At 37.7% G+C, this 72089-nt stretch overlaps 2 protein-coding genes across 2 annotated transcripts; both read right to left on the reverse strand.

Annotated features, from left to right (window-relative positions):
• Positions 1 to 764: 764 nt before the first annotated feature.
• On the reverse strand, positions 765 to 24783 carry cilp (cartilage intermediate layer protein, nucleotide pyrophosphohydrolase). Its single transcript, XM_028823432.2, has 6 exons — positions 24708 to 24783; positions 17604 to 17713; positions 11654 to 11968; positions 11460 to 11568; positions 8367 to 8524; positions 765 to 3580 (listed from the first exon to the last, which is right to left on the reverse strand). The coding sequence occupies exons 2-6, from the start codon at positions 17668 to 17670 to the stop codon at positions 1254 to 1256; spliced, it is 2976 nt and encodes a 991-aa protein (XP_028679265.2). The 5' UTR covers positions 17671 to 17713; positions 24708 to 24783; the 3' UTR covers positions 765 to 1253.
• Positions 24784 to 44474: 19691 nt separating this feature from the next.
• On the reverse strand, positions 44475 to 67925 carry parp16 (poly (ADP-ribose) polymerase family, member 16). Its single transcript, XM_028822810.2, has 7 exons — positions 67607 to 67925; positions 67139 to 67320; positions 66924 to 67061; positions 57885 to 58091; positions 50020 to 50191; positions 48598 to 48742; positions 44475 to 44719 (listed from the first exon to the last, which is right to left on the reverse strand). Exons 2-7 carry the CDS (start codon positions 67313 to 67315, stop codon positions 44575 to 44577), a joined length of 984 nt encoding a protein of 327 aa, XP_028678643.1. The 5' UTR covers positions 67316 to 67320; positions 67607 to 67925; the 3' UTR covers positions 44475 to 44574.
• Between the last annotated feature and the right edge of the window lie 4164 nt (positions 67926 to 72089).

Below are 72089 nucleotides of genomic sequence, written 5' to 3' on the forward strand. Positions count from 1 at the left end.
AGTACAATTTTGAGTTGCTGCAATGAAATTTCGGCAAAATGGACTAGCCTGCCACATCATTTTTTCACTTTGATTATACATTAAGCCCCAGGTCTCTAAATATCTAGAACATTGTTTTAGGGGTTTTGGAGACCAAGGAATTCAGTGGTTAATTTATATTTCTTGTTTCAACTTGTTTTTAAGAGTGTTAAAATATGTAAACATGTTCTTTTGCAGAACATATCGTAAGGCCTCCGTCACTTTGATGTGTTTCTCTGTATGGTTGCTATGCTATTGTTAGGTAAAAGGTCAACCAAATGTGTGCGGCATGAGAAATCACCATTTTGAAGGTATAAAGGCCAGGACTGTATACTTTCTGGTTGTCCAAGGTTGTGGATACAATTTAAAACCCTAACTGGTAGGTTTTATATTGCTTTCTGGTTATGAACTTTTTCTGTATTTTGACTATCTCCTTCATTTTATGTCTTGGCTCTGTTCACAAAGAAAGCGTACTTTGCTTTTTTTTCCACTCTTTTAACTACGATTTTGGCTTATCTTTCTGAACTTGTTTCCTTGACTCTTGATCTCCATGTTTTTACGTTGGATATTTTATATCACCAGCTCCCGTCCACTAATTCCATTCTCATGTCAGACTGCTGCCATTTACAGCAGTCAGTACATACCTGTGTTGCAAGATGTCAGCCTGGACATTTACCTTTTTAGTTTATGAGTTCAGAATATGTTCCAAATTACATTTCAAGTTAAAAATGGAATCCAGAAACAAATGATATTTATATATATTTATACACATTCTTGTTGCAGATTTTCTGATTGAACAGCCAACATTGAATGTTTAATGTATTTTACTTCTTAGACATTCACTAAAACATACACATTGATATTGGAAAGTTTGTTTACTAAAATAAACTAAACAAAGAAAACCTCAGACATTCTGATGAACAGCTCTATACACTCTGTCTAAGCATGCAAATGTTCTGAGGTGGGTAGGGGATGAATTTTATGTTGGTATTTGCCAAACAAGTAAAAATCAGTTCATTTTATGTATATTTTTAGATCAGTAGAAATTCCTTTTATGGTGCATGGTTTTCATAAACTACTGCAAACATGTAAAACTAACAGCTTTTCATATAGTGTGTGTGTGTGTTTCATTTTCCTGGAAATGTTCTTAGTGTCAGTAATCAGAAAAATGTCTGAAATTTGAAATACAACTTGCCTATTGTGTTATGACATTGTACCCCAGTATTTATTCATATTCATACTGTCTTTCTAGCTCTACTTTGGTTGCGAGCAATCCCACCTCTCTGTCTTTTATTTGTTCTTCGTTTCCGAAAAGAACTCAATGCTACCGACTCATCAGGGAGGCGCTGTGGTGTCTGAAATGGACTGGAACGAGCAACTTCCTTTTCTCCACACTTAAATGTTAAGGCTACACCTAAATTACTCTTCATAACTCGAGATGAGCCATCTGAAGTTCCATCAAAACAGCGGCTCAAAGCAATTTCCTTCGCTGTCCGAGGATCCTGGTCAGTAACCGTGTATATTCCATAGTTATGTCCAAGAGGGTCCAAGGGAGCCAACATAGTGAACTCATTGGTATCATTATTGACAGCAAGGGGAAGGTGATTCACTAAGTATTCTTGGAGCATAGCATTAACATGTTCTCTTTTGCAACTTCCCTGAGGGATAATTTTCACCAGTGAGCGGTCCACTCGATCCTGGTCATATAGCATTCCACTACATTTAAATTCCAGGCAGACAGCTGACACAGTAGGCTGCTCCATATCGCGTGTACTACGAACATCTCGAATTCCATATAACTTGCCAACTGTCTGTGGATGTGTACCCCCCATGTTTCTGGAGCGAACAACAATTTCCTGAAGAGAATTAATTTTTACTTTTATGTAGCATGCCCTATATTCCTGTGGTCTTGGCCACCAGCTAAGATAGTCTTGGGTCCAACTCATTGGGTCATCTTCATTGAAAGGAACAGTGTTAAAATCATATCTATCACCTTCAACTCTATGAAATCTGAAGTGACCACTGGAAAAAGATGCCTCTTCACAATCTTTGAGATTCTCATAAGGATAAATTGGTCCATTGATTTCTTCTGCAGCATTTGGATTTGGTTTTGCAACATTGATTTGGAAGGCAGTTTTCTTGGCTTTGGGATCATGATGGTCACTTCTTTGATACTTAAGTTTGTTTAAGTAGGGCTGTGGCACTCCAATAACATTAGGTATGTACTTTGGGGAAGAGGCCACAGCTTCTAGTTCCTCACCACCCAGGCTACCCGTGACAAAGGCAGAGTAAGCATCAGGATTTTGGTCATCACAGAAAGCGGGTAGGCATGCACCGTTAGATCCAGTAATGGCACTGTCAAACCTTCCCCATGCTTTGGGATTTGTAGAAAATCCATCCATTGGTTCCATGTTGATCAAATTTATAAGAACTCCCTCTACCTGTTCACTTGGCATAAATCTTTCACTCCTGAATGCTCTTATTTTAACATAGCACCTTCTGCTTTCAGGAACATCCAAGTTGAACAAGCGTCTTTCTCGGATCTCCATGTTCCCAATTAAGAATGTTCGTTCTTCTCGTTTACCCCGTCTTGCCTTTTTAAAATGAAAATCTCCTTCTTCCTCCCAGAGACCAGTTTGTGGATTGAGGGACCACAGTTTCATTTTTTCCTGATGTCCAGGAATTGTAATTTGTGTTGAGTCCAGAAAAACATTGACTTGATCAGCATTGAGAGACTCTGTGCCTTCTTCGTTGGTAAAATCGACAGAAAACATTCCATAAGTCCACAGAGGTAAAACATCTCCTTCTGTATCAATAAAGTTAAGATCACTTTGAGCAGCTAAAGCTGTAGACATTTTTCGGGGATCCAAGAATGTTATGCTAGCTTGAACTTTCCCAGTATAAACATCACCATTTTCCCTGTAAAAAGCTTGTGGGGGAATTTCCATTTCAGCAATGGCTTCTTGTCCTTCACTTTTACCCAGAGTGATTGTGTTGGTCTGAGTTGAAAGCAATGTGACTGGATCTTGCTTCCGCAAAAGTTTAATTTCATGGAAAATAGAGCCCCCTTTTTTATTAAAGGCCAAAACTTTGGTAGTGTTGACAAACTTCTGTAAATGATCAACAAACGTGAGCACCAGTCTTTCTGTGTCTGTCGGTACCTGAACAGAAAATGTTCCTTTGTAGCCAGTCCTGCCAACTCTGCTCATTCCCATAAAAATATGTCCAAAGCGCATAGGCTCTCCATTATCTGCGGCCACTGCACGCCCATATACCACCACCTTTGTTTCAACACATTTTTGACATCCACATTTGGTTACCACCTTTATTGGCAGAAGGTAACCATTGCAAGAAACATGTTGTTCTTCTAGGTTTTCAACTCCACAGCAGTAAGATGTGGTGTCTGTGCAACTTATGCTGTTCTTAAGTTGTCCGACGCATGTGACCAATGGGCATCTGCCTACATCATAGTAGAAAGAGTTTGAAGAATTTTGTAAGCAGTCGTGAGGTAATCTAATGAGATAACTCTCCGGAACTGGATTACATGAAGGCTCATTGGAACCTTAAAAAACAAATCACAAACAAAAAGAAAAACAAAAAACAAACAAAGGAAACAATTTAGAGTTAAGATATTCTTATCAAACTGATCACCCAAGCTTAAAATGACCCCAGCTGGCTCAGCATCTTTGATGAAAAAGCACCCCTGCATTGTAAAGTACATAGTTTAATTAGGCATAATTTGGAGTTGCATATAATATAGATAGATTGTTTTGGCTTTTTACAGAAGTTTTTTAAATAAATATACTACTCGAAAAATTAAGGAAACAATCATCAGAGCTTAACACCAAGTAAGTTAATCTTCAGGGATATCAATCTGTCCATTTAGGAAGCATAAGTGATTGTGAATCAGCATTACCTTCTTTGGTACAAATGAAAGCGACAACAGATACACTGGAAAGGCAACAGCAAGACACCCCCAAAAAGGGAATGATTTTGCTGCTGGTGGTCACAGACAATTGCTCTTTACTTATCCTTCCTGACTGATACTTCTCTAGTTTGATGTTTTGTTAGTGTCCTTGTCACTGCTGGTATCATGAGGCGGTACATGCAGCCGATTCAGGTTGCACAGGTAGTCTATCTCCTCCAGGATGGCACATCCATATATTCCATCACAAGAAGGTCTTAAGAGCCTGGAGGAGATACCAGGAGACGGGTCCAGAGTGTGTTCTATTAACTGAGCTTGCCTTTTAATTAGCTTCCTGATTTAGTGAACACAAAAACATAAATACTACATGATAAACAAAATCCTAACCTCTGACTTTGTCCCCAGTGTGGAATAAGTGAAATGAATGGCCAACATCAACTTCATCTTGTATTTTCATGAGAAGGTTCCTTGCAAGATCTCAAAAAGTATAATTTATTTCCAGAGTTTCTATGTGACAATCACAATTTTGAATTACATGGTGGTGTAGTTTTTTTGTTTAGAAGCTTGCCTGCAGCAGATACCTGAATATGTTCTCAAACATGTTTAATTCATGTTGCACTTTCTAACTGTACATATAATGTGATCACCCTGTCTTTGCCAGTCATTATTCAGTCTCATAATCTGGGCAAATTAACAGGCCTATATTTAATATTGGGCGGCACGGTGGCGCAGTGGGTAGCGCTGCTGCCTCGTAGTTGGGAGACCTGGGGACCTGGGTTCGCTTCCCGGGTCCTCCCTGCGTGGAGTTTGCATGTTCTCCCCGTGTCTGCGTGGGTTTCTTCCGAGCGCTCCGGTTTCCTCCCACAGTCCAAAGACATGCAGGTTAGGTGGATTGGCGATTCTAAATTGGCCTTGGTGTGTGGGTGTGTTTGTGTGTGTCCTGCGGTGGGTTGGCACCCTGCCCGGGATTGGTTCATGCCTTGTGCCCTGTGTTGGCTGGGATTGGCTCCAGCAGACCCCCGTGACCCTGTGTTCGGATTCAGTGTGGGTTGGAAAATGGATGGATATTTAAAATTTTAATGTCACATTGCTAGTACTGGTGAAAGCAAATCTGATACAATTGGAACGTAATGAACTACCATTAAACATTTTCATCTTTTGATGGTGTGTACCATAAAACAAAATGCTCTGTATATATTTGTTTATACAGTAAAACACTGGAAAAAAAAAACAAAACTAAAAAGACATAAACTGAAATAAGTACTGTTCCCAAAATAACCAATATATTAGTCCTTAAGTCAAGCAAACATAAAGATAAAAACACACTCCATGACCACTTTATTAGAGACAACTATCTAATAATGTAATATTCATGCATCTGTCATGACAATAATTTAAAACATTGAGGGCATTGTTTTGGCATACTTTTCGAAGACTGGCATATAAATGCTGGTCCATAGCAACTCCAGACTATCCTAATTTTTACTATAAATTAAATAAATCTCTACTCTGAATGGCTTTCCTTAAAAGAGTTAGATTTGATGAATGGCAAGGTGACAGAATTAAACTAAATTCCCTGTCATGTTCCTGGAGCCATTGGGGAAATTTCCTAGCTCAGACATGTTGAGCATTGCCAAGGTGAAAAAGCCCATTCACTGTCAGATATATTACTCCCACTGATTAGCAGTGATGTTCATATTTGTTCAGTGCTTGAAGTGGGCTGGCACCTCTTCCACTGTCTACTTAGCATACCAGTGAATACCAGCGGCACCTCTCCTGTCCACTCTTGGATTGAATATGTTATTGTATCATAATAAAAAGAGTACTGCCATTATTTTGATTCCACTGCAAGCCTGGATATGTACTTGTATTAAATGACCTAATATGTTCCATAAAAACAAACACTAAAAACATTTTTTTTTTATTTCTAGCAGAACAAAATCCACAGACTCAAGGAACTTTGACCATTTTCACTTCCTTCCACCAGCAAGAAACAGTGGGACACAGGATTAGTCAGATCAAGGAATATTTGTCCAGTCCTCTGCTGTCCTGTTTTCATATTCCTTGGCCAACTGCAATAGCATATTCTTGTCTTTGCTTAAAAGAATGGTACTTTAATGGGTCATCACCAAGTGACATTGCTTTATAGTATATGTGATATAAGAATATTGTGGAACCATGCCTTGAAAGTTATAAAACATTTATTTGGAAATCTATACAATGTAAGATTAGCAAAAAAACATTTCATTTTTCAAGTCTGGAAAGATTCAGCTGTTGATTAGAACTATACTGTCTGTGTGTGCGTGTATATTCATTCCAGTTCATCTATTCATTGATTTTGAAAATGCACTACTTCTAATCCAAGAGTATATGGGAACTGAAGATGATTCTGACAGCATCAGACACAAAGCAGCAACAAGCACTAGACAGGACCAGTTCATTACAAGGCGCACTTGCTGATACACCTAAACTGGCCCAATTTAGAGTAACTAATTAACTTAATGTGCATATCTTTGGAATGTAAGAGGAAACCAAGGTTGGCACAAGACACGCCGCAAGACTATGTGTAGACAATGCCCAGGTGAGTATTTAAATTTGGAACTTTTGAACTTTAAGACAGAAGCAATTACCACTGTACCTTATTGCAGCCTTGATAGTGGAATTCTACTTAATCCTTAACAGAATGAACATGCAAAGTTAGGTGGCGTTACTGATAAAAAAACCCAAAATTGTACATGTTCTGCAATTACAGTGCTTTCAGAAAATAGTCAGACCCCTTCATTTTTTATACATTTTGTTACACTGCTCATTGAAATTCACTTTTTTCCCTTGTCAAGCAACACTCAGTACCCCAGAGTTGTGTGGTCCAACCATAATGACAAAGTCAAAACAGTATTTTAGAAATGTTTGTAAATTTATTCAGAATAAAAAAAAGGAAATCTCATATTGACATAAGTATTCAGACCCTTTACTCAGTACTTTGTTGAATGCCTTTGGCAGAGATTAAGTCTGGGAGACTTCTTGGGTTTTATGTGAGAAACTTCACACTTCTGGATTTGGTGATTTTCTGCAATTATTCTCTGCAGATCCTCTCAGCTCTGTCAGGTAGGATGAAGACCAGAATAGCAGTGGACAGCTACTTTCTCTCCAGATATGTTTAGTTGGGTTCAAGTCCAGGCTTTGGCTGGGCCACTCAAGGGGATTCACAGAATTTGTCCCTAAGCCACTCCTTTGTTGTCTTTACTTTGTGCTTAGTGTCTTTTTGTCCTTTTGAAAGGTGAACTGTTGTCCCAGTCTGAAGTCCAGAGCACACTGTAGCTGGTATCATTAAAGATATCTATGTATTTTAATCCATTCAGCGTCCCTTTAACCCTGACTAGTCTCCCAACCCTGCCACTAAAAACAACACCAGAGCATTATACTGTCACCACCATGTTTCACGAGTTGAAATGATATTGTGCAGGTGTCTGATTTCCTCAAGACATGACACTCAGAATTATGGCCAAAAATTTGGTTTCATCAGATCAGATAATCTTGTTTCTCATAGTCTGAAAGTCCTTTTTGCAAATACCAAGCAGGCTTTCATGTGTTTTCTGGCCACTTTGCCATAAAGTTTCTTCATTCTCCACACAGGTTCTCTGAAGCTCAGCCAGAGTGATCATTGGATTTTTGATCACCTCTCTTACTGAGGCCATTCTCCCAAGATTGCTCGGTTTGGCAGGGCAGCCAACTCTAATAAGAGTAATGGTTGTTCCAAACATGTTCCATTTATCAATTATGGAGGTTACTGTGTTCGTGGGAACCTTCAATGCAACAGACATTTTTGCAGCTTTATCCAATCCTGTCGCTAAGTTCCACAGACAATTCTTTTGAACACATGGCTTGGCATCTTGGCATTATTCTAATACACATTGTCAACTGTGGAACACTCTACAGACAACTGTGTGCCTTTCCTAGCCAAGGCCAATCAATTTAATTCACCACAGGTGAACTCCAAACAAGATGTAGAAACACCTCAATGATGGTCAATAAAATGAGATGCCCCAGAGACAAAGGGTCTGAATGCTTCTGTCAATGTGACATTTCAGTTTTTTATTTTTAATACATTTGGAAAAAATACTTTAAAATCCTGTTTTTGCTTTGTCAGTCTGGGGTACTAAATGTTGTTTGATGAAGTAAAAATGTAAAGGATTTTAACACAAGGTGGCAACATGACAAATTGTGAATACTTTCTGAATTCACTGTATTTAATATTTTATGTAACACAAGCCTACTTTGACTCTCTTTAAGCTTTGTTAATGCTTATATACACATTTTGAACAAACTACAGATGATTTATTCTAATCACAATGTTTCAAATGAGCTAAACTATATCAAAATTCTAAGAAAGAAACAAGTCAGCTTTTTTTTCAACATCACTTACCAAAAATGGTGAGTTTTGCAGGCTGGGATTTTATAGATCCATCTTCATTGGTAGCTTTGCAATAATAATGTCCGGCCTGACTTCTCTTGAGATGTCTCAGCACGAGTGTACTGTCATAGTTGTATTGTCTTTTGACCAGAAGAGTGTCATTATGGAACCTGTCAAAGTAAACAAATTAACACAATTGTGAGAAACCGCACTGATCTTCATCCTTATTTTCTGTTTAGAATTTCATAGGTAGTCCTTCAAGTGTTAAACATAAATTTAACACTATTTATCAACTTTACATAAACTTTCAAGCCTATTAAGTGTCTTCAGCAGCATAAAGCCGCATCACCAGCTCAGTTTTTTATTCTTACTAGGGGGCTCTGCCCCCTGCTCGCTTCGCTTGCCCAACCCTGGGTTTGGTTTACCAGATATACAATTTAAAGAGATTGTTATTTTCATGGGAATTGTTACATATGCATTATTTTCACTTTTACTTTAAAACTTTAGTAAAAAGAATATTTGGAATTAACTTTTCTTCTTGATTGCATTGAATTTTGATTCTGTGTTTGGACTTACATCGTGTCAATGTAACTTATAACTTCCTGTGAGTGAATATCGTTTCTTTCTCTCTAGTAAATAAAATGACCTTTTCGAAAGTTTGTCCATGCTCTTTCTTCTTTGCTTAGTTGTTGACGTGTCATCTAGATCGTATAAAATTATTGTCCTGATAAAATGAATAAGAGCTGAGAGTGCAGGAAGTGTGTCTGACAAAAGCATTCACACGACTGAGGTTAGTTGACTGTGGTCTTGTTTGAAAATGGTTGTAAGTAGGGAGTGACTTGAAAGAATCTAATGGCAAAGGTCACCGTCTCATGGGACTTGCTTCCAAAGGTTGTAAGTATGGCGTGGCTTAAAAGAATCTCATATTAAAAGTTTCCGTCTCATGAGACTTCATACAGCACCAACATTTTTGGAATCTTTCTCACTGGCAACACGAATTAGATGATTTACAAGTCTCCAACTTAAAGCTTCAATCCGAACAATATATTCGATCTCTTTTCGCTGTTCCGTTATTTCACTGAGTAATAATTTCCATTTGTTTGCGCTAATGCGGTCTTTACTGTCCTTTTTTTGAGACTTTCGAATTTTCATACTTCCATTATCTGTAACCTGCTCTGCATGTGTACTACGCCTCATCCTGCGGGACGTGTAACTATCTTTCCAAGAAAATCACATCTCGTCTCCTTCCAAGTCGTCTAAGATTTTTTTTTTATAATAGAGAAATGTAATTAATAAGTTTTCAGAATTTAGGAAACTGATTGGGTTACTTGGATTATAAAGCAGGGCTACTCATTGTGGCCTAATAAGAAGAGCAGGGGTTGCATTACAAACTGGCAACTAATAACTTCACTAGATATCAGTTTGTGATTGTAATCAGTTTATGAATTCATGATTAACTTGCATTGAGCTACATTTGACAGTTTCAGGTGATCTACACTCTAATTGACTCCTCAGTATTTTGACATTAGATTATTTTCCAAATTAGTTTATCCTAAGAAGATTCTGGTTTCTCAGAAACACCACTTTAATCTGTACACAGAAAATTCTCAGCTTTACTTATTACTGTATATAAATCCAAATAATACTACTTTAGTGGTTATCAAAATGCTCAATCAAAAAGCAAAAATAAAATTTCCTTAGAATGTTCAGATAATATGTCTCACAGCAGTCGATACTTCAATGTAAAATCCTTAGTTGATGCTTATTAAAACTGAATAAAGCTCCTGGGTTGGCAAGTTATTTTATTAGGATCCAGCTAGCTCTCAATGTGCAACACTGCAGAATGAGAAAAATAAGCACTTTATTTGTGATTTATGATTTGTAAATCTTAAGCCAATGTCATATTACGTGACTTTGCCAACTGTCCATCACAGTCATGTTCATCTCTTTTTGTGACTGCCTGATGGAGTTGGTGTTGCATGAAGGGTTAACAGGAACATCCAAGTTCAACCACAATCTCTTCTCTTTTTTCTTTTTTTCAATTCTTTTGTCATACATAAAACATGAGACATCAGACAGAGAACCACCTCTTCCATTTGCGAAGTCCAAAACACCTGCACTCCTTATTTCTCATCACTGCATTATACAAATTGTACTTCCAGATGAGCATTAATTGCTTGTCAGCTCTCATGCACACAGAGCCCAGAGCCAAACCTGTTTGACTTTGTCAGACCGAATCCTGAACATAGTCAAAGTGAATCACTGGGTATGTCAAACCACATGACTGACCTTCACCGGAGCACAACATCAACTGCCTCTGACTCGCTAAGATTATGTAAATGAAGGCTACGACTGAAAATCATTGGAAAAGTCATCAAATATGACATGGCCTTTCTTAAGCCAAGATAAAGTCTTTGTTGAGGTCTTGTAACTAATAGATGACTACTGTTGCTAACTAAACTTGTAAATGTTATCTTGGTATTAGGCCTATATTTTTTTTTATTTCAGTTTTGTGAAAAGATTAAGAGCATCACCTCATCTCTTAATATTCAATGAAGTGAATGAATGTGTTTTGCCACAAATGCTTCAATAAACCCCCAAATTATATATACATCAAAATAATAAATAAACCTATATCTATCTGTCTGTGTGGTAAAAGAACACAAACACCTGTGCAACAACCTATGCATTAAACAGTTACATATCATTACATTGAGCAGTTAAAACATAACTAAGATTTCTGGTAATGTCAAACCACTGAGATGATCTTACATTCCTTGTTCCCTTTAGTGGGAAATTAAATACACCAGATTGTAGATGCTGTTGAAGTTCTCATATGCAAATATTTGAACAATGGACACAGCACCAAATTACTACCGCGCTCAAGTCCGTCCCATATTTCCCTTTCTGCCGTCTGTTGATGGTATTCCACATCTCTCTCTGTCTCTTTCTTTCTCCTTGTCATTATGTGAATTTTTTTATGATACTGCAGTTCCACATGCATGATTTTTAATCTTCTACTTTACAACCTTTAACCCTCTGTTCATACTGTACTGTACAGAGGAGAACAGAATACATAGAATGAAAAGAAAATTTTGAACTCACCACAAGAAGCTATCAGGCTGTGGCTGTCCATCAACTTTGCAGCAGAGAGAAACTGCCTGCCCTTCATGCCTGGCTTTGTCCTCTGGGTTTTTCACTACATACAACTTTTCTGTGGGGCACACAATAATGTTTAAAGTCCCACTCTTATAGGGGCAACTGAAGTCTGAAATTTAAAGCTCAGGTGGTACACATACCTGCCCTTTTTAGAACAATATCAGTAAAGATGGTTTTGCCGATCCTTTTCTGTATTCTAAGATTTGCAACAGTGTGTTTGGCCAATTTGAATTTTAGTTTTGAAATGTCATTTGGACAAATCCCTGGAATTTGTATATTTCCATCAACATCAGATGTTGTTAGAAGTTTCATGTTTTTTCCTTGTCTGTAAACAGAAACTCCAACAGCTTCCTTCCAATCATCTGTACGGATTTGACCAACAAGAAGGTAATCTTCACACATGCATGAATCACATTCTGCATTGACGTGACCCAAAGAACAAGTAAGGTTGCATGCTGCAGAAAAAGAAATACAAATGAAAAACAGGTATTGAATTACTATAAGTTATAGGAAAATCCAGCAAGGACAGTCTTTAGGCTTGTGGGTGCCTAACAAACTCTAATTGAATCTCTATTATGAAATGTCACCCAAAGCAGGCAGGAGCAGAACTTTGATAAAGAGCTTCTAGTGCCTGGGAAATCTCTGCTCAGAAAGAAAAGGACAAGAGATGCCTCAAGCCAGGAAAGTATAATCACTGGTACTGGCCTGAGTGGCTTAATGTAGTAGTGATAATGGGAAAACTCGTTTACTGCTATTTTTATTTTCCTTTTGGTTTCTTAATAAATATTAGCAGTTTTCATCATACTGGTTTGAGTCACCACATTTTTCTGAAGAGGGCCTACAAAGCAGTGAATTACTATTACACAATGTGAACAACAGGGATCTTTAATTCACATTTTTGTCAAGGGTCCTTATTTGTAATGTATAGAATGTATATACAGTGCACTCCGTAAGTGCTGATAAAGTTGGGTAAAAATTATGATTTTTGCTTTATATTTGATTTTAAATTTGAAAAGATAAATATCTGACCAAAGTACAAAAATATATTTTTTGAATGTTTTAACCATTTAATGTAAATGTCATATTTCTCCCTTTACTGTCCAAATATGTATTAGAGAATCACATAATGTGAAGAACTTGTACATTAAAAATCAGTCAAAACACAAACACCAGGCCTTGATGTGAGAGGTAGCTACCCCAATAACCACTCCAAAATGCTTCATCACTTCACTTTACTTTTGCTTTTGCTGGTGAGCACTGCAGAGGCAATAGGTCCAGGCCAAACCGAAACCTTCTCATGAGGACATAAAATAGCTCTCACTTTACCATCACAGAAAGGTACAATTTTTTCAAAACTACCACTGCTTCCCTCATTCACACTAACCTTTGTCATTATTCACTCATTTTTTATCAGTGCTAGCCAGTCCTTTCTAGAATTGGGCTTTAACCTTAGATTTGGAAGTGCTAATTTCACTCAAATCATACTTTATTTTGCTGTTTATATACTCATCCATTATTTGCTTATCACACTCTGATGAGGCTAAGATGAAATGATCATCTTCAAAGAGTATAAATGAAACATTATGGTTCCCAAACTGGATACTTTCCAAACCTTATTTGTGCCTTGAGCTCATTATTGTACAAGGAGACAAGATGGGCCTTTGGCTCATTCCTATGCTCACTTAAAATGGACCGACTTGACACCAAATATTCCAGCACTAGGGGGCTCCGCCCCCTGCTTGCTTCGCTCGCCAACCCCTGGCGTTGGGGCATGACAAAGAGTGAGATGTATGAATGAGATATAGAATAGTGTGCAGGTGTGGATGATGCATATAGAACGCAAACAATACAGTGTTTGGCACAGAGTAATGGTTTATTGGAATATTTCTTTGTACACAACATTAGTAGTAAAGATGGTGTCCTGTCCTTGAATGAGTTTTCCTTGGCATGGAGCATTTATAACTTTAACTTTAACGTCAGATGAACATCGAACACGTGAGAAGGCAACATAAAGTTGTCCATGTCCAAAAACGGGTTCAGAGAGGTAGATGCCAACCTTGTCCATGGTTTGTCCTTGTGATTTGTTGATGGTCATGGCAAATGCAGGTTTAATGGGGAACTGTTGGCGTTTCAATGTAAAAGGTAATTCTAGGTCAGAACTCGTAAGGTCAATTCTAGGAATGAGAACAGTATTGTTAGCATGTGATCCTGTAAGAACTGTTGCTTGAATAACATTGTGTGTCATATTTGCGTTGTTGATTTGTATCAGGGTGCACTGTTCCAATGCGATGCAATATTTGTCCACATATGCGAAAGCAGTATGGGCCATTGTCTTTTGGTGGCCTGATATTTACTCCGGTAGATGCAAAAGCAAATGAACTATTGTAGGATCTAATGCAGTTCATAAAGTTTTTACTTTCAGGTACATCGTTAGTTAGAAGCTTCTGTAGATATGCAGGATATGAATGTAAAGGAGGCAGTCTAATCTGACCCTTTTGACAACAACGTGTAAATTCACTACTTGTATTGCCAGTTGTTTCTTCAGGGAAGTTAAGTGAATGACAATGATTGCAAATGACATTTATTAATCCCAATGAATTTTCCTCAATAGTGGACTCATTATTGAACATGTTCTCAGCTAAGTGGCGCAAGCGTTTAGCAGGTGTCTGGCGTTGATGTCCGCGACGGGCAGGTTTTTGCTCGTGGGTTAGTTGAGCTTTGCGTTTTTGGAGCCGAGACATTTTTTCTTCCGGAGTTTCAGAAGCGCGTTGTATGCGCCGACGTGTATTTTGTTTTTTCCTGCGGGTTCGTGTGTTTGGTCCCGTTATCCGAGCCATATCGTTTTGTACCCGTGAGCGTGTATTCATGACTGTTGTTCTTCAGCGTGAGAAATATGGATAAGTAATAAGGAGGATCACACTCACTGTTAATATGGAGCCTTTTCTGCAGTTGAACGGTTAACAGTGCTTTATTGTAAGGAGATCCACCTATGCTGCATAGTGTGAAGGTGTTGAGATGACGTATGTTTAATACGGACGGTTCCTTTACAAATGGGGCTTTGGGTGTCACTTCTTATTGATGTTAGTGTGTTTGTGGGTCTCTTTCATCGTTGTTGTGAACGTTTTGTGTGCCATGTCCGTAGTCTGTCCCGTTTCGTCTCTAATGGGCTTGGTGTGGCGGTCACGGATTCTTTTTTTGGTGTGGTAGGAGCTTGTTGAATCCTCCTCTTTGTGTGCGTCCCATTTCGTGTGCAATGGGATTCGTGCGGCACTGTGTGCTTTGCCGGCGTTTTGGATGTTGCTTGGAGGGGGTGGTGGGATTGGTGGGGCGCGAGCATCTTCTTTCTTTTTGTGTGCCAGGGGTTTGTTGAATCCTCCTCTTTGTGTGTGTCCCGTCCGTTGCTTGGGGGGGGGGGGGGGTTGGGGGGGGGGGGGGGGGGGTTGCGGGTTCGTTTTTTTTGTGTGCCAGGGGCTTGTTGAATCGTCCTCTTTGTGTGTGTCCCGTCCGTTGCTTGTACTGGTTGGTGTGCTTGGAGGTGGGTGTGGGATTTGTGGGGCGCGAGCGGTTTCTTTTTTTTTGTGTGCTAGTTTCGTGTGCAATGGGTTTCGTGCGGCGCTGTGTGCATCGCCTGCGTTTGACTCCTTTTTTCTGTGGTCGCGGCGCCTCATTTCTTTGACTCCTTTTTTCTGTGCTCACTCCTTTTTTCTGTGGTCGCGGCTGCCTCTCGCGGCGCCTCATTTCTTGGGGCGCCTGCGCAGTACGTCTTTTTGCGGCTACGGCCCATGGCCGGATGTCCCTGCGTCCATCCGGTTTACCATTCTCGGTTAGTAATGTGGATAACTCTCTCTCCACAAATACAGAGACAAAATGGTATGCAACAGCGGTCTAAAAATCTAGTACTCCTGTAACACTCTTCGGGAGATACCATAAAGTACATGGTTATAAGCTCTTTTCCAAGCTACAAAGTACTTGTACACTGAAGTGGAAAACTCCCATGATACAAATGTATAAACAAGAAACAAAATGGTTCATTTTTCAACAGCCAAGAATCCACATTATTTTTTTTTAAATTACCAGTCTCCATTAAAGTAATCTAGAATTAGCTTTTCTATTGTATGACCCCATCTTCTAGATAGCATTTTATTATTAACATTTTTGTAATGATTTCAACCACTCCATGTCTAAACCCACCACAGAGCTTATTAGTTACTGCAGCAACCTTAGCCAACCAATGCAAATGGCACTGCCGCCACCATGTGCAACATAACCACATTCTCCTTTCTCTTGACAACATCCCAAATTGAGAACAAATTAGGTTGGGTCCCACCCAGGGCCACCTTTAACATATGGGCACAATGGGCACAAGCCAGTGGCCCCAGGAGCATACTGGCCCACAATGTTTCTGATGCCTATATATGTTTCTGTTCTGCTATCAAAACAGGGGCCCCAGTACACTACTTGTCTGGGGGCCTATGATACTTTTAAGACAGCCCTAATCCCACCTATTCTTCCCTCAACAGATTCCACATAGCCAAACAAAACTATATCACCAAACCTACTCCACATGCAAGGGTTAATTTCAGCCACTGTCACAACTGTTGCAGTCTTCACTTGCACGTATTTCTCAGCATTCTCTGAATTTGACAACAATTCTCCAAAAGGCCTCTTTTTTTAAGGTGTCAGCTTCTCCTACAATTGGTGATCAGACCACCTGTTGGCCAAAGCTCCTTGCAGCTGCCTATGCTACTTAGGCTTTGAAAAGGGTTCATTCAGACCCAATGTCCCTGACCTCAGCATGAATATAGGAGAAATTATTTCAGAGGTGGAAATTGAATTCTTTTTAAATAGTTCACCTACTGAACCAACTACCTATTTTGGTTTTCCAGGTCTGTCCAGTGGATGGTCAGTGTGTCGGAATCAGTTTAGCTATAAGTGGTTATTTATTTACCATCTCCGATCCTACCTTTCCTGAATATTCAGATCATACAATCCCAAACCAGAAGACACAACAAAATTTCAGTCATTGCCCTGTCATGCTGTTATCGGGTACACTTTTCAGTAACCTTGTATTAGATCATGGTGTTTGTTATAGACAATCCATGACAAACACAGGAATCTAATAACATTTCATCACTCAGATTCAGATCATGCATGATTCCTTCCAATCTGTCATGCCTCACACTAGGAAAAGCAAACATAATGAATGGAAGTGACCAGGAGAAGAAACCATTTAACAACATAAAAGCCAAAGTCAAGAATCTCTAGTCAGTCTTTTGTCTGATCAAAAATTGTAAGACAAGAGTTAAAGTAAGAAACAGAAACAGAAACCAAAAGTCAGGAACCAGAAAGTCGAAATAGTACTATTACATACATGCACAATGTGTTTTATTTAGTTATCTGCAAAACTTTGATGTTGACATATCTAAAGCAGCAATCTTTATTGAACCAATGATATTAATTGTGTAACCTCTGTGACAGCGCTTTGTAGTATCCATTTTGACTATGGTAGCAGTAAATGACAGTACCTCAGGAGAAATAATATGGGATTGAAAACGATACAAAACAATTCTTAAACTACCTGAATCATGACATAATCACACTATCCACTGGTATCTTCATCATTTCCCCACGTGAGCAATTAATTTCTCCTGTTGGACTACTTGATATTGTGGTGTTAGTAGATATTAACCCCAACACATCCCCTATGGCGCTATATAGAATACATCAAGTGATACTTTACTTAAAGACCAACAACCTGTTTCATGAGCTGGACAAAAGACAGTAGTGTGGGAAGAAGCACTGATATGCAGAAGCAGCACTTAAATGGAACCAACTACAACCACATTTGTGGCTGAAGTACTGAAATCCCAAGGGGCTGCTGATAACCTAGACAGGTATCATTCTTGCTTTGAGAGAAATAATGTGAAAAAGTGCTATTGTATATAGAATTAAAATAACTTACCAAGTGTCCTCATTTTCAAAATACAAATGTCTGCTTTGTAAGTATTACATTTTGACATAAACAAAAATACTTCAACTTTATTTATCTTTGGTTAAATTAACTCTAAAGTGTAACCAGCAGAAACTCACCTTCTGTTGCAGCCAAGAATAACACTGGTATAAGAAGAAGAAGCTTTATTTGCCCGTCTGCCATCATTCTGCAGGAGTCGCAGGTGGCAGGTACCTGCTAAGAAGAAGGTCTGAAAATATAAAATATTTAATGTTAGTTTTAAGTGTACCTATTAATTAAAACACTGCTGATAGACACAAGGGCGGCACGGTGGCGCAGTGGGTAGCGCTGCTGCCTCGCAGTTGGGAGACCTGGGTTCACTTCCCGGGTCCTCCCTGCGTGGAGTTTGCATGTTCTCCCCGTGTCTGCGTGGGTTTCCTCCGGGTGCTCCGGTTTCCTCCCACAGTCCAAAGACATGCAGGTTAGGTGGATTGGCGATTCTACATTAGCCCTAGTGTGTGCTTGGTGTGTTTGTGTGTGTCCTGCGGTGGGTTGGCACCCTGCCCAGGATTGGTTCCTGCCTTGTGCCCTGTGTTGGCTGGGATTGGCTCCAGCAGACCCCCGTGACCCTGTGTTCGGATTCAGCGGGTTGGAAAATGGATGGATGGATGATACACGTGATTACATCTTGCCTGAAGAAGGGGCCTGAGTTGCCTCGAAAGCTTGCATATTGTAATCTTTCTAGTTAGCCAATAAAAGGTGTCATTTTGCTTGGCTTTTCTCTACATTCATAATGGCTAACACGGTACAACACCCTAGTACTACAAATATACTACAATTCTTGACTTATCATTGTCAGACCCCAAAGAAAGGGACATAGAAAATGTGCAGCTCAGGCTAAACTCCCATGAATGAAACAATTAATGAAGTAAACCTGGGCACACCAGAGTACATAAACACACTGTCAAATGTGTGAGTGAAGTACACATCTTATGGAGACCAATTTAAATAGTACACTGGTCTCTTCGGTCTCCAGCTAGGAAGACTGTGACCTATAAGAAGAACAATGAATTAACTCCTGCCCCACCTTCATTTGAATTTGTTTTGGTTTCCACTCTTTAAAGACAACCACTGTTTCAACATGAAGGCCAAAAACGACAATAAATGAGGTTACTTGCTGGTATCCTAACCCTTTAGATATTTTTTCCTGGTATTATATTGAAAATATTGTTCAATATGGCTTTTTAAGTCTCTTATTTCAAATCTTAGAAGCAACATACAAATTTCAAGAAAGACATGAATTTCTACCTGCTCAAATGACCTTTAAAAGGACACTGATTCCACCATTTACACCATGGTATCGTGAGCATGAATTATTGTGAGGTAGTGTGAGACCACAGGGCAGCAGATGCTGCCAGCTCTTTATACCAATAACGAATGCACATGACTGCTTGCCTCTGCAGGTGCGATGTATCATTTCCAGCTGGCAGGGCAGCTTTCTTGCTTATTCAGCTACCACAGTTTCTCCATACTCTCTTTCAACTTCTGACTTCACTTTGTAGTTCTGGCTGTACCTTTACCAGTAATCCATTACATCGTAACTTAAGAGACTGGATGTCATGTATCACAGTGCAGCACCTCTGTTGCTAGACCACGCTGACTGCTTAAATTGATGTACTGTATCACAATGGATTGCAGAAATGATCCGAAAACTTCAATGCCATTCAATTCTGTAAAAATGTAAATGTTTGAGTGTCCTCTGGTAATGGCGGTGTTAACAATTGTCAACTTAAGGCAAATTTTTTTTATACTTTTCAGCTCTAATAGGATTATGTTTATTCATCATGATAAGGTAACCTATAACACATGGAATGTTTAATTATAATATCAGTGGACCCTGATTTTCTTCCTCTTGAGATTTATTTATTTTTTTTTTTTAGCAGAACAATCCCTCTTGTTTCATCTAGATGTGTTTTTTTATTCTTCTTGCATCCTACAAATATTTTTGTTAGGTTATTTGCTAAATACATTGGCCCAGTAGGAATGCATGTTGGGGTGTGCAAGTGTGCCTGGTCATGGACTAGTATCCTATTTTCAGTTGGGTTCTGTCTTGCACACAGTGCTCCTCAGATCAACTGCAGGTCCCCATAACCCTGAAACTAGATTAAATGGTCTCAGCAAACAGAAGGATGGCCGAATAAATGTGGCCGTATGTCCATGTACACTGTAATGGAACTGTGCCTCAGTCAGGACTCCTGTCTAGTTTCCAGTGCTACTAGGAGAGGCTACAGTTCCAAATCATACTGTAGCAAAAACCCATGTTCTCATAATGGGTGCAAGTTTTCTTTGTTAATCTCAAGAATTATTAGCTATGTAATTATTAATCAATTGATTTGTATTTGTTACTAGATGATTATCCACAGACATTTAAAAATGGCAATGTTTAATTTATCAAGGCAATTTCAATGTAAGCCCTTTACAGTTGAAATGGATTTCTCAAGGCCTTACAGTGAATCAGAAGTATGCCAATAAGCCACTAAACATGTGTAAAGACCTAAACTTTTCTCCACTAGATCTCTTGATGTTGCCTTCCCAGACTCATTTGACTTACTGCATGGTTAGAGGCATCCATTAAGTTAGGTTGCTCTGGCTCTTGTGTTATATGTTTGTGAATAAGAATGTATGGAAGAAAAAAGACCTACATATTGCAAAAATTAAACATACTTTAACATAAAAACTGGTAATGTGTATTTAAATTAGTTTTAAAGATGTTTAGCAGAGAAAGGATAATTCAGACCCAGACAGGCAGGATTTGCAAAAATACTGGCTTTATGCTACTATTGGCAGGATTGGTATTTTACGTTGGAAATGACTACTGTTTCATTCTTGATATTTCCTTTTTTCTTCAGCTCACGGCTGCCACTGACTAATGAGTCAATGGAAAAATTACTTTATATGTTGATATAAAGACCTTGGCGAAATGGCATGCTATTGTATGGACTGGCGAACTCTGTTTCCTTGCTGATATGGTTATAGACCGTGTAAATGCTTTAATATAAACAAAAATAAGTGCTGTCAGCCAACTGTAGACATATACCATACTGCAATTTAGACAATGGGCTTAGTGGCTGATATCCTATAAGATACTGTATATGGGGGTTGTGGGAGTTAGTCCCACATTGAGCAGCTGTGTGTAATGCAGCCGTCACTTGCAGCACATTAAAGTTATTCTTTAAAAGAAATAGTATGCTGTAAATCAGATCGAAACAAAAAATCCATGGGCTTCCATCTGACCCAAAAGTGCTTGCTTCTCTGGAATGTGGGCTTGGCACCAGAAGTATTCCTGGGTATACCTTTAAAAGGACACATGCAGCCAGATTATTCTGGAGCAGAGCAGCATCAAGTAAGCTTGCAGACCTCACAGAGTGGAGAAGGAAGGTGGTCAGCATTAGAGAAGATAGGAGGTGAAAAAGGTGACTATGGGAGAGACAGAGACAGACAGTGAGATGCAAGAGGCTTAGTCTTTACTGTATTTCTTCTGTACCATAATGCAAATTTTCGATAACCTCCCTGTTATTCTTTATTTTTCTGTAATAAAACTTTTTTTGTTTAATAAGTGGTACCTTCTAGTACAGGGGTGCAGCCCTGCAGGAACGCGGTGTCTGCAGGCTTGTATTCCGAACCAATTGCTTAATTAGAAACCAGCCCTTGCCAATAACAGACTTTAGTTAATGTCTGGTTATTCTTATGTTGTACATTCTTTTCCTTTCCAAGGATATCATCCAAATGATTTGAAGCCTAAAATGGATAATTAATTCTCAGTCCCTGGCTTTTTTCTCTTTAGCTTCCTTCCAAATAGTTTATTAAACCAGATAGCTCATGATGAATCCTCACAGGTGTAACTGTGGATTCCTTTGTTATTTGCATCTTATTGCTAATAAGGAGAAAATAAAAGCAGTGAAGGCAGCTGTTTAAGACTGAAATAATCAGTTAAGGGCGGGGAAGCTTAACATCATTAAAAGATCACTAAAAATGAACCATCAAAATGTTGCTTGAGCAATAAGTGCTTCATGACCAATAATTGACTCCTTATTAAGAAACTGGGTTAGAACAAAAACCTGCAGCCACTGCAGTCCTCCATGAAAAACCTTTTCATCCCTGCTCTAGTAGTTATTCAGACTACAGGGTCTACTGATAAGTGCCACCAATACTTCTTCTATTGCTCCATAGCTATATAGTATGTTTCATTAAAAAATGTGCTTGTGAGAAATAAAACAAAACTCGATTAAACATTCATCCTTCCATTTTTACCATGTGTATCCTGCTCAGGGTCATAGTATTTGCACTGTTTTCACAGGATACAAGGCAGGAACCTATTCTAAAAAGCAAGCCAGTCCATTGAAGTTACTCTCAATTATACTGAGCCTGTTTAGATTTACCAGCTAACTTAATAGGCATGTGACATATAGATAAGAGCCCTGCATGCATCACAATAAGCACTTACATATTGGTCAAGAGATAGAACTTGACAAGAACAGTATTAATGTACTTTTAAAGTAAACATGCAGGGCCTGTGTCTAACCTTTTTATTTTACTTGCTGTTTCATCCTATATAAAGAACCATTTTAGATGGTGCTCTCTGCCATAAAGCCCTCTTGTTGGAATGGAGTTGAATGCTGAATTTCTTGGAATGATTTTAAAACATACAATTGTACTTATGTTATTTTAATTTGTTTGACTGAGTTGTGTTTTGTTATAATGTTTTGTTTCAGTATAAAAGGAATTACAAGTCATAAGATTTTTGTGAAGGTTAAAGAGTCCAAATTCTAAGCACAGTCTGAAGACTCTGAATCTTTTAAGCCTAGCAGATGTACAGTATAAAAATAGACTGACTTGAACTCCTTTCAGTATTTAAGAGCTCATTCAAAGGCAGCTGCATGATTGTTAAAAGCTCATATGAGACAAATGTTATAATTTTCACAAATATGTTGTAAAATAATCTGGTGTAATTGCCTAGCACTGCATCCCAAAGTAGAACCATGGGAATCCTGACTTGCCAATGAATAAAAAATGTAAAAACTGATCAACAAAATTAAAAGAGACATGTGATTGCTGGTTATTTACAGTAATTCTATAATGTAAAGAGCGCAGTGAAATACAGACTGCTCGCCTGGCCCAGTAAGTGTTCTTCACATTGCTTCCTTATAAGTATGCATACTCTGTTCTGTACATAAATGTCACTGGAAACAAAGACAACTTTGAAGATTTAAATGTCACCTTCACGGTTAGACTAAGCACATGCACAGGATTTTACATCTAATCACCCAATTTTTTCCCCAGTGAGATGTCACAGAGTACCACAAAGGAACCAACCCTGGATGGGAAAACAATCTGTGGGGAGGCTCTTGAGCACATGTCCATGGGCCCATTTGGGAGGCACAATGAAACTATCAAGAAATGTTTGGATTGTAGGAGAAATTTTACCAAACAAATGACATATAAAAGGCACCAGGACTTTGTCAACCCACTTAAAACCAGTTCAAGGTCATGGGGACCAAAATCTTAAAGCACGTTAATTATTGTTTGCATTATGACAATAGCATTACTAAGTTACTTTTTAAACGTAGAATGAGAACTTAAAAATAGAACAGCCATTTTAAAGGGGGGTGGCGCAGTGGTAGCACTGCTGTTTCACAGTTAGAAGACCCAGGACCTCTCTTCGCTTCCCAGGACCTCCCTGCGTGGAGTTTGCATGTTCTCCCCGTGTCTATGTGGGTTTCCTCCGGGTGCTCCGGTTTCCTCCCACAGTCCAAAAACATGCAGGTTAGGTGCATTGGCAATCCTAAATTGTCCCTAGTGTGTGCTTGGTGGGTGTGTGTGTGCGCCCTGCGGTGGGCTGGCGCCCTGCCCAGGGTTTGTTTCCTGCCTTGCACCCTGTGTTGGCTGGGATTGGCTCCAGCAGACCCCTGTGAACCTGTAGTTAGGATATAGCGGATTGGATAATGGATAGATTTTAAAGGGGTTTAAATATACAAAGGTTTAAAGAAAAATGTAAATACTTAAAAAAAAATCAAATAATCCTTTTCAATGCTTAATCAAATGTTGTGTTTCTACTGAAACCACTTCAAGGAAAACTGTTAAGAAGAAACTGAAGTTTGTCTTGCTAGGATAGGTTTACCAAATAGCATTATATAACAGATCAATTTTTAAAAGCTGTTCAAGTTGTTATATGTATACTGATGATGTGTACCCAGAGCCCGATCTCTCTCAGGACATTCTCTGCCTTTCCAAATAGAACAAAATCCAAGGACAAGCACACCAGTGGGATTCTACTCACAGAACAATACAGCCCTCTGTTTTACTGTTCCAGCTGTTGTGTTTCAAGTCTACTGACAGGCTGACAGGCAACTGTATATGGAGGCTCACAATGAGATCTGTGGGCTTCAAGGTTCCAGTGACCTGCATCACTCCTCCCCATGTGATAAAAACTTGCATGTCATGTTGACTGGCATCTCTAAATTCTTCTGGTATTAGTGAATATGGGTGTTTGCATGAATGTGCCCTGCAGTTGACTGGCATAACATGGATGGTTAGTTCCTGCTTTGAAACAATTGTTTTCTAACACTGGTTGTGAACCTCTCCCCCGTTCTGGAATAAGAAAGTTTTGAAAATAAGTAAAGCAAGAAAAGATCCAACCTTTATACTGACTGATAGTTCATACAGCAAATCACTTTGCTACAGTCGATATATTCATATAAAATACGTGTACCTTTAGTCTATACAAAACGTGTTCACAAAATATATTTTCATATTATAAACTTAATTAGAACTATATCCATTTTTAATGAAAAGACAAAGCCTAAATAGTGAAACAGATGATGCTGTAAATCACAGCTGCTAAAGGCATTTCAAGCCGCAGGGGAATTGTAAAATTTTAATGTGTTGGCCAACTGTCTCTCTTTCTCTGTATGTCCCTCTTTCCGAAATGTAACAGAACTTCTCTAACAGTAACCAATAACACAAGAAAAAAACTTTAGCCAAATTAAATATAGCACATTCCGCAGTAATTTGACAAAGAAAAGCAACGAGGCTTATCGACTGAAAAATTATAACGAATGTTGTACTCCATACAGTGAAAAAAAATTAACCCCAAAACAGAAGTTAAATAAATGATGAAAGGTAAAAGGCAGACAGCCCTTGAGTTTTAAAGTATCGCCCACCTGTACGTCTTGTACGTAACCTACCCGAAAGGATAGATGAGGAGAAGAGTCCCGGTGAAGTCAGTTGCTGGGAGATGTAACCGAGGTTCAAACAATCCAAGAATCTCGCCTTCTTGCTTTCTCTCTTTCTGATCAAACGTGTTTGGTTTCCCAAACGTGGGAACTCTTCTAGTGTCCAGCAGTCAAAAAAAACGAAGTTACATTATGCGAATATATGTGCCTAAAAAGGAGGTGTGGTTGTATGCAAGTAGGGCGTGTGAATATGCTAATTAAGTTCCTTCTCTGAAAAACGTGCGGTGCAATAAAACAAAAAAATAACTCTAAATAAAAATGTCATTCACTGGCAGCCTTACGCAAGCATCTGAACAGCTTTAAAGACCCGCGCTCTTCACACGGTCCTACATAAGGAGCAGAAGCTTGAGAGCGCGCGTACATATGTAGTCCCGACGGTGATTGGGTTTCTCAGAAATGATTGACAAGTTATTCTTAGAATTGCTAAGTTCACTCACAACGACACTTATAGATGATTGGCTCAAACATAAATGATTGACGGGTAGACGTCCTGCAGAAAATGTAGTCCATCACAGCTTCCCGCTAATTTTGATGGTCAGTTCAGCAGTTTGTGCTATGATGGAAGAAACGTGGTTTCTTCACTTTTCGCTGTAACTTTTAACACCACTGGTGGGAATACCCTACATCTGGGTAAAAGCTCAAAACGGTGTGTAATTACAACATTGAATAAAAACATGGTAAAAGAAAAATAAACTTATTTTTAGAGTGCAAAAGTTTTGTTGTTCGATGTTTGGCGTTTGTTCTTGAAATCTGATAAATGTTCATATCGATGTACAGTATATCCTATTATTTAAATCTACATTAAAATGGCATGTATTTTAACTAAAAAATATAATTTCCAAGTGGAAATTGCAAAGAAGCTGAGATTAAAATACCAGCTCTTTAGCTCAATATTGTAGTAAAATATTTATAATCAATTTAGTTTGATACTATAGGCAAGAAACTATATTATCAAGAACAACCCTAAATTGGAATACAGTATACAAGTTCAAGGATGGATGGATGGATACATAATCATGCTTTGCTAGGTTGATTGTATACTATCTATCCATTCATTATCCTTATATCTTAACCACAGGGTCACAGGGGTCTGCTGGAGCCAATTCCAGCCAACACAGGGCACAAGGCAAGAAACAAACCCTGAGCAGGATGCCAGCCCACCACAGGGCACACACACACACATACATACCCACACACCAAGCACACACCAGGGACAATTTAGGATCGCCAATGCACCTAACCTGCATGTCTTTGGACTGTGGGAGGAAACCGGAGCACCCGGAGGAAACCCACATAGACACAGGGAGAACATGCAAACTCCACACAAGGAGGACCCGGGAAGCAAACCAATGTCTCCTTACTGTGGGGCAGCAACACTACTGAGTGATTGTATACTATTTATTTGAAATTATGTAAAATCAGTCTTCACCTGTTCCATTCCAAGATGGAAATGCACCTGGGTGCATATTTATTTAAGGAAGACACCAAAAGGAGGAGGAAGAGGTGTGAGGGTTGGTAAAAGTTTGGTAAAGCTTTGGTGTTCTGCAGGTTATAGAATTCCATTATTACTGAAAAGAAAGAAAGAAAGAAAGAAAGAAAGAAAGAAAGAAAGAAAGAAAGAAAGAAAGAAAGAAAGAAAGAAAGAAAGAAAGAAAGAAAGAAAGAAAAACTTCCCTTATTCCGTCCAATTGTGTTTTACCTCACATTGGTCAAGTGAAAAGGTCAGTCAAAATAATAATCACATGCTTTTATTTTAAAACGAATAGCAAACTGGAAAATCTGTAAATCCAGTTGCAGCTGCATTACCTAAAAACAACAAGAAGGTGTCTATTTTGAGACTAGGCATACAAAATATTTTACGAGAAATACTACAGAGAAACAACCAAACACTATTAAGACCAAAGAGATGGCCTGTTTTAAATAGTTAAACTGGAATTGTCAACGCTGCAGTGTTCTCTCTATACCTGTTCTTATGTGTATATGTGCTGCCTGAATGTTTCAGTTGCACCTTTTGATCTATAATTCTAGAGCCAATTTTAAGTGATCCTTTGGTTGTTTTTTGTAGGCTATTTAAAGGATTTATGAACTTGTACTTTTCACTGTTTTGGAGTAGTTGTCATCATTATCATGTATCACGTTAATTACTTACCTACAATGTGATTTAGTATTATGTACTTTGAATAGAATTGGAAGTTTATGAATATTCATTTGCATTTCTGCTTTTGGAGTTAAGTACTTGATGTTGAGATATCTTTTTAATACTGTAGTTTGTTGGTTGTAGTATATAACAATAGATTTGTCTTTAAAGTAAATTTTTAAAGCATTATTTTATCATCCCTCATACTGGCAGCCAAATACAATATGAAATGAAATGTCTCTCCCTCTTTCTTTCATGTGAGATTTGCTGAAGGCTGTCTTCTTTCATGGCTACAATCCTCCACCACTCTAGTCTTCCACGGGTTCTTTCAAGCAGTTCCACAGATCTTTTTTTTTCTCCTGCATTCTCTACCTTATTTGGGCCACTGACTCCACCTCACACCACTCATATGGGGTCAGCAGCAACACTATCTGTTCCCTGTCTTTGTGTGCAGATCCAAGCCAAGATCATTCCCGACACTGCTGGTAGTCACATACCAAGGTCAATGGTTTTAAGTAGATGACAGAGTCTCTACTTGTTTGTTTGTTTTTTATGATTGGTGTGAGAAGATTCCTATTTATTTATTGTCCATCAAATCTATTTTATGAAGACTGTGCCAGAAAAACTGTGCAAATTAAGAACCAGCTCTGGACAAGGTCCAGTTCATCATAGGACACTGACTCATGCATGCCCAAACTGAATCATACCGGGTCAATTTGGAGTCTCCAACCTAAACCAAGCTTTGCTCATTCTTGGAACCAAAATGAAAGTACAACAAAAGAACAGGAGATGGAGACAGGTTGGAAACAGAGGAAACATAACTGTATTGTAACTTATGAACAATTGAAGTAATACATTGTAAATTAGCAGGCCATTTCTAACCCCAACTAGTTGTTGTGTAGAATGATTCAGACTTTTACAACTTCTCTAGATAGTCTCCAGATGTTTATGCTATTACAAGATGGTTGTAAATTTTAGCTACAGACTAAGGAAATATTTTTTTTTGGAAAGGGTTATTGGAAATGTTTATGTTAGATTAAAACCTGAGGTAAGAAAAGATAGATGGAATTTACCAAAAGTAATAGAGTGGGACAGACCACTGACCAGAAGAATAGGCAAGAGTACAAAACCAGAACATATGGGTGAATGTATCAACCTAAATTAGAGCGTATAGGTGAAACATCAGATTAAGATAGAGCTTCTTGGAAATTATGCAGCAATTGCTATTAACTTAATATTTCTAAAGTTACCAGAATCAATGTCAAGGACATTTGACCATATTATATCCATCTTTACTTCCCTTTGGAGACAAATACAATATTATATCTGTCAATTAGAAACACCTTATAAGAGAATACATAAATATAAATACAAATTTAAAGGGGAATTACAGGTAAGAATAGGGGCGATTTGAAAAAAGGAAGATTGGAAAATTTGGAAACAGGAGCAAAGACAAAGCCAGAGTTACCAGTACAAATGTGTGGACACAGGCTGCATATTTGTAAGACTGGCCACACAGTAGAAATCCAGAATAACAGAAAATGAGAGACCAAGTGCCATTTTAATTTCTTGATTGGGCACCATGTCCAAAATATATATGTCGATATTGACCCTGAATTTATTTTGTAACCTATAAGGGCTATGTTTAAAAAATTGATCTCTTGCAGAGTCATGTACGATTGTATTAATATGGAGCCATAGTGGTGAGATGATGAACAAAACTACAATCATTCAGGACAGAGGAAAAATGTACAGTGTTCTGTTAAAATCCTGCCTTGCCTGTAATGCAGATAAAAGAGCTCATCTATTCATCTTCATGCTTGCTTATTTATTCTAGTTCAGCTTGTTGGAGCTTGAGCACATCCTACCAGCATCATCGTTGAACTTGCTCAATCACATTGGACCAATTTAGAGTCATAAAATAATGCAACACACATGTTTTTAATATGTCTGATTAAAACTGGACTCTTCTTCCTCTTTTTTTTCCTCTTCATCTTTTTTCACTTCTATATGGGGTCGATGTGCTTGATCAACCTTCGTTGGACAGCTAAGTCTTGCACCTCCTTGTCTGTCAAATTTTTCCCTGTAGATCTTCTTTCACTTTATCCATCAATCTCCTCATTGGCCTACCTTGCATTCTCATCCCCTGTACTTCCATTCCCATCACTCTTTTGTCCACATATTCATTGTCTCTCCTCATCACATGTCCATATCACATCGGCCTACTTTCCTGTACTTTCTCAGATATCTCTCCCATTTTTTATTGTATGTCTGATTATCTAATTTCTTATTGTTATTTTTTGTAAATCCACATGTCCACCTCAACATTCTCATTTCTGCCTCATCTAACTTCTTCTTCTGTGCTCCCTTTACTTGCCATATCTCGCCTCTATTCATCATTACTGGTCTCACCACTTTCTTAAAAACCTCACCTTTGACCTTCACCTTAATCCTTCAATCACACAATATTTCTGATACCGTCTTCCAATTGTTCCATCCATTCTGCACTGTGTGGGTCATCTCTGCATCTAGCTTTCCATTTTGAGCTACCACTAATCGTAGACATTTAAATTTTTGATTAAAACAGGAGTACCTGGAGAGAGACACAGAGCAACAGTGCAAACTTTACACATACAATGACTGTGCAATGATTTGGAGAATATCTTTATGGCCATTGGGTAACAATACTATTTCTATTTAATTTGACTGAAACTAAAATTGAAATCATATCTGTTAGCAAAGTATCTTAATTTATGGCACCTCAGATTTTCCAGGTAAGGAAGACAGACGTTTCTTAGGTTATGCTGTTGTACCTACTAATCATGGCTCTGGAGAGTGACAGCTTGTTGCATGTTGATTAGCATATAATAATAAGAATTTTGCTGTGTTCTGTACACATCACAATTATCCATCCATCCATCCATCCATTTCCCTAGCCACTTATGCAGGGCAGGGTTGTGAGACAGCTGGAGCTTACTCCAACAGTCATCGAGCACAAGGCAGGAAAAACACCTGGACATGCTGCCAGTCCATCACAATAATCATTCTATAAACCTATAAGTCATTAATCCTATACAATACTCGTGTGAAACCTTACAGATACAAATGATAACAAGTGGAAATGAAAATGTCCTTATTGGGCTCATAAAAAATGCATTGTTATTCACAGCCTTATCTTCTTCTTCTTCTTAGAAATATATACACATTTTTTCAAATTTGGAAGTCCCATTATAAAAGTTCCATGCATCCATTTTCTAATCATGATTGTGAGTGGCCAGAGCCTATTCCAGTAGCTCCAGACACAGAATTGGAGCAAACTCAGAATAGAGCAGCAGTCCATTTCAAGGCACAATAAAGACTGAGTTCAATTTATTTTTATAGTACATAGTAAGTGGGTAAGCACAGGCTCCTCATAAGTGCTGAAATGAACAAACAAGTTCCAAAAATGAATGGCTTATATCAGAGTAGGTTCTTTCAGAGCACTACAGTTAGTAATGGCTATCTTCAGTACAAGTAAAATGAATGTGGGACATTGGAGATTTATGTGTGAATGTGTGTTTTTCATTTGAAGTATTGTCAAGTTAGATGTTCTTCTTTATTCCATTCAGTAGGTCAGTGATTTTTTTTAAAGCTGGAAATGTAAGCTTCCTTTGTGTGTGTGTGTGTGTGTGTTGTAAGAGGAATTTGTGGCTCACCTCATAATAGCTTTTCCAGACACTAGCCTAGCATGTCAGTAGATAAATGTTCTGGTTCTTTCTGATAATTCATTTCATGGTCTTAAAGTGAAGTTTAAATCAACACGCTTATGCAAGTGCAGGAGAATGAAAACAGGAAATGGGGTAACAGACTTGCTGTGAAAGACAATAGTAAGCCTTCCCTGCTTTGGGTGAGCTCATTGATCTTCTTTCACCTTATATTTTATAAGCTCGATACATTATTGTGTTACAAGTCAGTGCAGCGTCCTGACAAAAGAGCTGGTGAAAGCATTTAGTTTCTTTGACTGCAGCAGATTTTTATGAGTCAGTTTTTCTCTATAAATGAATGGTTTTCCCCTAAAACTGAAGTCCCTGTGTGTGTCTCCCACCATTTGAGAACAGTCCAAATACAGTAGCTAATTATTCTGTGTTCTGTCAGTTGCATTTCATGAATAAATTTGATTTAATTTATTGTCACTATTGTCACTGCAGTAGAATGGAAAGTATTTAATGCCAGTCCCATGTGTGGCAATAATACAGAACAGGACACAACTTGAAAACATACATAAACTACCAGACATAGCAATGGAAATTAAGAATAAATACATGAATAAATAAATAGGCAAACCTTACACATTAAAAATAAATATCAGATATCAACATACAACATATATCAAATAGAACAAGCAATAATAAGGAAGAAAAACCAAAATTACTGATAGTGCAGCTGCTAATATAAGTTTAATGTTAGTTTGTGAGTCCTGTAAGTCCATTGCTTTGTTCCACTACTTATGCAGTGCTACAGCATTGCTGACAAGGATGGGGCAAACAGTTTGTGTTCAGAAACCATATTGAGTCATCATAAGAACTTAACTTTACCTTTTGGGTGCAACGTTTTTCTCTGTTACTGTATTTATATTTATTGTTGAGTCTATGAAATCACTGCATTTGGTGAATTATTGTACTTGACTGCATTTTCTATATATTTGTTATTGGTAGCTCTATACTGTTGACATGTGATATTGTTTAAGATAGCAACATGCATGTTTTCTTTGTCTAACCCATTGGATTGTAGTACCTTCTTCAAAATCACCTTTGGAAAGAGTTAGTTGTCAATGTTATGTAACTTGACCTCTCATGCAATCCATGATATAAAGCTTGTTAACATTGGTGCTATGTTTTGTCCAACTTTTTATTTTCCTTTGCTTGCAGTCAGGTGCTCTGGTCAATTGGCCTACAGTTACTTGACAGCCCTATATATTACACCTGCAGTTACTGCTTTAGTGCAGTGGCATTTGTTTTCTTGAGTTGTGTTCACTTTTTAAATTTTTTTCTATTTAGATTTTGAACTTTGGGTTTTGTGATAGTAAATTAATTACCTAGTTGTAGTTTTTGTTTTGATTTTGCATTTTTTATTTAAAATTAAGGGCACATTTAGATTGTGTGAATTTAAAAGCAAAAGATCACACACACGGCTTGACTTTGTCTCTCTGTTTCAGTGGTTCAATTAGATTTTAAATCTTTGTATGTTGTAACTGTATTGGTACAACACTCTTCTATGTGTAAAATAAAACACAGACACACTGAAACAGGTTTGTGGTCCTTTAATGGAGAATGAATTGAGTATGGATACTAAGATGCCACCTGTGTTACCAAAAGCACTTATAATCATAACAAAGACAATCTCCTTGCCTATGATTAACCGGAAGCCCAACCCAAATGGGTTCTTGCCTTGTTGCTGTCTCAGTAAAAATGGGTTCTGGTCCTTCATAAGCTGATTTAACAAAATAGGCACAGAAACTGAATGATTAAAAATAAATTTCAAAGACAATGAATGCCATCACTGGTATTGGCAGTGGTTGGCTCCTCTCCTGGCTCTCTGCAGCCATCACTCCTAGATTTAGAATGAATTACTGACTCAATGGGACTTGAGCGAGATTAAGTGCTTGTGGCTTGATGACCGTGAAAGGTACTTTGCCAATATTCTTGTAGTCTTGTAAGTAATTGTAGGGGTTGTGTGGCAATTTTCCTCCTTTTCAATGTACTTGTCCGATGAGTTGATTCATTTATAGATTAAAAACTAGAGCACGCTGGCATTGAGTTCCCTGAGATATTTATAGTGTGCTGTATAAACACACTGCTATAAAATACTTCAGAATGATTGAATGAATCACAAAACATGTTAGTAGACTATTAAACACTGTTTGTAATGTTGAGTAGATGGAGGCTAACCTGATTGTTCTGTGTCATTGAACTAAACTTTTTCTTATGATCCTTATGTATCATTTGCAGGTATTCTCAACTTTAAAATGCACCCATAAAGTTGACATGGACTTTTTTAAGGAGAGTATGTCCAGTATTTCACCAAATCCAGAAAAAAAAAGTTTAAAATCAACAAACAATGTTCTTCTCAACATACAAAAAACAGCAAAACATTAAGTGGCAAATAAACATTAACAGAAAAAAAATGATGGTGCCCAGCTGGACCTTCCAATGGGGGGTTGTTTCTTTGACTCTGTCATGGGGTTGCTCTCACTTTGACCTCTTGCCTCTGTTTTTTCTTATGCCTGGGTCAATCTTCAGGCTTGCCTTCTGACTCTGAACTCACCAGTAATTATGGGCTCTGTGGCACTTACAGTGTTAGAAACTTGTGTAGCATCATCCTGAATCATTTTTCGTGTTTTTGTTCTTTTTAGCATTGTAATTGTTATTTAATCATTAAGTTTGTGACACCATTGTATTGCTATTATGCAGAGTGTTTCCTTAATGATTTTTTAAATTGATATACATCATTAATCCCCCTAGGGGAAATTGTCTTTTCGCATGACCTTTGGGGATCAGAGTGCAGGGTCAACCATTGTACAGCACCCCTGGAGCAATTTTAAAGTTAAGGACCATGCTGAAGGGTCCAACAGAGTAGGATCCTTTCTGACAGTCGTGGGATTTGAACCAGCAACCTTCCAGACACCAGTGCAGTTCCTTTGCCTCAGAACTACCACTCCGCGATTTGTTTGTGTTGTTTCTTGTGGTTTTTAGCAAAGACTTCTTTTGCCATTAGCTTAGCAATGCCATTATAAAAGATTGTGGTATATATTATCCAGTGTTCAAACTTTGTATCAAAAAAAAACACTGCCAGTTGTTAGGAAAATTTCATTAGGAGAGATTTAGGAATAAGTTATTTTTTTGGCTTCACTTTGTTTTGGTAACCAGTATTGGTGTTTCAAATGTGCTCTAACTCCAGCCTGTCTAAGGATTGCTCTCATTGTTTACAGCAGGCTAGTACAATTCATACATTTCATAAAGTTATTAAAAACATTTGAATTTGGCCTTTCATGAAATGCAATGCATATATAGTTACTGATTCAAATTAATTGACTTCAAATTGAAAAATACCGATCTCCATATTTAAATTCACCAGGTACTAATCATTTCTTTCCTCTTTGTTTTCTCTTTCCAGTATCCTGTGGTGATGATCTGCGCCTCCTCCAGAATGGCCCAAATACTCTGCAGCCATGTCTGGCGCTAGAAGGTATGAAAAAGATCTTCCTATGATGTGACTAGCACAGCTATATTATCTAGAATATTTTATGTAGACATTAATAAATGTAGAATGGATGGTCATTTGGTCTAGGAACCACTACACATTTATTTTTTCCAGGTGAAGTTGTTAGTCCCTGTCACTCCAATCTGGCCCATTGTGTAACACAGGCCTGCAAACTCCTAAAAAATGTTTTAATTGCTTTATTGTGAATAGTTACTTTTATTTGCATTCATGAGCACAATAAAAATATAATTAGAATGTTTCCATCATGTCAAAATTGAGAAGAAATTTAATTAAAACAACAAATTGCATAATTTATTCTTCATTTTTACAGTATTGTGCTAAATCAGTTCAACATGAGTATTGTGGACAGGTAGAAGAAAGATTCTTAACTGTTGGGGTGCAATCCAGGTCGCCCCTTTTATTCATGTTGCGTACAAAGTAAATAGGCGCTTGATAATGCTGAAATAAACCAAAATCGACTCTATGGTTATGGCAATCAAAAAATGATCTGGGGGCTCCATCCTTCTCACAGGTTTGGGTCTAAATAAGACACCGACATTCAAGGGCATCTCCCTTTCATACTGGATCCACCCAAGGGGGCATGGTTAGCTACCCTCGGGGGGCATCTTCTCTGGGCTGAAGAAGGAGAAAGAGACAAGTCTGTTAGCAGCAGCACCGCCGCTCATTCCAGCAAGGTATTACATACCTGTGATGAGTCTTTGAGGTGTCCTTCAGACACATATATTAGATTTAGTCAATCTAATATTTTTAAACACATGTAAAGAAAAAAACAATACATATTCATTGACTTACATACAACTTTTTTTAGTTTTTGTCACTTCTTAGTTTTTTTTGTTCCAGAAGCTTGTTTGGTGGTCTGTCATTTGTACACTTTTCTTATGTGCCCTATAAATCATCCCATGGTAGTCTGCCATCACACTGAAATCTCAACGTCCCTGGTACCTTCTTTCCATGTCCTTGATCCCCTAATGGAATCTTTCATCCTGCTCTTCACTCACATGATTTTCAAAGAAAAATTCCAAACATAAATCCAAAAAGTGAAATTTGAGTTTCATGTTGCAGCTCAATTCCTGAAACTGAAAGGATAAGTTCGGTATTTTTCAATTTGAAGTTATTTTTCTCAAACATAGTATATATGCATTTGCCATGCAAAACTGTGTTCTAAAGTTAAGCATTATTGTCATGTGAGGTACAGCAAATGGGCTTGAGAAATGTTGGGGTGCCAACCAGGTCACCCAGTTTAATAATCACTTGAGATCTTAAACAAAAATGGTGTATAATGGCGCTATAACAAAACGTAAATTGCCCACTGCTGGGAATCAATAGTAATCAGGTCTGGTTTGGAGCTCAGACTCTCTGAAGCATCGGTCCAGAAAGAGATGACACCTTTTGTGTCCACCTCAGCTTTAGAATCTTGCAACCAGAACAGTTGGAGTCAATTGCCCTCATTTGACATTTTCTCCTGCCTGCGGGAACAATAAGAGATGATACAGTTAATGACAGTGCCCCCTCTCATCCCAGGGTGGGACTACTAACCCAAGATGAATCAGGACCGTGATCCATAGCACTCTGCAAACAAAAGCCTAAAAACATACCACCCACCCATCCCATTACTGTGAGAAACAAAATAATCAAAAAACAGAGAAAGCGACTGTAGTGGTGTCTGCATGACTAAACAGACAGAAAATAAAAGGTAGCAAGAAGGATAAGGTCCCATGATCGCATACCACCAAACAACTATTCACAGGCCTGGTGGTCAAAAGGCAATCCCTGATGTTGGAACCAGATGCTTCATTAATCCCATGCCAAGCATTCAGGAGGAGTTAGGTAACAGAAAGAAGATCACTAAGAGTCAACAGAAACATAACAGGTGGATTTCCATCAAGAGGCCAGAGCAAATTTGGCTGCGGTGGTACTCAGAGAGAACAATCTCTGCTGGATTGGGCTGAGACAGAGTGTGGAATGATCTAGAGTAGTGTTTCCCAACGTCAGTCCTGGGGACCCCCTGTGGCTGCAGGTTTTTGTTCCAACCAGCTTCTGTTTTTAATATTGGACTCCTGGGCTAATTAAGTGATGTGTTATTTCCCAAGTTCTGTGTTTTGGGAACAATATAGAAATTACAAAACTAAGTTTGGTAAATATATATATATATATATATATATATATATATATATATATATATATATATATATATATATATATATATACATATACATATATATATATATATATATATATATATATATATATATATATATATATCCATCCATCCAGTTTCCAACCCGCTGAATCCGAACACAGGGTCACGGGGGTCTGCTGGAGCCAATCCCAGCCAACACAGGGCACAAGGCAGGCAGGAAACAATCCTGGGCAGGGTGCCAACCCACCGCAGATATATATATTCTTTTTAACAATATTTTCTAGGTGTTCTAATTGTTTAATTAATCCATTATTTACTAATTAGTGTGTCTGATGCTAAAGTAGTTGCAGCCTTTTATTATTCCGTGTTGTTTGCCAGCGTGTCTGTTCTGCTCATTTTTAATTGTCATTAATAAGATACAAGGAAGGGGAAGAACTGCACAGAGAAAGAGCAAAAGATGATGAAACCAACAAAAGAGAGTTAAGCATTTAAATCTATAGCAAAAGCAGAAATATTTCTAAATGTCTTATAAATGTAAAAAACCATGCTGTTGTGCTTTTCTGAATGTAAAATAAAATAAAAATACAGTACCAGCTAATTAAATGAGATCAGTGCTATCAGGTGTTGTCACTGATTAGGAATCTGGTTGGAACAAAAACCTGCAACCACAGGGGGTCCCCTGGACTGAGGTTGGGAAACACTGATGTAGAGGAAGAAAAATATGAGGCAAGAAAAGAATTTGAAAAGAGAGCATTGAAGAGAGGGAAGTTGTGGCAGTGGGGCAGTCCCAAAGCATGTGGAGAAAAGTTACAGGGACAGAGGATCAGAAGTGACTAAAGGGGTCAGTGGATAAGCTTGTCATTTAGGTGGGCTAAGTGCAAAGTGCAAAAGATATGGGGGCAGGTGGTTTTTTGTGTGATGAGAATGAACGAACAAGAGCAGATAAGAGGGAAGATGAAAGGAAAGCAATGCACAACATGTCTTAAGGACTGACTTCAGGAAAGATGAAAGAAAAAAGAAGAGAAGGGAATGGAGAACCTTAGTGCCTGTAATGTCTGGAGCCCAAGTCATCATGTTCACAATTTTTATATTATTGCCTGCTTTGCCCTGGTACCATTCCCTGTAGTTATGTGTTTAGGGCCTTGCAGTATACACCATTTGATTGTCTCATTTCTTCTTGTTTGATTTAGGATGTTTTGGTTTTTCAAGTTAATTGCTTTTGAATTTCATATTTTGTATTTTATGTTTTCGTTTTGAATATTGAAGTTGTTTTGATATCACTGGTCAACAAGCATATTGCTACTGGGATTCTTTCATCTGTACTTTAACAAATTTCACTTGCTGACTCCAAATCTGAAAACTGATTTCGCCCACCACATCCTATTTTTTAGTTATGATGTTCCAGGTCTTGGACAACTAGGGTAACTGCACAGTAAATGCGATGCGTTTCAGCATTTAAGAAATAAGTTTGGTCTTGAGAAAAGTGAAGCCAGAATTAGGGAAGGTGTTTTTGTTGGCCCTGAAATCCGTGAACTGATGCTTGATAATGAGTTGAAAAGGAAACTGAAGCCAACTGAATCAGGACCGTCATTTGTGCAGGTTGTCCAGTATTTTCTTGACAGTCCCAGAGCAGAGAATTATACTGAGCTTGTGGAGAATATGCTGAAAGTATATATATATATATATATATATATATATATATATATATATATATATAAATGCAAATAATAATAATAATTATTATTATTATTAGCTTATGGGAGCCAGAATATAGCATTACAACCCCTGAGACCTCAGCAGCTTTTATAGGGCCAGGCCTGTATTTTGGGAATGTAGAAGAAACAGGCAGTGGTGCCATAGGAGCTAAAAAAAACTGTGAACCGATTCTCTTTAGCATTTTGTTTTAAAAGACTATGACTTAAATTATTGTTTTATTTTATTTTTTTTCTCCTCCATTTTCAAAGTGTTTGGTATCATTTTTGAAAAATTCATACACCTTGGGCATTCAAAGACATTGTTCTTATTCTTTCCCACATTATGCTCGGCACTGCCAGACTAGGCTCCCGTCCCAGTGGTCCTATACTGGATTAGGTATGTTAGACAGGAGATGGCTGAAAGGACGGCTTGTTAGCAGCATTCCCCTGGAAACCCCTGGCCAGTTATTTGAAAAATGAGTGATGAGGTGTTTATCAGCTGCCCAGAACGTTAGAGTCAGAGTGATTGAGTCAGATGTGGCATGTCAGAGCAGAGATGAAGTTTCAGAATTTGACTTTGAAACTGGTTTTAAGTTACACTGGAGGGACAAAGTCAGGAAGCAGACTGAAACAGCTGTTGTTTTTCACGTGCAGGCATGAGAAACCCTCAGCGTGCCAAAGTAAAGAACAAGTGCACTGCCATCAAAACATAGCCAACTGTCCAAAAAAAGGCCAATCTTTATTCTTAAACTTAGAAATCTATCGCATAAGAAAAACAACACCAGGCGGAAACTAAACCTGAAGGGGATGCCAGGGCAACTGAATATTCTAGGTCTGTAGATGAAAATCATACAAATCTCAGGAAGAATGTGCCCACACCACTAAAAAGGCAACCATGCTAACTGCTATGCCATTATACCATCATAAAATTTGAAAGGATTTCTTAGGGTAGCTGTACCTCGTGTTCTTCAATTGGATGAAACAAGTTTGATAATGTTTGGATGGGCAATTACTGTAAACTCACTTAAAAGATTTCCAAGTTTGGCTAAGTAAAAAGAATGACTGGCGGTTCAAATTTTGTTTTCCTCCTGAAAAGCTGACTTTCATTTTTATCACTTTAATGGTGGTCACATTATTTATATGGTAGATGCTTTTAGGAACATACTAGCTGTGCTACTCTTCTAAAACAGGCTGAAACCTAAGTGATTGATGTAGGCCTCAGGGTTAACATTTTGCAGTGCATCATGTATTAGAATGTATTATGTAATGCACGCAGTAATAAAGTGCATTGCATTTGACATTCAGATAGGTGTCACATCACAAACATTTGAAGTAATAAAATGCATTACTACAAATGATTGTGATGTGCCATCTGTTGGAATGTCAAATCAATGCATATGTCTAGTTATGTTCCATTTGGAATGGGATTTGTAAACGCAGTGTTAATGTTTGTAATGCCTGCGGTGGGTTGGCACCCTGCCCGGGATTGTTTCCTGCCTTGTGCCCTGTGTTGGCTGGGATTGGCTCCAGCAGACCCCCGTGACCCTGTGTTCGGATTCAGCGGGTTAGAAAATGGATGGATGGATGGATGGATATTTGTGATGCACCATCTGTTTGAATGACATCAAGACATAGCAACATTACAGACACTTATAAAGGATGTGGACAAAAAGCCAAAGTACTCAAATTTATGGAGGATGCAGTATTGTTGTCATGTAATATCCTGTTGTGTGATCCACTGGTTGCTCCCATCATGTTGGTCCAATGAATCTTCCAGACCATTTTAAGTGGGTGTTGAAAGGTTTCTGCAGTCATTCTTGTCCCACTGTGACATCTGAATAGCCAATATGTACCATAATATGTCAGACTCCCAAAAAGCTTGTCAATCCTATTCACCTAATTTTTCTAAAATAGCATCAAGACTAGTTTTGAAGGTTCCAGATCTCAGTTTCCGGCCAAAGCTGGAATAAATCCATTTAGAGTAGCGTTTTTTCAACCACTGGGTTGTGACCCACTTTTAAGTTAGGAGTCATGATTGGCTATCTTTTTCAGCTACTGACTTGCTTGCAGTACACCACCACTCACATTCTACCAAAGGGATTGACAGTGCTATGTGACATTTATTCTCGTTTTAAATTGCGTTCATTTCACCAAGCACCCCCCTTGCCCCCCACTCCTTTTTCTACATGTTGGTCACCAAATAGGTAAAACTGGGTCACAAGGCCATAAAAGTTGAGAACCACAAGTTTAGAAGACTGGTGAGTGATACTGAATTTGTTTGTTTATAGCTCCCCTTTACCTTTTAAATGATTTTTTCATTCTTCTTTAATCTGCAATTAGAACTACTGTCTAAAGGAATGGAAATGAAACATTAACACCTTATATAGTCTGTAAAGGGTGCTGCGTTTACTTTGTTCACAGTGTATATGAATGATGGACTATTATTTATCTGCATGGAGGGGAGGGAGTAAACTAAAAATCTTAATTATTAAAACAAGGGAGGATGGTTAATAGCATTGTTTTGAGGTCTGAAATGTAAAAGAACTGATTATATTTATGGTCAAGTTGTAATATCAATGACTCAATGATAGTTACTCTAATCAAAGCAGCAGACTGAGGAAGGACTTTAATCTGGTACTTCTAGGTCAAATATCTGAAAGAGTTTCTTTAATTCAGAATAAACTTTCCTTGTACTTTGAGATTTACCCTATAGTCCCAAATGAGAGTGATACCGTATGTTATTAGACCAGCAGGTGTTATAGTGATAGTGGAATGCACTGAAACTATCCCATTACCCATTGTATACTCTTTTATGGCAGATCTGCCTGATGCCCTTTTCCAGCAGACTAATGCCCAGCTGCTCTTTCCTGAATACATCTATGAATAATCACTACAAACTCACTTTAATTGCTAGTCATTTCTCTAGGAGATAATTTCCTGGACACTCCTTGACACTCTTCATGAATCCCATGCATAGCAGCACTAAATGATCCTGATGAGTGACCTGCTTCTGAACAATTAAGCTGATGCTTTGCAATAATATTGCAATCATTTCAAACCTATGTACCACATGCTTTTCATACAAAACGGACTAGTGCTTCCGAGTGTAAATGGTATCATAATGGGAGCCACATCCAATCTCAGTCTCCCACCAGCACAGTTGTGCCTTTTTACAGTGGTAAGATCCTTGATTTATAGGAGAACATTTTAGTCCATCCACCAAACTGAACCATTCATTGTCATTTAATACAGTAGATTCACTGGTGACACAAATAAAAGCACATAGGTGAAAGCATGCGGTGAATGAACTTAGCAACAAATACACACATCTTTTTTCCATCTCAAGAATCCCTGTGGAGAAAAGTGTAGGAACTTATGTACTAGAAACTTAAAAATTAATGTAAAGACTTGATACTAGTTTTAGGTTTAGTGTCTTGTAAAAATACACCTGCTGCATCCAAATATAAGATATGGCCAGTCTAACCGCAAACTGCAACATTTAATGACATATGGACAGGTTCTGCTTTTAAACTTTTTGCAAAGGACTGCACATAATGTGGCGCTATAAATTGCACTCTCTATAAATTGCCATTACACTTACCTATGGGGTTTTGCATTTTCTCTCCGTTTTTGGATTGTGTTTCTCCTCATGTTAAATGCAAGTGTTAATTTTGACACTGTGAATTAGTTTTTGTTTTAGTCTTATGACTAAATTGCATTTTAGTTTTAGTCACATTTTAGTCATTTAATTATTGTTAGTTTTAGTCTACAAAAAGTAAATTTAGTCAAGAAAAAGTAAATCTGTTTTAGTCAACTAAATTAGTCTGTCAAAATCAGATGGATATCTTGTTTAACATATGAATATGCACAGAATATACTGTACCATCCATCCATCCATTTTCCAACCCGCTGAATCCGAACACAGGGTCACGGGGGTCTGCTGGAGCCAATCCCAGCCAACACAGGGCACAAGACAGGAACCAATCCTGGGCAGGGTGCCAACCCACCGCAGGACACACACAAACACACCCAGCACACACTAGGGCCAATTTAGAATCGCCAATCCACCTAACCTGCATGTCTTTGGACTGTGGGAGGAAACCGGAGCGCCTGGAGGAAACCCACGCAGACACGGGGAGAACATACAAACTCCACACAGGGAGGACCCGGGAAGCGAACCCAGATCTCCCAACTGCGAGGCAGCAGCGCTACCCACTGCGCCACCGTGCCGCCATATACTGTACCTCTAAACTATTATACTAACATGTACAAGAATGAGTCAAAACCACATGTAGTGATTATTGAACAATAAATGAAGAGTAAGTGTAGAATGGATTTACTCCATTATGGCAGCTCTGGTCTGTCATCACAGTTTCCTGGACTTCAATGTGCCTTAGTTATGCTGCTATAAGAATTTACCAACCAGCACACATTTAATTTCAGCACAGGTTTTATAAAGAATGAAATCATCATGGACTATCTGATTTATCTGACCATGTGCACATTTTAAATTTATTCTGGTATTTCTTTTTCTCTTGGAACTGACAAATACTACTTAAAATAATACTAAAAACAGGGTAACTGAGAGCCAAAGATAATGGTATTGGCATTAGGCAAGTCGCTACCTACATAGTGTTACATACCTTGGCATGAATCTCAGGATGGAGAGCCTCCTCCATATTTGACTGCTTTTTTTCACCCGACAATCACATTGGCCATCGTAGTGGAGCAGGATTCTGGCTGATGTCATGATTTCCTGATGGCGCCCAGACTAGTGTTATCCAATTACAAGCGTGCATACAAGTTTTTTAAATTGCACCACTGCAATTATGCTTGTTATTTCTTGGCAGACCATGTCATGTGTGACAGATGTTCAAAGAGCTTCATATCACTCATTGTCCAGTAGTCTGTTTGTAACATTTTCGTTTTGTTCAGTTTTCATCAACTATGATTTTAAAGCCATTTGTCTTCATTTAGTTTTTGCTCCATTTTCATCACAGAAACAATGTAATTGAGTATAAGACTGTTCTATGCTCTGTTCACCACATTTTCTTTTTTCATTTTTATTAACTATTTAGTGGTAAAATAATTCATAAGAAGGTTATATATCATAATTTAAATTATATGTATACTGCACATGTAATTAAATTATTACATGAAGGGTTTCGTTTACATTAAACGTTAAAAAAATTGCGTGCATTTGTCACTGCATGCTTTTATTGGTGTCATTTCTATCAAAGACACCCATCAACTGGGCGACTGGACATAGTATAAAGTAAAGTGGAGACAGATTTATATAAAATAAAATAAAAAAAGTCAAAAGCAGGAGTAAAAAGACAAATGTTTTTATATGCCATGAAACTTTTACACTGCCAATTCATATTAGTTGTGCGCACACTAAGAGCTTTTGTGTGAAATAAGAAATGTGAGTGAAGTCAGCCTACAAGGTTAATTTCATAATTGCTGTAATATTTCAGAGCAGAAAATCCACTGCTATACAATGCCCCGCAAACCCAAATCTACAGTGTGTATACATTAACAAGTGACTATAATTTGTGTCAATACTGTAAAATAAGTCTAGAACTGCTAAGTCTGCATTAACTACAAGTTTTGTAAGCAACCCAGATCCTTTGTTTTCTCTTTTGTACACTAATGACACAACTGATGATTGTATTTTTAATGTATACAAGCTATTGTACCCGATATCATGTACCTCCCATGTACAACAAATGGTCAACAGAAATCAATATAATTTTTTTAAAGAACACAAACTCTTTGACTGAAGCACAGTTCTTTTAGCATGCTCACAATTTATCTCAAATTCAACTAAGCAGCACATACTTTTTACGTTTAAACCACTCAACCAAAAACGTAAGTGCACAAATTACCAATACATGTCCAGCTCCAGCATGTGCCGATCACATATGACATGGATGTGCACACTGTGAAGCAAGTGAAACCCTCAAAAAATCTCATCTTTACCCCCCCAAAATTCAAGAATGACCCCCTTCCCACAAAACATCTTCAAAACTTTACTAGATGAGGGATCTGAAAAAAAATGAAATACTGCACATTTTTGCAACTATTTTATTCAAGTGTTATACATTATTATTAAAAAACAAATCACAGAGTTAGTTATGTAGATTGATATCTGTGAAGTACTTAGGTCTCAGTTGGTAAACAATGCATTTTGATAAATTGCATACATGTTTTAACAGTACAACACAGACAACATTCATTCCATTTGAGTATTACAGTTTAATAAAATAAACTTTTGGTGCATTTCCAGAAATATCAGTACTAAAATATAAAAAAATAAATGTTTTAAGTGCAAATGCAATTGGAAAAAATTTTCATAAGGTACTTTGGAATGCTGAATATCTAATAAAAGGACATTCATCAGTCCAGAACTGTTGTTACTAGTTTCGGAACTGGGCCTGCTTTCATGGAACAGTTTTCTACACATCAGCTTCTTCCCCATAACTATATAGCTACCACTTGCAGCTAAAAAACAGTGTCCATAAAATGCTGACAGATTAGATGTGACAGCAATGTTGACTAAAGCACACCATAAGGCACTAGATTTTCTTACTTTCTTTTATCAAGTAGTCTTCTCCAAAAATATTGAAATGCAGGCGAATTGCAAGCACCAATGATTATCAGGATAAGCAAATACAAGGACATCAGAAGAGAGAATCTGTGTTTGGAAAGCCAAGACAATTCTTTGGATTGCCTAAAAGGAGAAAGGAAAATGTAATCATTATGTCATCATTAGGTCCTAGTGAAATTTTGCATGACGGGAAAAAAAAAACAAAAAAACAAAAAAAAAAAACTATGAAGCAATTTTAGTTATTTTTAGTTAGCCAATAAAAAGTGTCATTTTACTTGGCTTTTCTCTAATGCCAAAGGGAAAACTAGTGTAAAAAGTGATCTAAATTAATTACAAATACAAAACACCAGATAATTGATCATAAAAGTATTCACGCCCCTTCAAGTCAGTATTTAGTAGATGTACCTTTGGTAGCCATTACGGTCTTGAGTCTGTGTGCTCTGGTCTCTCTCTGTCATTTTTGCACATCTAGATGCTGCATTTTTATCCCCATTCTTCTTTGTAAAACTGCTCAAGCTCTATCAGGTTACATGAGGATTGTGAGTGAGCAGTATTTTTCCACGTCCAGCCCCAATGTCTTAATTGGACTGAGATCTAGACTCTGGTTTGGTCACTTTAGGATATTAACATTGTTGTATTTACGCCATTCCTGTGTAGCTTCAGTTATATACTTGGGTTCATGGTCTTTTTCTGAAAAACATATTTTCTCCCAAGGAGCAGGTTTCTTGTGGAGTGCATCAGGTTTTCTGTTATTTTTCTGCATTCTGTCTCCCCTCCACCCTAACAAACCTTTCTGGGCCTGCTGCAAATAAGCATCCCCATGGCACTATGCTGCCACAACCATTCATTACAGTGTGGATGATGCGTTTTTGATATCGGGCAGGGTTTGGCTTACAAGGTATTTAGTTTGGTAGTCAAAATGCTCAATTTTGGTGCCTTCTGGCAAACTCTGAGATGTTGAGTGTGTGTGTGTGTTTTTTTTTTTCCTTTCCCTTTGCTGTTCTCCCATAAAGCTGCGACAGGTGAAGCACACAGGCAATAGTTATTCTCTGCACAGCTGCTCCAATCTCAATCACTGTAGCTTGTAGCTCCTTCAGTGTTCTTCAAGGTCTCCTGGTGACTTCACTCAGTAGTCATCTTCTTCCATGACCACTCAGTTTTTTATGGAAGGCCTGCTCTTGTAATTAATTTTAACCACTCTGCACAGATCAGTTTTCATTTTGAACTTGGAAGAGTCTTTTTCTATAAATCACTGTCAAAAAAGCCCAATTAAATACACAGTAATTCAGTGTTGGATAACAATACAATTTGAAAGCTTCCATGGGAGTGAATACTTTTTACAAGCACTGTAGTTAATGCACATCTTACATCTTCAAATTTAATTGGACTAAAATATATCATAAAATGAATGTTTGTAAAATTTCTTTAAGATGAAATTCAATCTATAATGATGTCTGTAGTGGGCATTTCATGTTCTGCACTAAGTTACTTCTGCTAAATTGTTCTGACCAAGAGATCAACATAGTACTAAAAGAATCAATGTTTTAAAGCAGTGTTTCTCAACTACTGAGCTGAGACCCATTTTTGGATAGCATGTTGCCGCCAGTGGATCACGAGTTGCTATTCTTTATGATGATAATGGGTCATGAAGTGGGTCACACTGGACTGCAGTGGGTTGCCCAAGTGATCCGCAATGCCACACAATATATTTACGCTCCGAAAACTGATTGTTAAATTCACCAAGGTGCCTACACTCTCGCTTTAACAATTATGTTCAGTTCCTCAAAGGGGACAGATAGTCAGTCACAAGGTCAGTTACATGTGAAAAACTGGCTTGTGACATCAAGAAGGTTAGAGAAACGTTGGTCTAAAGGAAGGCAGGCTCAGAGTATAACATTCACAGCAAATTAGACTGCAAGGAGGTTGTGCTGCTCTGCAACTTTCTTTTGCAAAGTTTTATGGTATGAATCAAGCATGAATCACAAAGATTTTGAGGTAAATAGTTTTGAGGCTGATGTCAACTCATCCATATAATCAAATCAAGATTTCATGACAAAACAATATAATCTAGAATAATTCTGTTATGCTCTTGAATTTTATCTTAATACTGTAATGTAAAATAAGGGTTGATGACACAATTGAATGCCCAAGAGGATTGATATATTGATATTATTTAAATATTATTGAAATATTGATATATTTGCCGTTTAAATAAACTCAACATTAAGCAGTCTTAGGGTTTATCATACATGATGCATTGCCAATATCCTGTCAATGAATCATTCTAAATGCTTGTGACTTCAAACGAGGAAATAAACGTCTATCAGCATGTCCCATTTGTGGACACTAAAAGTTGGACATGCTCTGCTCTGCTTAATGACTTTAAATATAAACCTCTGGTACAATCTGACCTCATCTTAACTTCCATTCACAGCAGCAGCTCTATTATCCAAGTCAGAAGTCCTTATTTTTTCTTTTTTTAAATAATATTTATATATACTGATCAGCCATAACATTAAAACCATTGACATGTGACATGATTAACATCTCATTACAATAGCATTTGACAAGTCGTGGGGATATATTTATGCAGCAAGTGAACAGTCAATTCTTGAAGGTGTTGTGTTGGAAGCAGGCAAGCTTAAGGAGATAAGAGACTTTGACAAGAGCCAAATTGTGATGGCTAGATGACTGGGTCAGAACATCTCCAAAATGTCAGGCCTTGTTGTGTGTTCCCAGTGGTTAATACCTATCAAAAGTAATTAAAGGAAGGAAACTGGTGAACCAGCAGCAGGGTCATGGGTACCCAAGGCTAACTGATGCACATGGGGAGCGAAGCCTAGCCTCTCTGGACCAATCCCACAGAAGAGATACTGTAGCACAAACTGCTGAAAAACTTAATGCTGGCCATGACAGAAAAGGGTCAGAATACACAGTGCATTGCAGCTTGCTACATATGGGGCTGTGTAGCCAGAGACTGGTCAGACTGCCCATGCTGACCCTTGTCTGCTATTGAAAATACCAACAATGGGCACATAAGTGTTAGAACTGGACAATGAAGCAATGGAAGGAAATGGGCTGGTCTAATAAATCATATTTTCTTTTAGATTGCCCATCATTTACATTGAGAAGAGATAACAAAAGGATGTACTATGGGAAGAGGGCAAGCTGGCAGAGGTAGTGTGATGCTCTGGGCAATGTTCTGCTAGGAAACATTGGGTCCTGGCATTTATGTGGCTGTTACTTTGGCAACTGACTGCACCAACCACCTACCTAAAGACTGCTGCAGACTACATACTAATCCTTGATGGCAAGGGCCTCTTTCAGCAGGATAACACTCCCTGTAACACTACAAAATTGTTCAGGAATGGTTTGAGGAAATTGACCAAGAGTTGTGTTGACTTGGCCTCCAAATTCCCTAGATCTCAAACTGTTTGAATATCTGTGGGATGTGATGGAAAAACAAGTCTGATCCATGGAGGTCCCACCTTGCAACTTACAGGAGTTAAATTATCTGCTGCTAATGTCTTGGTACTAGATACCATAGGACACCTTCACAGGCCTTGTGGAGTGCATGTCTTGATCAGTCAGAGCTGTTTGGTGGCAGAAGGAGGAGCTACACAGTATTAGGCAGGGACTTTTAATGTTGTGGCTAATCGGTTTATATTTTATATATGTTATTGAGCTTCTGTAAAATGTGAATATCCTCTTGTGGACAAATAAAATATCATGAAATTAAAATTTAATCTAGATTAGCATGCCTAAATGTGATGTTTGTAGCAAGCCAGTCACTTTAATTACCAAGTGTATTTTATACAGTACATTGTTTTATAACACACTGTAGGCCACCAAACAAGCAAATGCTAATCTTACAGATTCTGGCAGTACTAAGTAAAAGGAAAGATACATCTGAGCCATATGACAAATGGACATAACCAATGCATCATATATAAGGTATATGTGGAATAACAAAAATGCTATTAATATAATAACTGATGTACCGTCTTCTGTGCTGCTTCTCTGAGTAGACAAGCAGGTACCGCACACGGAGGAGTTGATTGTTGGTGACCACAAAGTATTTCTGCGGCACATCTCCACCTTCACTGTTTTTGACTCTGGCTCTCTGCTTATCGATGCTGTCAGAATCTGTCCAAACAAATAAAGTCTCAGCACAAATGACATGAAACACTTAATTTACCTACAAAAGGTTCTCAGCATGTAGCTCCAGTAGGTTACCAGTTAGGCAGCCAGAAAGTAATAGTGTCGATGCAGATGACTTGATAAGCAGTTGCCAGAGGGCAGAAATAAAGGAAATGAAAATAATCTTGGTGTAGGACAGCCATTAACTGTATACAGTCATGACCTTCAGTATAACAGGAAGGATACCTGCTTTAAAGGCCAACACAAACTGCCACAGAAAATTCTTTCTTCATAATGCCGTACTGCTTTTTATCAAAAACAAGAAAGGATAGTAAAGAATAGAGATGGTCTTCAGAACTATGATGCACAGTTATAACTTTTGCTACCTGAAAGGATTATTTTTAAATTATGTAAATGAAATGAATTTCATGAAACTTCAGCATGTTTTCTCTAGACACTTTTTGTGGCTATCTTTGTGAAAGCAACTAAAAAGGCATAGTTTCACATTTCTTATGAAATACTTTAGTACTTAAGAAAATAAACTCTAAACCATAACACAACAAACCTACTAAACAACCTGCATAACAGGTATACAAGGGCTCACCTGGAGCAAAACAGGACAAAATCCAGGATCAAATCAAGGTTCACGAATCAAGGAGGGACTGTGAAGGAGAAAGGTGTGTAGTTGGAATAAGACTGAGGGAGACTATTTTATGTTATGTAGTATGTTTCGTTCCTTCTGTTAGTCTTATCCTGCTAAACTCTTGTTGGTTATCTGTACATTCTTTTGGGCTTGGTGCTTGTGCCTCTTGTTATTTACAACATACAATGTATGTATGAGAAATGGGCAGGCAGGGATCAAGCAGCGTGCACACAAAGGTTAACTGCATGTAAGTGACTGGCTGTCCTAGCTATCAAAAAGTAAAGCAACATTAAAACTTGCATCTTGCAGTCTTAAAAAAACAAAGACAATCAAGTTTACATATTATTTATATATATATATATATATATATATATATATATATATATATATATATTATATATATATATATATATATATATATATTATTATATATATATATATATATATATATATATATATATATATATATATATATATTATATATATATATATATATATATATATATATATATATATATATATATATATATTATATATATATATATATATATATATATATATAAAAATATAAAATACTCCAAAGCATGTGTGCACTCTCTCACTCTCACACACACACACACACAAAGTAAATATAACATACCTTTCTTTTTAATTTGGCATTTTACATCTGGATGATCAATAATTTCACAAACAGCTACACAGCTGAGCAATGGTCCCAGTATACTGTGCTGCCACCCATTTCCATGGGGACTGTACAAGAGAGCCAAGCTCAGATCACTACTGAGATACGTGCCTTCACCAAACAAGGAAGTCTGAAAAGACAAGAATACTGAAATAGTTATGAAAAATTGCACAATGGTACTCAACTATTCTGACTTGGGTACCCTTCTCTGCTGAAGTCTGCATGGTTTTCTTCCAGAAGTAGGATGCGTACATGAGTGTGCCAGGCAATGCACTGACTGCTGCCAAAATAGGTTCTGACTCTCTGCAACCCTGTTCTGGAATAAATGGGTGCAGAACATGAATGGATGTGCTGCTAGAGTTGATAGAATCAGCCAAAACACAATGGCTATCAAAATATACACTGTATATGAAATGCTTACTTGATAAAGAATGACATTCACTTCCTAATAGGCCAGAGAACAGACATTTGAGCGGAATCCTCTTAAAGAAGGCAGAGACCAGATATACTTGCATGCAAAACGTTGGACACCCCAGGCCAAATGACATATTTTGTTCACATTTGAAATTAAAAAAAAAAAAAAAAAAAAAAAAAAAAAAAAAATTGTAAATACAACTTTGACAACAAACTAAAATAATAGATTAATGGAAATATTACGATTTATTTGACAAACTAAATATGTCAGAAAGGAGTAAATATGGATGCTGCAAATGTTTGGGCAGGCTAGTACGTCAACACTTAGCTTGCTACATAAAAAGTTTGCCAGCTATGATTTTTTGCCAAAGGGTGTGTTATCTATCTATCTATCTATCTATCTATCTACCATTACCCATTCTTTGCAGATCACTTTCAGCTATGAGATATTCATGGGCTGCCTTGCATGCACAGGATGTTTAAGATCTACACACAGATTTTCAATGGTTTCCAAAAGTCTGGGAACTGCAAGGGTCATTCTAAAACCTTCACCTTGTGCATTCTTGATGTACTTCACAGTAGATTTCAAAGTGTGTTTTTCCATATTCAGTTTCTCAACAGTCTGACATTCTCCTCGATAATTTGTTGATATTTCGTGTAATCCATTCTTCCCTGTACTTGTCCCGTGTTTCCTGTGCTAATTGCCACAGGACCCAAAAGCATAATAGATTCACCCCAAAAGAATCACAGATGGATTTTGTTCAAATGTTGCTCCTTTCTACCTCCAAACAAACCACCTTAGTTGTAAGCAAACAGTTCACTTTTATCTTTGTGTACAGCACATGCTTATAAAATAATCCTGTCTTATGCAGTTGTGGTTTTGCATAATTGAGACTTTTTTGTGATGAGGTCAGAAAGTAAGGTCTCCTTCTGGTAGCTCTTCCTCGAAGACCAAGTCTATGCAAGTATTGTGGCAAAGTGGAGCAGTGTACTGCCACTCCTGCCTGCAGATCACTTGCAGATATATGGGGGTTTTGCTTTGCCTTCCTACACAGTATACAAGTTTTATCTGCCAGTTTTCTTGGTTTGGCAGATCTTGTCTTGATGTTCAGTTCTCCTTAACTGCTATTCCTTAATGCTATTTTCGACTGTGGAAACTGTTAGCTAGAAGTGCTTTGATTTTTTTTATAGTCTTCCTTCTCCTTGTGGGTATCAATTTACTTTTACTTTTCAAATCTTTGAGTCAGTTGCTTAGAAGAGTCCATAGTTGTCGAGTGCTACACAATATTTGAAAAGTCAAAACGATTTATTAGGCTCTGGAATTATCATCAGCTGACAATTCCTAATGACAATACTTGACTGACACCTAATGAGCTGAGCCAAACCAGACTAATGGTCTAATGACTTCTGAGACCTTACAGCTAAAAGGGTGCTGCAAGTTTTGCAAATGCCACATTTACTCTTTTATAAGTCGGTACATTTTTTCAGCTCATCAAATGCATCATTTACATTAACAATTTCATTAAAATGCCATTGTTTTAATTAATTTTCTGCTGTTAAAATTGTATTTATTTTTACTTTAAATGTCAGCAAAATATGTAACTTGGCCAGCACTGCCCAAATTTATGCACAGAACTATATTTGGGTTGAATGAAAGCAACTTAAATTGGCAGGCATGCAATACATAGTCCAATTTCAACTGGAAACTAATACTTTTTTTCATATTCCTCTTTTCTGGTACTAGTCATAGCATTAAAAGTTGGTTCTCAGGGCCTACAGATACAGCCATATGGACTCAACACACCAACAGGGTAAGGTGTGGGTTCAGATCTAATCCCAGTCAGAGGGAAGCTGGTGTGAGGACTTAAATCATAGGAGGAAGAGGCCAAGGTTGAGACAAGCAGGAAGCATGGTAGTAATAATAATTCTTTACATTTATATAGCATTTTTCACAGTACTCAACACACTTTCCACACAGGGAGGGCCCGGGATGAAAACCCACGATATCCTATCGCTACCACTGCGAATAGTCAGGTAAACATTTGTGTGGGAAGGACAGACAAGCCACCAGACAAGGTAGACAGAAACACTTAACCCCAGTGATGCTTGTGTAGGTTACATTTGTCTTTGTAATTTATGCATTCAGCTCTTGGTGTACATTTTATAACTAAAACCACAGCATTTTATACTCCTAGGCATTTTTCTGGACCTAAATTTTCTTTTTTTAATTTTATTTCAAAAGAGTACCTGTCACTGTGGTCTACGGTGGTTTAATGGATTTACTTTGGAAACTGTGCTCCTGAGAACTCTGCTTGTAACTAATCCAAAACAGTTTCCTACAGCATCAACATATACACAGGATATCCTTGTGCATGTCCTAAAGGGGATTAATAAGGTTTATCTAATCTAAAATACTCATGCAAGACTAATGGCCAAAAATGAAATACTATCTGGTTTTACGACATCATATACTGTAAAGAGAAAAAGTGCTGGAATGCCAGAAACACCCCAGCACTCTAACGCTCTACTAAATAATGAGAAAAACAAACACAGTGACAGCTTTAATGAGTTTAAAGGATGACCACCGTTTAAATGATCCGTGACACTCTATTGCAGGAGTTTATATGCCTTCCTTTGGCTCACATAAAGCAGAAACAATTGATAGTGTAGTGGGCCTTAATGGCCATATGTAATCCTCCACTGCCTTCAGACATGTCACACTTTGGTATTATCCACCTAATTATTGGAAAAATGTGTATTAGTTCATAACAATATACAAAATACAGTAGAACCTACTATTTACAACATCTGATATCAAAATATAATTGTGTAGTAACATAAAAAGTGACAACATTAAAACAAATCATATTATCACTACCAGTGACTAATGGAAACTATGTCTTGATAAATCAGAGTATATGACACCTAACCAAAAAAGCAATCACTTCATAACTATAAAGCCTAAGGTCTGTCAAATTATACAAAAATTAGGTTTCAAATATTCATATTAAAAAAAAAGTACATACTCAAATGTATTCATATATGAAATTATATATGAATTAATATATGATTTATATATGAAAGTTCTGTGGTACTACACATGAGTTTGTATGTTCATTATTATTATTATTATTAATAATATTTTTGCTTCTTTGTTTGTGGTCTGCAAAGCATAAAGTACTTATGACTGACACAGGCTTCAGTTGGGAAAAAAAACAGCCCTTCACAACAAAGGGGTTTTCTGCGCAGGGAAAGCGGCATGATCAAAGAGAAAACCTGAACACTTTACATGCCTATAATACACACAGTATGTGTAACCTGTACAAAAATTGCTCATTATTATTTAAATATGTTAAACTGACTTATTACTTCAGTTGCCGCATCCTGCCCTTCCTCCAGCCCATTATGTGCCTTTCAGATCAATGATGTGAAGTCAGAACCTATCTACATTTTATATAAGTTGAGGCATGGAAAATCTATTTGTGTTTCACAAATGGAGTTACTGAATGTACTAAGCGTTGCATTGTAATTACCTTTAAGTATTTCTTCCTCATTGTATGTTATCATTTGGCACTTATTATTTAACTCTGCTACTAAGGAAAAAATAATATACAGCAAAATTTTAAACCAAATCACAAGAAGCATAGGCTATAGATTTTTTTTTTTTTTAAAGAAAGGGGTAGTGAAATGCTGATCAAGTGTATGTATTTTCTAAGTCTGTAGAGCGGGGCACTTGCCCAGTACTGCGACGTGGATACATTGCTCGAAGAATAGAATTCAGAATTGAACTAAATGCCATTCTTCCAACCCCCCCCCCATATTACAGATTCAGCAAAATTATAATAAACTTTAACATTTATATTTAGATTTCATTATGTCTTTGTTTTAGGAATTGTATGTCAAACCATCAGCCTCCAAAAGACATTTGTTGAGTGAGGTAGCCAATGTACAATAAGTATACTTTACCGACCCTGAAAATGCTCTTTAAAATGAAGATTTTAAATCAGTTATAATAATAAAAGAAAATCAGAAATATGGCCATTATTTCCCATTATGATTAATGAGAAAGGAAACTATATTTTGTTTGCTACAATGAATGCTTAAAGGTTTTAATATAAAACAACAGAAATTTTGTGATCTCAGGTCCAAGAGTGAGACAGAACAGGATCAGCAGCAAAATTATACTTTTAGAGCACTGGATAACTTTAAAATCTTTTGTTTCTATGCCCGTTAATCAAAAAGCAGAACAACGTGCTATAAAAATCTTATCAATTTTATAAATGACAATGTAAATGAACGATTAAAATTGTAAAAATGCTGATCATCGAAGTGATGTGAAAAACACACGCAAAATACAGAGGTATTGCAGCATAGCTTGTCTGGAGAAACACAATGCAGAAATTAGTGCAAGGTTAAATAAAGGACCGTTCTAATATTAGTGCATGCTTAAATAAAGGATTGTTCTTTTACAATCGAACACCAGCATTTGTATACGAATAAGATTTTTTTCAGATAAATCTGAGATATATTTAAATAGTGATATTCGATCTGACAACCCTAATACAGAGGAAACAGTTATGGGACACTCAGGAAGTTAACAAGTGGGACTAATATAGGAACAAATGTACAAAAGAAGTATTTTAGAATTTGCCCATCTTGATTAGGTTTAACAAGCAGTAATTATTAGTGTAACTAGGAATGTATTAAGTTAATTTGATTCAAAACAGGGGGCGGCACGGTGGCGCAGTGGGTAGCGCTGCTGCCTCGCAGTTGGGTGATCTGGGGACCTGGGTTCGCTTCCCGGGTCCTCCCTGCGTGGAGTTTGCATGTTCTCCCTGTGTCTGCGTGGGTTTCCTCCGGGCGCTCCGGTTTCCTCCCACAGTTTAAAGACATGCAGGTTAGGTGGATTGGCGATTCTAAATTGGCCCCGGTGTGTGCTTGGTGTGTGGGTGTGTGTGTGTGTGTCCTGCGGTGGGTTGGCACCCTGCCCGGGATTGGTTCCTGCCTTGTGCCCTGTGTTGGCTGGGATTGGCTCCAGCAGACCCCCGTGTTCGGATTCAGCGGGTTGGAAAATGGATGGATGGATGGATCCAAAACAGTCCCAAATCAAAAACGAGTCAGCAGATCACAACATGTCTGCAGATTTCCACCATCAAACAACTCGATACTTCTATAGGTGACTATACCATCACGAAAATGTGGAGAAGGGACCATATGGGCCTTTGAAAATAATCAGAGGCATTGATAGTTAGCACACTATCTTTAGGCAGATAGAGTGTTAGCATAAGGAGAAAGCAGGTCTTCACCAGAGTAGCTTAAATCTTTATCATTTATCTGATTATTTTGGCAAATCTGGCATAAAACATACACTGAAGTAAAATCAATACCAGGAATGCAATTAATGAATGCTCGTAATGACATGAAACCTAAATCCTGAATTTCTTATTGGTTATATTTGAAACAGAAGAGATTTTTTAAGTACAAAAATAAAAAAATAGATTGCTAGCAGCTGATAATAACTAACACTTTAGGAAACATCTCATGAACTCCAAATATTCCTGCTTCATAATGAAAATAATTATTCTATCGTAACTTAGGGAAAAAAGGTTCTTATTAGTCACAGATTATAACAGAATTAAAAAAACCTGCTAATAGTATAGAAGTAGTTTATTTAAAAAGAATTTCATTCTCACCAAACATTTATCACATTCTTGCCCTGAACACACACTGTTAAATAATACTGAGTTATATTTACACAGAGCTTTTCTAGACACTCAAAGCACTTTAGAGTTGGGAGCCAATTCAACCATCACCAATGTGTAGCACTCACCTGGATGATGGAACAAGCAGCCCTTTTTTCTCCAGTATGCTCACCACACATTAGCTATTAGGTGGTGAAAGGAGAGGTAAGGGAGAGGGCCAGTTAGAGACAGGGGATGATTAGCAACTAGAATGACTAAGTCGTGGTGGACAGTTTTGTCAGGACATTGAAATACACTCTACTGTTTCATGACCCTAATGGTATATTCATATCCCACTGCAGCATACTGTAAGGGCCTTTACATAAAACAGAAACCGAAGAAACTAATACCAGTGGACCTAGGCCCTATTTCAGCCTTTGATTCCACCAAACCCCCCCCCCCAATGATGACATGGCATCCTTAAATTGTGAAAACACACGAGTAAGGATCCAAAATTCTTGATCCTGACCTGTTAATTGAAACACCAGTAAAACCCAACAGAGCTTTGTTTTTTTTAACATAATCTCTGTGAACACTAATACAACTGTTACTTCACCTCTAAAGTAAAATATTGTGTCTGGGTTATAGAAACACTCTTCTGTAGCAGACTTGACCACTGCAATAACCCTTCAAATTGGAGGATAGGCGATTGTTACAGAGGATCATGGTTGGAGTATAGGATGGGCTTGGGATTTATCTGAATCCACAATTTTAGATTTTTCATTGTCGAGCAGAGACATCTCCGCCAATGGACTGCCCCAACTGCTAAAATGAATCCACATAATACTGAGCAGTTATGTAAGCCTTCTGAGGCATGTTATAAATATGGACTACACTATTAACATCATAAAAAAACACTGCACACCAGCTTGTCCTACTGGCTTGAATATTTTAGTTTTTTTGGTGTTTGGTTGTATTTTGTATTCTTGGTCATGGAAACTGGGGATGGACCTTAAATTCTGACCAGAAGAAAAGCTTTTGAATGATGTATCCATTTGCTTGAGTTAGATGTGATAATGTATCACTACTGGAAACCACATTCTGGGAAATGAGCATGCACAGACCGTGCTTATGTATGTTCATGTCAGATAGTTTAAACAGATGAAGAGACACATAACTAATCCATTTACTGGCTGCAATCTTATGCTCAACCACGCTTTGATTCGTCATTACAATTCACTCCATGGTGACAATGTTTTCTTCTATTGTCAATGCTGACGGCAGAACAGACATGGGCAACCCACAAGAGATGTCCTGCCACAAATTAATTCTGGAGCCTTTCTTCAAACTGTGGTATATCTATATAAGTTGACTAATTGAGAATGAAATGGTATTGTTTTATAGTATCAGAAATTCCACAACTGTTTTTGGCATCCATGTTGACTTGATTATGAAACAAGAAATATATACACTTTAACCATAAATGCCATAAACTTTTAATTAATTGGCTTTAGTACAAAGAAACTTATCTTTGCTCATATACAAAAATAGGCTCTGTACAGTGCTCATTTCAGGTTTAGGCACAAAGCTTTTTGATCACTTCTCAGATGTGGATTTTTTGTGTGGCCTTATCCATCAAGGATTTTGGTGTCACTCTTTCCACCCATTATTACAAAATGATAATTTTAGGATTAAAATCAAAATCATTTTAACACTGACAATACTTACCTTATTAAGATGACAATGTAAGCCATTGTGAACTATTGAATGAAAGTTTTCAAGCCGACTTCCGTGAAATGCATAGATCAAATCCCTTCCTCCTTTCATCTCTTCAAATGCAGCATTTGTTTGTTCACAATATACAATTTCAAATAGGAAGTCAGGAGGAGGCACAGCAGTGCTATGAAACTGTGTCCTTTCCTGGATTTTTGTATACTATAATGACAAAAAAAGAATATAACTGGTAACACTTTAAAGAGTAAAACTCAGACATTTATTGTTAAGTAAAACTCTGTATGTGCCAAATGCAATGAAGAAAAACATTTTGCAGAGACATTTTAAAGCTATTTAAACAGACACCCACAAACATGACAGGTGTCTGTGTCTAACATCAGTTTATTCAAGGACAGATGGGGTTGTGTGTGTGTCATGAAGCAAAGATTCCACAGAACTCAATCATATACATTAAATATTCATCAATCTTTTCAAAACTGATTAAGAGGGAGGTAGAACTATTAGATGTTTTACTGTGTTGTTCTAAAGTATTCAACAAATTCCACTTAAAAAATATATATTAAAACATGCATGTTCCAAATGAAAGCAATTCAGCCATCAGAAAAGAATTTATTTATTTTCTAATTCACTTGCCCAGCTCAGTGTCATGGGAGGTTGTTGCCTATCAAACACAAGCTAGGGCTATGGCTGCTAGCCTATTGCATGGCACACTTTCACACATATGCATACTCACTTATAAAGGCCAATTTCGAGATGCCAAATAACCTAAAATGCATGTACTTGGGACATGGAAGGGGAAAAAAGTTCCCAGAGGACAAGGGTAGAACATGCAAACTGCACACTGGCAAAATTCAAAAACTAAAAATAACAGAAGGTAATTGTCTCCGATCCTTCTCAAATATTTGGAGGCAAAAATAAACAACCCATTCAAAGTACGTTTTTGAGTACTAAATCAGTATCTGATGACAATCACTGCTGATGATAGGCCAGAGCAGTAACACGATGATTCCACTACTGTATGTATAAACTTTTTCCTAAATCTCATTACCATCCAAGAGGTGACATGCAGACAGGTGTATTTTTGTGAATTCATACGAATTACTACTATGTGACACAAACAGTGATGGTTAATGCTGTGAATATTTTAATCATTTTGCTCTGCAAACCTGCCTTTTACTTGACCAGTGTTCAGTTACTCCACATAACACTATGTAACCCTGGTGGACACTTCAGCTCACCATCTTGTATTTATGCAACACTTTCAGAAACTGGTTATTCATGTTTAAGGTTGAAGAGCTGCTACTGTATGTATACAGTGGAATGTGGGGTACTTCCCCTTTTGCACTGGACGAGACAGGTCGTGTGTAGTCCTCCAAAAACTTAACACAAGATTGGAATGCCTGAATACTGATTTATACTTTATGCAAAAGCAAATTTCAGATGCTCCACTCACACAACTAACCTTATTAACGAGAAAGCTGTGAAGCACACATTTTCTTATATGGCATGCAGCAGTGTCTCTTTTGTTGCACTAGGACTGGAACAATGTCATTAACAGCCCATCCATCCATTGTCAAACCCCCTTAATCCCATTTAGGGCTACTAAGCCTATCCTGGAAACACTGGCATCAAAGTAGGCACTGTCTATTATGAAAAAAGTGGGGCACTGCACATCTCTGTGTTTTTAATACTAAACAACTCTGTATACTACTGTACAATAGTAACAACTGGGCAATTTAAAATTATTACTTAGTGGAAAACCTTATCCTATGACAATTCAAAACATATAAAATACAACTATAAAAAGTATTCAATCTCTTGGAAGTTTTCACATTGTATTATATAACACTGAATCACAGCAGATTTAGAGTTTTTGACTTCGATCAACAGAAAGACTCTTTGAAGTCAAAGTTAAAACAAATCTTTGCAAGATGGTCTGATGTAATTAAAAATATACAACAAAAAATAATTGATCATGAAAGTAATCAGTTCTGTTAATATGACACACCTAAATGATTACTAGTAAAGCAAAGGTTATCACCAATTTCACGCTGCAGTCAAGGGATTTACATTGATTGCATTATAGATGTGCCTTATCTGGAGAGTCCTTCTTGTGGGAAATCAGAGTTGTGGCCAAATCTACACAATGAAGAGAAAAGGACACTCCAAACAACTCTTTAAAAAGGAGATTGTAAAGGACAAGTCAGAGGTTGGAGAAAAGAAAATATCGAAGTTGCTGAAAATTGCTTGGAGTCCAGTTAAAGCCATTTAAATGGAAACAGTATGCCACAGCTGTAAACGTATATCATCCACAAAAACTGACTTGATTGTGCAAAAAGACAACTAGTGACAGATGCCACCAACAGACCTATGAGAACTCTATAGCAGTTGCAAGCTACAGAGGCTGAGGTCAGAGAGACTGTGCAGAGAACTGTTGCCTTGGTGCTTTACCAGTTGCATCTTTCAGGAACAACGTCAAAGAGAGAACGAAAGAGAAGATTCTATGGTATGAGAAGACCAAAATTAAGCTTTCTGGTCATGGTGGCAGTGTCATGTTGTGGAGATGCTTCTGTGCTGCAGGCCATAGAATGCATCAAAATACCACGGACATTCTGGAGGAAAACCTGATGCAGTCTACCAGAAACCTTCTTCATTTCTAGTAAGATGACGACCCCAGGCACAAAGCCAAAGCTACACAGGAACGACTTAAAAACAAAAATGGTATGGCACAGTCAAAGTCAATCCTATTGGGAATTAGTGGCTAGACCTGAAAAAGGCTCTTCACTCACAGCTCCCTTGCAACCTGAATAAATTTGATCAACTTTGCAAAGAAGGAGGAGGATAAATTGCAATGTCCAGTTGAGAGAGAGAAGGGGAGACAGAGAATGACCTGTGCTCACAGACACCAAGGGTGTCATGGCTACCAAAGGTGCATTTACTACAGTGTCTTAAGAGGAGTGAATTCTTGTGCAATCCATTATTCTCTGTACTTATAATTAATTTAGATCACTTTGCAGAGATCTGTTTTCACTTGGACCTAAGAGTCTTTTTTCTGTTGTTTGGTGTTAAAAACAGCAAATTAAATCAACTGTGAATCAATACTGTATAACAAAAAAATGTGAAGAACTTACAAGCGCTGAATACTTTTCATAGGCTCCGTAAACTGGAGCACTACGTGTTGTCTTATATATAAAAACATTTAAGCGTGCAAGTGTGTGTGTGTGTCTATCTGTCCAATCCGGAAATGCGAGGCAGCCTGGAAGTAGGAGGGTACAGCATGAAGCTCAAAGAAATAGACTGTCACCAAAGTGAAACTGCCAAGAAAAGAAAAAGTTGCTTAGCTGCTAATACACAAGTAAGGCGAACACATCGGCAAAATGAAACCGCCGAGGAAAGAGAACCTCACTTAGATGCTAATGCACAACTAATGCGATTGACTGACTGAAGTGTCAGAATCCGTGGTTTCTAGGAGCCCGGACTTTTTACAGCATGGGCTTACACAACTAGTATATAATAAACAACTGAATGGATTATTGTACTGTAATAACTACTGAATGGTTCAAAACTACTATTTAGTAAAGTTAGTCAAAAACTTACAAATCAACACACATAAAAACACATCTGAGTGATTAACATGAAAATACAAAGTTAGTGATTGATGGGGAAAAAAAAAACAAAAACAAAGAAGATCACAAGGGGGCAGTTGCATTGTGCTATGAGCTGGGGATTATCCCATGCTCATCTGGTCTTAGTACATATTTACTGTAACAAAGCTAACTGTCAGGCTTAGCACTGTGTGCCCTAGAGCTGGAGACTCATAGCAGACCAAGACTAAGACAAAGTGTATTTTAAGTGGGCTTTTGGATGTCACAGCAGGTTGAACAATTTACGAACTAACGTAGACCACCTCATGAGCAGTTTTAGTAGACTTAGTACAGTGAGTAAGTTACAAAATTAATTCTCCATGCATCAGAGACTATTCTGGACATGAAAAAGCACAAATATGCAACTAAAAAATATGGAAACCATATTTTATATTTGGACATAAGTATAGCATTATACTAAATCAAATGTATTTAAGTCAACTCCACAGAAAAAAGCAAGCAATACATAAACTTTTTATATTGCAGAATATACAAAATAAATAAAATACAGATCAACATACATTTAACCATTAATCTTCAGTAAAAAGAGTCTCTACTGTGAAGTTTGGACTGCAATGGGACATTCTTTACGAATATTGTCTAGCCTCTGACTAGGTATTTTAAATGCTTTGGTGACTGTTGGATTAATTTGTTTTTTAGGAAAAGCAAGGTCCATAATGAATGGCAAGTATCAGCACATATTTATACTCTATGAGCATCACATACAAGAATAAAATGAGCCGGGTGGCTGCTCCACCTAGAACATTTGAGTGCATGGTCACTCATACTTTACATTGTGGTTACTTGTACATTGTATCACTAACACCTCAAAGAGCAGAAGATAAAAACAGAAAAATGCCAACACTACTTTTTCTTTTTGCACATGCCAAGGCCCCTTGGAAGACCACCCAGGAGTTACAGAGGGTCAATTACGCTTCAGATACAATTCTATTAATGCATACCTCTTGTTGTCATTATTTTCTGTATAGGGATTTCTGGGTCTTTCCATAGGCTTAAAAGTGAATAACATTTACAATAATGACAACCAATGCAATGTAGCTCAATGATTGTAATTTTTTTTTTTTTTTACTAACTTTACATGAGGACATACTTTTCCCCAGTGCTCTGTCCCTTTAAATTGAGAGGAATGTGTAGTTGCAGCTCGTTAGCTAAGAGAAGACGAGACATTAATTTCCAGTGTTCCAACATTAACTGGCAATCAGATGGCATGCTGTGTAATCACAGAAACACAAAGCCACAAAAAGACTAGCTGTGAATTAGGGAAACTTGGGACTGATCTTGTTCTGCTGTTCATGGAGACTGCACTTAGTACTGTAACCAATCCTCAGTTCTATTTCGGGTACAATGCAATTGACCCAAAAAAAATCTAGTACTATTGTTACTTAGACTGCTAGGTTTCATCTAGTGATTTAACAGCTAGATAATGGCGGACAATGGCAGTACAGCTGGTTTATCTCCAAGATTCAGACAGACAGCATTTCCAAGAAGCTTTGGAAACAGGTGTGTTTTTAAGAGTTTTTTGTTACATTCAGAAAACTCCAATGTTCACAAATGCCTTTCAAAACAAACTAGAAGGACATGACACATTGCCAGCACCGCTTTTTTTATTGGGTGCAGGAAGTCCTTAAAAGTGGATGAGATGTGGGGACATCACAACATGGCTTTGCAGCGGTAGCAAGACCAGGGTTTGAATCCTGGGTCCTTCCTGCGTGGAGTTTGCATGTTCTCCCATTGACTGCAGGGGTTACCTCTGGGTGCTCTGGTTTCCTCCCACTGGTCAAAGCCATGCAAGGTAGGTGATTTGGCAATTTGCTAAATTGGCCCTAGTGTGTGTTTGGTGTGTGGTTGTGTGTTTACCCTGCAATGGACTGGCGTCCTATCCAGGGTTTGTTCCTGCCTTGAGCCCTATGCTAGCTGGGATAGGCTCCAGCTCCCCCATGACCCTGGTCTGGATTAAGTGGGTTAGAAAGTGACATGCCAAGTACATTATTGGGTGCAAGGGAGGAACCAACTCTAGACAGTGCCAGAACATTGCAGGGACCATTTACACACACATACCAATACTATACGAATTTTTGAATCACTAATCAATTTAAAAGCATCTTGTTGAGAAGAATGAGGAAAGCCAAAGTAAATGGAGAAAGATCCTCAAAGAAATAGGTAGAACCTGCAAACTCAAAAAAAAAAAACAGCAATAAAGCATAAGATTTCAACTCCGGAAATGGATACAAGAGACAACAGTGCTAAACACAACACCTCCTCTCATGGGGATTTATTTGAATAAAAGTATAATTTAATATGCAGCATTAAACTTTCAATTATTATTTAAAAACTCAACTTTGTTATCATCCCATGCATTTCAGGTATTAAATTGCACATTAAATTAGCACTGTAGCATCAAAGCTCCACTATCCTGGATTCAATCCTTGGCTTGGGATCTGTGTGGCATTTGCGCATTCTCTCCCCAAGTTTATGTGGGGTTTCCTTCCATATCCCAGAAATATACACAAGGTTGATTTGCCAATTTACAGTTACCCAGTAGAAGAAAATGCAGGTGTGTGATTAATGGCTTCAGGTATAATTTAAGGAAGCTCATATACCATATTGAAATAATGTAAATAGTATAGCAATGCAGCAAGCACCTTCACTTTTGCTCCTCTAATGGGCATTTCAATTAACTTCACTGAATCGATTCTTTTGAACTACCTGTTTAAGGGAATCAATTCTTTTTATTCATTTTTTAACACTGGACACTAACACATATGTAAATTCCACCCCCTCTGATCGCATCACAAATATACAACTTATATTATTTTGTGTATATAAAAAAATACACACATATGTAATTATTTATATATTTAAGATAATTCATATGGCATTGTCCTTTTTCAGTATACAATGCTCAAAACATGTATTAAGCATATTTAAAATACAGAATCACAAGTGAACAAGAATCATGCGACTTTTTTGTGGGTAATAATTCAGTTCATGAATCACATGAATAAGAATTGTCCATCTAATTCTTGGGAAATGATTTGTTCACAAATATGCTTTTAAAGAAAACTAACAATAAGAAAATTGACCAACAAAACTAAAACACCATTCATTTCATTAACACTGACTGGTTTGTTAAGTTAAAATTATTCAAGGATCTGTTTCAGAAACAAATTACATGCAGAATTTTCTGCTGGGGTCAGTCTTGAATACATTCTGAATGATTTACACCACTGGCCTCAAGAAGGCAATTGAATGTCTAGAACAGGGGTGGGCAAATTCATTCCTGGAGGGCCGCAGTGGCTGCAGGTTTTTGTTCCAACCCAATTGCTTAATAAGAAGCACTTATTGCTCTTGAAACACTTCTGCTTCATTTTAGTTATCTCCCTCGTTAAGATTATGAACCCTTATTGCTTTTTAAGTCTTAAACAGCTGCATTCTTGGTTTTTAATTACTCCTTATTAGCAATAAGATGCAAATGACAAAAGAAACCAGCAGTTATCCATTTTGCTTGTTACCCTTTACACCTGTGTGTATTTATCGTGCACTATTTGGTTTAATTAAATACTTGGAAGGAAAGAGAAGAGAAAAAAGTGAAGGATTGAGAATTACCCATCCGTTTTACACTTCAAAGTATTTGAATGATATCCTTAGAATGGAAAAAAAAATCTAGGATATGAGAATGACTTGACATAGCAGAGTTAAAGCACTAACAAGCCATGAAATGTAATTATTGGCAAGGATTGTTTTCTAATAAAGCAACTGGGTTGGAACAAAAACCCGCAGCCACTGCGGCCCTCCAGGAATGAATTTGCCCACCCCTGGTCTAGAAGAATTTAAATTGATCAGCTTTATTGGTCTTTTTTTTGTTGAAAATTATGAAAACCTCAATCAGGTCCCACACAGACTTCTCTGTCCCAAGACTTAAAAGGTTTAGTTCCCCCAAGTGGTCTTTCAGCCCAAGAAAGCACTTGCTCAGTAGACTTAAAAGCCTTTAATGCCTTCTTATTTTAGGGGTAAATAAATCAAATATGCCGAGATCTCTTGCGACAGACCTTTAAAACTTTTAAGAAAATGAAATGCACAGAACGTGTCTCTGCTTTATGCATACAGTTGAATTATACTCAATTCAGAAGATGTAGCATACTAAACAGTGTATTGGAGCTTAAATCAGCTGCATTTCAGATGTGTGAGAAGGTCTGTTCAAATGACTTCTCATCAATATTTCATCAGTGCAAGCATGACTCTACTTTTTATACCTAAAAGCTCTCAGAAAAATGTTAATCATTCACTTCAAAAATGAAGATAATGGCCGTTTATAATGAAAACATTTACACATCTGTCTGTACCATGTACTTTTAATGCTGCTATGATGGAGTTAAAATTCCTTCATTAAATGTAGTGTGAAACTGTACATTACAAAATAACATTAGATTAAATAAATCTAAAAAATTTAAATTGCCATACTGTGTTATGTTCATCATGGAAGGTCTATACATTTTGCACACCTAAGCAAAGGACAATGGAAGCCCCATTTTCACTTTAGTAATAATTAAATTAAAAAGTTGCCCAATGTTCTTTTCGTTAAATAAAATTTTAATTGCATACTGTTCTACAAGCAGTAAAGAAACAAATGACATGCCATTTCTTTTTCCTGAAGTGTGATTGCAATTATTGAGTCTCAAAATGTGAAATCCTTTAGCATACTGTCTAATAGTCTTCCCTGCAAATAGATTTTGTTAACTGTAGGTAGGCAGTGTGGCATAGTGGTTAAGGCTTTGGACTTCAAACTCCACTACTGACACTGTATGACCATGAGCAAATCACGTCACATGCCTGTGTTTCAACTGGCAAAACAAAAAGAAACTCAATTGTATCTCTCAGATGTTGTAAGTTGCGTTGGATAAAGGTGTCAGCCAGATCACATGTATTAATACTTATGCAAAGTCGGCAGGTTGGGTGGTGGTGGGTTGAGACAGATGGATGCTTTTAAAATAATTTAATTATCATTGAGAGCTGCACTCATTTCCCTGTACTGTATACTGAAGGTGTTGATAAGGGCTCCAACTGTATGTTCATATTTTTTCACTTTCCACGTTCTCCACCATCATTTTTACCCCCAAATTGTTCAACTGTTCAGTTTATCGTAATTGTACATTTGAATGTTTACAGGCTTAGAAATGAAATATTTCTAGTTTATAGGGATTGTTAACATTTCACTGTACCTTTAATAGATGAGAAAAATATTAGTCCATGGTGCCAAAGTTTCCAGCTTCAGCACCTCACCCTCTTAAATTAGATAGACTGCAAAAGTTAAAAGTTAGGCAAATCCAAGCACTGCACTTAAAGCAAATCAGAGGAACACGAAAGCTACCTCGTCTTTTGGTAATGTCCTGATGGTGAAGTTCTTGGATGTCAAGGCCCAGTGAATCAAATCCAAGGACTGCGTCTCTTTTGTGGGCAGGGCCTCTTGAATTTCTCGTAAACTGGACAGGGACAATATATCTGCCAACTGAACACAATGATGAACAATGAAGAGACTAGGAGGTAAACCAATGGCAGATGGACGATTTAAAGAACGATACTTGCCAATGCATCGAATTCCTTCTCCTCCGAATTAAGGTACTGGGGAGGAAATGGTCGGAGGACCGAATCCCGTCTGTAGCTCTGCGCCGCCGACACAAGGAGGCTGCACTTCAAGTCTGCCGCCAGCAAGTCCCTCTCCAGCAGTTGTCTGACCTCCTGTGTCTTGTCCGGCGGCTGCATGACCACTGCGAGAAGAATTCGGAAGATGAGTAACAATCACTTCAGTTCTACTATCCAAAGACTTCAATGCAAAACACGACATAACCGCCACAGTAAGTGTGTTGGCAGAAAAAGTTTACCTTTAGATAAATGATGAGCATAAACAACTACTTATAGGCTACGTCCGCTAGTTTAAATAATGCCATTTGTAATCACATCTCGATCTAAAACAATTATATTTCACAATTAATTAAACATAACTAATAAATATTTTTTTAATAAAAAAAAAAGATAATTCATATGGCGCCTCACCTGTCTACAGCTGGTCAGACAGGTTACCACAATCACACCGAAACCCAGTATTCTAGATTGGCCATCTCCTACCTAGAGCGACCCGAGACCCCGCCTGTCTACTCGCATGGCTGTCCGTACTGCTGCCTGGTTGAAGGGGAGAAAAAAAATCTATAGAAACCGCTCTGATCAGCCGCCATAAGGTTTTATCTGTCTTATGTTAGGAGCATCCAAAACAACCGCCAAAACGTGTCAGCACATTCAGCTGTGGATAGGACACTACAAGACGCCTGATATGTTCCAACTTGTCCGCTTTAAATGCTTGACCACAAAAACCGGGGCCTGAGCATGCGCATAATCTTGCTAGAAAAAAAGTCGCGTCGTAGCGGCCATATTGCTAGGGTAGGAATGTTTATCTTGCTGTTGTTCCTTATTTTACTGCTCGTGATATATTATTGGTTCGGAAAACTCAAGTTTTACTTCTAGACAACACGGTGTAGCTTTGTGAAAATCAGCTTCGAAATGAAATGGCTGGTTGCCTTGCGTTGTTCAGTGCAGTGATTTTAGGTTGCTGATCTGTCCTCGTCAAAGTGTTTCAACATTTTTGCAATGTATCAAGTGTGGCGATCTCTCATTCGTTGATCAGTACAAAAACTAAAACTTCTAACAGAAAATTCTGCGCAGCCTTTAATATGATTAATAAGCCATTAAAACGTATAAATGTGCATAATACGTGTGAGTGTGTATGTAGTAGCGACACCCCTCGTACATGCTTTAGAAGGAAGGCACTGCAGGACAAAAAAGTGAATACAAGAGACAGTTTATTTTCTACGCAATTCAAAATAAGCGAATGCAATTAAACTATTTACAACTATTACCTTTCCATTGCTTTGGTCATAAAAGACACCCTAAGTACTTTTCCGTTTTCAGAAGTTTTTGTTTCACGCCACCGAAATTACCCCCCCCCCCCTTTATCCTCTTGCCATTCTCATATCCTCCATAGACTCCTGCCGTTGTTTTCATCTCCCCCTTCCAAGGCACCACCCGTTTTCTTCTTCCCAGTCCCTCCTCCTTCACCGCTCCATCGCCAGACGCAAAAGTCAGTCAGCCACCACGGTACGTCCAAGCCGGGGTATTACAGTACAATTATGATAAGATGCGTGACTAGTTAATTCTTTCTTTACACTTCTTAAATTTAATTTTGCTTTATATAAAAAGCATTTCCATATGCAACAGACAAAAAAATTGGCTTTTAAAAATATTGGAAATCTCACATTTGACATTTTTAAGCATTGCAATATATTTTACCTCCAAATGCACTTGGATGGATAGATACTATCAGTCTGCCTATGATATAATGTAGTTCATCTATCTATCTATCTATCTATCTATCTATCTATCTATCTATCTATCTATCTATCTATCTATCTATCTATCTATCTATCTATCTATCTCAATACAGTAGAGTTGACACCATTTCATGAAATCTTCAGTGTCTTGGCATTCTCCTTCATGGAGTAACCTTAATTTCACACACACATACAAACAGTAGACTAATGCTGTTTTATGATTTATTTTGGCCATTTTTATCCCAAAATTGCATTTTAGAAATGTCAGTACCTTGAAACACAAAGAAAGAGAATTTAATTGCTTTATTAAAGTGAATAAGATGTTTCAGGTGTGCTAACACAGTTACAGATGTTGCTCAAATAACCAATTAGTATCTAAACAGGACTACCGGTAACTTTGTATAACCTAAGGGTTAACCATTAGACCACTGAAAGAACGGCTGCTGAGAATGCAGCTTTGCATTCATATGTGAATAATAACTTTAAAAAAATCAGTCATTTCAAGTAGTAATAGTCATTGGAAACATTAGTAATGGCTATTTGTAAATCAATGTAATTACATCTTAATAAAAAAGGTATGAATTTCTATCAAAAACATTTACTTTTCTTGGTAATTACAGTCTTTTTGTCTGGTAGTGTATATATATATATCACAGTGTGTGGAGTACAAGTCAAGTGAGGTTATGCTTAATCTTTATAACACACTAATAAGACCTCATCATATGCCTCAGTTAAGGGCATTTATGTGTTATCACCAAACTCATAAAAGGACGTGAGAAAACACCATCTTAAATAGACTCTGTGCTGCAATGTCACTTCAGAGGCAAACTGTGAACAACGTAGCCAGCAATAGACATTCTTACCAACAGCAATGAGGCTTATTCTGTTTCTGCCATTTTCCACCTGTGGATCAGGAGGAGGCCAGGCCATTGATATCTCCATTTAAAGGCCATGTGGAAGCAAAAAGCAAGCTGGACCAGAACATAAGACAGAGGGCCACCTAGTAACAAGCATCTACATAGGTTGTAATGGTGTTTTTGTCACACTCATTTTACTTTGTTCGTTATTTTGGCCATATTAACTGTATTACATGAATACATTTATAACATTTTCCCCAACTGTTCTGGAACTTGAGAATAGATCTCGTTATAGAATGTAAAAGAATGGATGAAGCGTTGAACTTCAGTAGCAGTCAACCCTGATAATGTGACAAGACTATGGGCATTTAGGACATTCTGTTAAAGCCAATGTAATAAAGGATCACCCTAGGACCCTACCTTGACAAAACAGTGTGTTAAGACTTTTTTTGTTACTTTTCTGGGCGTCTACAGAACCTGATGAAACTGCAAATGCTCTTTTCTAGCACTAGTGTGACCCAAATCAGTAGTTCCTAGTCACAGTCCAGTGGACACTTTTTAGCTCTGGGTTTCATCCTAACCATCATGGAAGCCTTAATGAATTGTCTCATTAATTCCAATCCATTGTATACTGTGTAGGTACCAGAGAGGAAGGACAGGAATTCTGGCCGGGATAAAGAAAGGATTCATACCCAACCAGGAGGCCATAATGGATGGACTGGGTGAACGGGCTTAATGGGAGAAGTTCATTCCCCTACATGACAGGTGGCAGTTTCCCTCAAGGCTGGTCCAGATTAAGACACCCACAGGGTGGCATGTGATTTGGAGTCCGGAAACGCAGCCCTGCGATGCCGGGGAAGGACTGACCGGGTTTTCAGATGACTTGAACAGGAAACCGGAAGCAGTTCCTGGATTTAGTTTTAAAGAAAGCCCGCTGCTTCACTTTAGAGTCGGGAGGTAGTGGGTAACACTTTTTTGGAGGAGGAAGGAGGATTGTGAATAGTTTATTTTGGTACTGATTGTATGTGGTTTACATTTTGTCAAATAAAAATCATTTATTTGGACCTAGAATTTTGTTGGGAATTGCTGTTTCTGTGGTTTGGGGCTCAGTAGTTACAGTTACAACTGTGTAGCCAATATCCGGTTCACATTTATCATGCCCACCCAAAATCATTACATGGATTTTACACCTGCTTTTGCACCATAGATTAGAGACACAAGTGAATTAACTTGCTGAGCTAAAAAGACCATCTTATGATCAACTGCTGCTATTCTCATGATCCCAAAGGCAGTGCTGTCATGGCTTCTTAACAGGCTTGCATTTTGAAAGCTGCTTACTTTAAATTCCTGAGAAAAACAAAATCAATAAATATGTCAATAAACAGTACATATTTATGCTGCACTTTTTTTAGTAATTAAATCCTTTGTACTTTTTCCATCCAGATATGAATGAGAGAAATATGTGCAAAACATGATAATTTACCTATGGGCCATGTAGTTCATTACACTTTAATGTCCTCTTCCTTATAGGGTTTGTAGGGTGAATATTATCATGTGCACCAAGTACAGTAAGTTAATCCACATGTAACACATCATCATGGTGTCATCAGTGCCACAATGAGTGCGTATAAAAGCCTCACCTAGAAAACGTCTTCCTTCTTCCCTGATAAAAAAAATATGAGAACTTTTAATTATATCAAATTAAAATCTACTTATCTATAACTCTGGACAACACATTTCCTCCCGAAAACAGTTTGGTGATCATGATAGACACCATCAAGCAGAACACATATGTAATCTTGTATGAACTGTATCACAGAGGAACTTTGGAAACCTAAAATTAACTTTTGTCAGATTTAGTGTGTTTAAGCCCTTAATGATGCTGACACACAGCATTAGTTCAACTGAGCTATACATTTTAAAGAGACAAGACAAAAAAGATATTGTTATATCTCAGCTAGGGTTTTTCCTCTGGCTGGGGTTCAAAGTCTTATTTATGTAATTTTCGTTCTTTGTTGAGCCATTTATTTGTGTTAATTTTACTCTTGGTAATTATCTTCTGTATATTCTTTGCCAGGTGTTTTGTACGTGGGGCCATCTGACAGTCACAGCCAGGAACTGCCCTCCGCCATATAAATCCAGTAGGTCTCCCACAGATCCTGTTGGTTCATTTTGAATGCACTAGGGACTTGTTGAGCTTCTTGTGGTTTTGCTGTGCTTCTGCTATTTTTGATTTTTAAGATTTTTTGACATGGTGCTCTGTTTTTTGACTTTGCTTTGGATACTGTATTGGGACTT

The sequence above is a fragment of the Erpetoichthys calabaricus genome, chromosome 17 (assembly GCF_900747795.2).
Source record: "Erpetoichthys calabaricus chromosome 17, fErpCal1.3, whole genome shotgun sequence".
Classification (NCBI taxonomy): domain Eukaryota; kingdom Metazoa; phylum Chordata; class Cladistia; order Polypteriformes; family Polypteridae; genus Erpetoichthys; species Erpetoichthys calabaricus.

Coding starts and splice junctions, on each gene's coding strand:
- parp16 (XM_028822810.2), bottom strand. CDS start 67,315: ATGCAGCCGCCGGACAAGACACAGGAGGTCAGACAACTGCTGGAGAGG. Junction 58,092..66,923: donor GGACATTACCAAAAGACGAG/GTAGCTTTCGTG, acceptor TTGTCATTATAG/TATACAAAAATCCAGGAAAG. Junction 50,192..57,884: donor TACATTGTCATCTTAATAAG/GTAAGTATTGTC, acceptor TTGTCTTTTCAG/ACTTCCTTGTTTGGTGAAGG.
- cilp (XM_028823432.2), bottom strand. CDS start 17,670: ATGATGGCAGACGGGCAAATAAAGCTTCTTCTTCTTATACCAGTGTTA. Junction 11,969..17,603: donor ATTCTTGGCTGCAACAGAAG/GTGAGTTTCTGC, acceptor CTTTTTCTGCAG/CATGCAACCTTACTTGTTCT. Junction 3,581..8,366: donor TGCAAAACTCACCATTTTTG/GTAAGTGATGTT, acceptor TTGTTTTTTAAG/GTTCCAATGAGCCTTCATGT.